The sequence below is a fragment of the Prunus dulcis genome, chromosome 3 (genome assembly GCF_902201215.1).
Source record: "Prunus dulcis chromosome 3, ALMONDv2, whole genome shotgun sequence".
NCBI lineage: Eukaryota > Viridiplantae > Streptophyta > Magnoliopsida > Rosales > Rosaceae > Prunus > Prunus dulcis.
Genome location: NC_047652.1, coordinates 7934803 through 8006018, shown reverse-complemented (window position 1 = coordinate 8006018; position 71216 = coordinate 7934803). Strand labels below are relative to the sequence as shown.

General features: G+C 36.6%; 6 protein-coding genes across 8 annotated transcripts; 3 read left to right on the top strand and 3 right to left on the bottom strand.

The window, feature by feature from the left end:
- The first annotated feature begins 8329 nt into the window (after positions 1-8329).
- On the top strand, positions 8330-12487 carry LOC117622159. 2 transcript variants are annotated; one of them, XM_034352734.1, is made up of 2 exons: positions 8330-8566; positions 11950-12487. In XM_034352734.1, the coding sequence occupies exon 2, from the start codon at positions 11998-12000 to the stop codon at positions 12280-12282; it is 285 nt and encodes a 94-aa protein (XP_034208625.1). In that variant the 5' UTR covers positions 8330-8566; positions 11950-11997; the 3' UTR covers positions 12283-12487. The 2 variants fall into 2 exon arrangements, with proteins under 2 accessions (XP_034208625.1, XP_034208624.1); XM_034352733.1 differs by having other exon boundaries at positions 8331-8566; positions 11966-12487.
- A 9751-nt stretch (positions 12488-22238) lies between these two features.
- Positions 22239-27312, top strand: LOC117622165 (trimethylguanosine synthase-like). Of its 2 annotated transcripts, none has more exons than XM_034352742.1 (7): positions 22239-22429; positions 22885-23125; positions 23814-23949; positions 24725-24816; positions 26375-26498; positions 26668-26832; positions 27192-27312. In XM_034352742.1, exons 1-6 carry the CDS (start codon positions 22252-22254, stop codon positions 26755-26757), a joined length of 861 nt encoding a protein of 286 aa, XP_034208633.1. In that variant the 5' UTR covers positions 22239-22251; the 3' UTR covers positions 26758-26832; positions 27192-27312. The 2 variants fall into 2 exon arrangements, with proteins under 2 accessions (XP_034208633.1, XP_034208632.1); XM_034352741.1 differs by having other exon boundaries at positions 22239-22450.
- A 4644-nt stretch (positions 27313-31956) lies between these two features.
- On the bottom strand, positions 31957-32877 carry LOC117621664 (probable CCR4-associated factor 1 homolog 11). The gene has a single exon (XM_034352228.1). It carries the CDS (start codon positions 32875-32877, stop codon positions 31957-31959), a length of 921 nt encoding a protein of 306 aa, XP_034208119.1.
- Positions 32878-33341: 464 nt separating this feature from the next.
- On the bottom strand, positions 33342-38216 carry LOC117623075 (pentatricopeptide repeat-containing protein At3g04130, mitochondrial). The gene is made up of 2 exons (XM_034353926.1): positions 37971-38216; positions 33342-35633 (listed from the first exon to the last, which is right to left on the bottom strand). The coding sequence occupies exon 2, from the start codon at positions 35589-35591 to the stop codon at positions 34071-34073; it is 1521 nt and encodes a 506-aa protein (XP_034209817.1). The 5' UTR covers positions 35592-35633; positions 37971-38216; the 3' UTR covers positions 33342-34070.
- A 6647-nt stretch (positions 38217-44863) lies between these two features.
- On the bottom strand, positions 44864-47476 carry LOC117620530 (prefoldin subunit 6-like). Its single transcript, XM_034350613.1, has 5 exons — positions 47184-47476; positions 47041-47111; positions 46614-46738; positions 45431-45491; positions 44864-45127 (listed from the first exon to the last, which is right to left on the bottom strand). The coding sequence occupies exons 1-5, from the start codon at positions 47260-47262 to the stop codon at positions 45071-45073; spliced, it is 393 nt and encodes a 130-aa protein (XP_034206504.1). The 5' UTR covers positions 47263-47476; the 3' UTR covers positions 44864-45070.
- Positions 47477-48677: 1201 nt separating this feature from the next.
- Positions 48678-65129, top strand: LOC117621596 (nudix hydrolase 3). Its single transcript, XM_034352165.1, has 22 exons — positions 48678-48943; positions 49437-49616; positions 50634-50711; positions 53128-53224; positions 53570-53703; positions 54208-54289; positions 55110-55196; positions 55590-55696; positions 56071-56242; positions 56322-56575; positions 57197-57278; positions 58835-58900; positions 59155-59232; positions 59349-59444; positions 59896-60002; positions 60122-60290; positions 62574-62657; positions 62929-63023; positions 63098-63188; positions 63273-63419; positions 64278-64344; positions 64777-65129. The coding sequence occupies exons 1-21, from the start codon at positions 48858-48860 to the stop codon at positions 64338-64340; spliced, it is 2355 nt and encodes a 784-aa protein (XP_034208056.1). The 5' UTR covers positions 48678-48857; the 3' UTR covers positions 64341-64344; positions 64777-65129.
- The last annotated feature ends 6087 nt before the right edge of the window (positions 65130-71216 follow it).

Sequence of the window (71216 nt, the reverse complement as noted above, 5' to 3'; positions counted from 1 at the left end):
GCACAGGGTTCGACTCGAATTCCAAAGCGGAATTTGGTTCGGGTCCTGTCATATAATGATTTACTATAATATTTTACACTTTATACATTGCATGGTAAGATATATGAGCGATTTAGTACCACATAGAGTTCCTATGACGTTCAAATTTTTCAATATCTTCATCATCACTATGTGTAAAGTAGTCATCAAATGATAAATTCCCAAAATACTTTTGCATGTAATTGTTAACATGCCACCCATATGGATACGAGATTGGTTGACGTTGTCCATAAGCAAAATCATTTGAAGATTGGGTCTTGGATTCTTTCCATTAGCCGCTTGATTCTATCATAAAAAGGAAAGGTCAAGGACTCACATTCTCATGTGAAAATCTGATTTTTGCAAAAACAGTTCAAAACAAAACAATAAAAGTATACATATTATAGCACAAAAACATAAGCAACATGGTGGTTATGGAGGAGTGAAATGGCAATGGTTTGAATCCCTTTTGCCTGTGTGCTTTGTATTTTTTTTTTCCCTTCATTTTTTCCATTACATCGATATTTTCGATATTATAGTGATATTATAGCGATATTTTGACAAAATATTGCTATAGTGTGAGCGAAATTATTGACATCGATATTTTTCAATATTATCGTCGATATTGTCGATATTTATACAATATGTGTATAGATACGTTCCGAAATATCCGTGACCCGAAAAAACGATAATATCCTCGATATTTCGTCAATATTATCAATATTTTAGACTATAGTTATTGACTTCTTTAAGGGAAAGAAAGATGCGGAGAAAAAGAAGGAGATGAGAGCCAGCATTGAGCACTTATCGAAGATTAAAGATGGACTAGCAACAGTATGTTTCATTCCATTTAATTTCCTTGGATTTGTTCCAAAGATTACTGATCATTCATCTTGTTGGGAAATATTACTTTTGTAATCCAATCGGGTAGTGACAAACTCAACGATCTTGCCACTGATAAAGGTAGAAAAGCATGCATGGCTTGCTGGCCATAACAATCACAATTTTTTTTCTTCCATTGTTTATTTTACAATTTTTAACTTTAAGTAGCTACAAAAAATATTCTTCAAATAATTTGATAAATAATAGCTTTGTATATTTATTAGAAATAAGAGTGAAAGTGAAAATAAAACCACACTATTATATAATGTGGTATGAAAGAGCAAAACATAATAGCAACAACAACAAAAAAAGTCTCATAAAAAATAATTTACCACCATTAATAATAATTAATAAGAGTTGTCAATTATACAATACATAGTATCATGACAAAGAATTTGCAATTTTACTTTGTATTGAGGAGAGAAAAAAACCCCTAGTCGTCCTCTCCTTCTATGAGTCCTAAAGGAAAATTCTATAGCGAGGAGGAGGAGGAAGCGTCACTACCCCTTTTCCTCAGATATGTTATGGATGCGGTGGTGGGTGTGGCCGCGACAACGCTTCTTCAAGTGGCGGTGGTAAGGTTCATTTAGGCTCATGAGTTGTTTAGTATTTCGATTATGTTGGGTTTGTAGGCTTTTCTTTTATTGTACGGTTGAAGTTTATCTAATAAAATTTCTTAATAGGTCTGGTTAAATTAAATTTTGCTTGACGTACTTAATTTTGGAGGAAAAGTCTAGGTCTCAAGGGTTTCTCTCAAGTATGCTAGTGTGAGTCGGTCGGCTAGTGCCGTAATCTGTGTTGATCACAACAGTTTCTCTTTCCTGTGGTGGACATAGCGTTTATGGTCACGAAAAGGCTGCGGCAGCTCTCTACTATAGTGTGGGAAGGTGCCAGGAGTGTTGGTTCTGGTTTATGTTAGATGGACGAGTTTACATCGGAGCTTGCTCTCATGGAAGAGGAGCAACAAGAGTTGGTTGTTCAGCGGGGATCTGTGCACTCGCTGTGTACGTCAAACTTTCTGCTTGTTGGGAGGTTGTTCACATGGAAGCCTTTTAATGATGAAGCACTTATGCGTACGATGACAGCCTTGTGACGACCAAAGGTGAAAGTACGAGCGGATAGACTGGGGGACAATCTCTTCCTATTTTCCTTTCCCACCCAAGAAGAGCTGCTGCGGATTCTGAGTGGGGGCCCATGGACTTTCAACCATTTCCTCTTGGGTCTGGCAGTGGCTGATGACCTAGTCCACCCTTCACAAATCCCTTTTGTTAAATAGGAGTTTTGGGTCCAAATAAAGGGTTTGCCGTTAGTATTTATGACTAGAGTTATGGGTAAGCACATTGGTGAAGCGCTAAGTGAATATGTCGTGTCTAATCAAAATAAGAAGGGTGAGCTTTCTGGGAACTACCTTCGTATTCAGGTAGGGCTGGATGTTATGAAGCCTTTCAGACGGTGTATGCCAGTGAGAATTTCGGATCGTAAAGCAGATACCATATGGGCGGACATTTGGTTTGAGAAGTTGCCCAATTTCTGTTACTTATGTGGCACGTTTGAACATCTTGAACAGGAGTGCCATCTCTACACCGGACGTACACATGATGACCTGGACAAGCCCTATGGCTGTTGGTTTCAGGAGGACATTTGTGCCCTCGATTACCAACGACACCCTGGGTGATACTTTGGTTTGCCTTCACGACCTTGGACCATGCATGCTCCAGAATATGTAGGTGGGGATGAAGCAGTGGTGAAGGCGGAGAGCATGGGGCAGCAGCCTGGAACCGATCATGGGACTAACATTGAGCGTACCTTACGCCATACGGAAGATTCGGATTTTACGACTGGATTTGGACATGGTGAAGATATGATTGATGTTGACCTTCCTCCTGGGGAGGACACTGCGAGCGTCAACTTTCCTTTGCCATACCTAAATCTGCATCCTGACCTTATTACGGATTGTGCAGGGAGATATCTCATGCCATCATTCCATTTAAACCACCAATGACATATGATTTTGATCTGCCGATTGATTTGGGTCAGTCCTTTCATTTTCCTGAGGAGCATGTTCTACTCAATGAGACAATCCTGAGATCCCTTCGGCATTTATTACCTTTAGCGGGATACTTGAGGAATGAGGAGCTAGGGGCGTCTCGGCTTATTCCCAATGATTGTGTGGACCAGCTTAGTAGACTACCTGGGGTGGGCATGTCCCTTGATGATCCTTTTGGGCTTGGCCCCATTATTCAGAGCATCTCGCAAGAACAGAAAGGCCCACTAGGTAAAAAGGCTCTTCATCGGGCCAAAGGCAAATCCAGACTTCGGGCTCATCCCTCTGTCTTAGAGGTTAATTCAAATGGGAAAAGGGGTTCTTAGAGGTTAGAGGGTTTGGGAGTTACATCTGCGTGGAAACGACGTTGCATTGTTTCTGACTCACCTGCATGGCAACAGAGATTGGCGGAGGCTGACGAGGGTCAGTCCCGCCGGGCGTAATGAATCTTATAAGTTGGAACTGCCAAGGGCTTGGGAACCCTTAGATAGTTGAAGCGCTATGAGGACTTATTCGTAGTGAGGATCCCAAAGTGGTGTTTCTTTGCGAAACACGATGTTTACAAAGTACTATGGAGAATATTTGTGTGAGGCTTGGTTTCCGGCAGAGTATTGTTGTGGAAAGTTCTGGGGCTTATGGGGGACTTTGTTTCATGTGGATGGAGGAAGTTGTTATGGTCCCTAGGTTGTTCTATTCCCATCATATTGATACATAGGTTAAGGTGATAGGGGTACCGCGACGTTGGCGTCTCACTAGATTCTATGGGTATCCTGTTACTGCTGATCGGCATAAATCATGGGAATTACTTGCTAGTCTAGAAGATGCTTCCTTTATGACTTGGCTGTGCGTGGGTGACTTTAATGAGGTTTTCTGGGCTGATGAAAAACTGGGTAGTAGGGTACGCAATGATCGACAGATACAGGGCTTTAAAAATGCTAATGACTATTGTGGGCTGCAAGACTTGGGTTTTACGGGACCAAAGTTTACTTGGTGGCGAAACAATCCTGAAGATATCCATGTTCGGCTGGACCGTGCTTTAACAAATATTGAGTGGTCTACGGTCTTTCACCTAAATCTAACCAAGTCTGACCATCTCCCTATTAAGATTATAATCAGCGAGCAAATACTTAACCAATCTCGACGTCAACGTCGATTTAGTTTTGAGGAGATGTGGGCTGACCATGAGAATTGTGCGGATGTCATACGAGATGGGTGGCAACAGTCGTTCACGAGTTCGGCCTCTTTTTCTGTCACTGAAAAACTCAAGAATACTCGGTTGACATTGCTGAGTTGGAGTAGGAAAACTTTTGGGCAACTTCAGAATGATATTCGGGTAACTCAAGCCAAGCTAGGGTACGTGCTCAATGCGTCCCTCTCGACGCTTGGTGGAGATACGACAGGAACTTACGGCTCGACTTGAATCCTTAATGGTGAAGCAAAAGGTGTTTTGGAGGCAGCGCTCTCGGGCAATCTGGTTGAAAGCAGGTGACCGGAATTCTGAGTTCACAGCGGAGGAGATTTGTGTGGCTCTTTTCCAGATGCACCCTTCAAAAGCTCCGGGCCTAGACGGGTTTTCCCCGTTCTTTTATCAAAAATATTGGGATGTAGTTGGTCAGGATGTGGTCTCAGCTGTACTATATTTTTTTGCAGACAGGTCAGCTCCTAAAGCGTATAAACTTCACTCATGTTGCGCTTATCCCAAAGATTCATGAACCAAAGAATATGACTCAGCTCTGCCCATTAGCTTATGCAACGTGATCTATAAGATTGGTGCAAAGGTCCTAGCAGATTCTACCGACGCTAATTAGTGAGTCCCAGAGTACGTTTGTCCTTGGACATATGATCTCGGATAACTCAAACTAGACACGAGTAAGGCATATGACCTTGTGGAGTGGTGGTTTCTTAAAGCCCTTATGATGGGGATGGGTTTTGCTGGTCGGTGAGTGAACCTGATTATGACTTATCTGACAACAGTATCCTATTCCTTCATACTGAATGGCAATCCGGTTGGCTATGTTTTGCCGCAATGTGGAGGGTGATCCCTTGTCTCGTTATTTATTTTTATTATGTGCTGAGGCTTTTTCTGGCCTAATTATGCAGGTGGAACAGAGAGGTTTGCTTCATGTGGTCCGGTTATGTCGTGGTGCTCCTCTTGTGAGCCATCTTTTTTTTTTTTTTTTTTTTTTTTTTGCAGATGATAGTTTCCTTTTCTTGAGGGCCAACAATAGTGAGTATGAGCAGCTCCGGCTGATCTTCCAGCATTATGAAGCTGTGTCGGGACAAAAAATAAATTTGGAGAAAAGTTGTGTTTCGTTCAGCTCTAACATTGACAGTACCCAACATGACTTTCTAGCTTTAGTGTTGGGTGTTAGACGTGTGGACCAGCATGACAAGTATCTTGGCTTACCCACTCATGTTGGACGTTCCCGTGGGCAGTGCTTTAGTCATCTCAAAGAACGCATATGGTGAAAAATCCAAGGGTGGAAAGCTAAACTTCTGAGTTTTGCCGGCAAGGAAGTCCTTCTCAAAATGGTGGCCCAAGCGGTACCTATTTACATGATGAACTGTTTCCTTATCCTCAAATATTTGTGTGAGGAAATACAACAGCAAATGGCTAAGTATTGGTGGGGTGAACAGAATGATACTAAACGAATTCATTAGTTAAGTTGGCATAAATTGTGCGCACCAAAGCGGGAAGGTGGTTTAGGATTTTGAAATCTCTATGCCTTTAATCTGGCCTTCTGGCTAAACAGTTATGGCGTTTGCATCACCAACCTCAATCCCTGGTAGCCCGGCTCTTTAAAGCTCGCTATTATAAGCACTGCTCTTTGTGGGATGCCTCTGAGGGCTATTCATCATTCTACGTATGGGGTAGCTTATGTTCAGCTTGCATGGTTATTGAACGAGGAAGTCGATGGCGTATCGGTACAAGGGACACGGTTCACATGTGGCCAGACCGTTGGCTCCCTCTGCCTGACTCTTTCTAGGTGTTTTCTCCCCCTGTGCATGCCCATGAAGAGATGTATGTGCGCCGCTTAATTGACAATTATACTATGCGTGGCTGGAGGAGTGTCTGGGGGAGTGGTTCTCTCCTGTGGAAGCTTACCTTATTCGAAAAATTTCGTTAAGCTGGCGACGGCCTCCTGATTGTCTTATTTGGCACTTTGAGCAACATGGTGCCTATTTTGTTCGTAGCGGATATGAAGTTGCTCGTCGACTCGTGACTGTGCATGATGATGCGAGTTCCTCAAGTGGAGAATCGTTCTAGGGAGTTCACACCCGTGTCTAGAAGAAAATCTGGCAAATGAATATGCCCCCCAAGGTTCGAATGCTAGTCTGGAGAGCTTTGAGGAATATTTTGCCCATGCAGCAAAATTTGGTGTAGCGATGTGTTCACTAGGCCTCTGGAGGCTGTGTTTTTTGCGGTGAGCTGAAAACGATTGGAGTGAAAGGCCATTGGCAGTGCCCTTCGATGGTACCATCAAGATCAACTTTGATGGTGCTTTCCGAGCGGCTGGGGGTTTGGGTGGTTTTGGCCTGGTGCCCCATGATCACAGTGGAGGTTTTCTAGGATGCAAGATGGGTCGTTTTCGTGGGGTGTCAAATCCTTTGCATGATGAGCTGTTGTCGTTGTGGGAGGGTCTGCTTTTTGCAGCAAAGTGGCTAACTCTCCGCACTTGTCTTGAGAGTGATGCACAGGGGATGATCACTTCTGTTCTCAATCGCGGAGTAGATCTCTCTCCCCTTGGATGCCTAATTGAAGACTGTAAAGAGCTTTTTCGTGCTGCAAGTCTTGTTTGTGTTGTGCATGCTTTTCGTGACGCAAATTGTGTGGCTGACCGCCTAGCTCACTATGCTTTATCGTCTCTTGCACATGATGTTGAGATCGAATGATGGGATTCTCCTCCTATTTGGCTCTCTGATACTTTTATTCAGGATTTTGTTTGAGTTGTGAGTTGTTACATTATTGGCATATGTGGTACTCTTTTCTACCTCAGGGTTTTATCCCTTTGAGTTTTCCCCGAGAAGGTTTTAACGAGGGCACTCTTGACATGCCCTGCTCTGTGAAAGCTCCTTCTAATTGAATACAAATCGATCACTTTCTTTCAATAAAATAAAATTTCTCAATCATTAAAATTTATTATTTTAAAAAAAACAAACGTAACTCTAACTCAAATTGTATGTATATTCATGTGATTTCAATTTTTAAATTTTAACAATTTTATTAGACTACATCTCATAGGTGACAAACTAAAACGCACCCTTTAAGGTACTGACTAACTCTGGTTGTATTTTGATCGAACCCAAAACCCTAGCCGCACTCTAATCCCCTTTCTCCTTGCTGACAACCAACTGCGAGGAAGCTAAGGGAAGGAGGTGGCCACTGCCCCTCTTCCCCTCCGGCCATCTTCCTCTTCCTCTCCTCATCTCCGTTTCTTTTTCTCCCATATTTTCCTTTCCTCTTATCCCCTCTTCTCCTCCCCTTCCCCTTCCGAGATAACCTAGATCTGTTTGGATCTAGGTCTGTTTGTCTGTTTGTTTTGTTTGGTTGTTTTTGCAGTATTCTAGGTGACTGGAGTTGTCTTTGTCTCAGCGGCGGCGACAGTAGTAACGCTAGATTGTGTCTCTCATTGGGAGAGTTGTGATACAAGGTGGCTGATGTTCTGCTCTGTTTTAATGGCGGTGGTAGCAGCGACACTGGTGGTAGTTGTTAGGATATGGTGTTCTTCTTTACTCTGCTCCGACCGAAGAACTATGTTTGGTCATAGGAGGTTTTCTTTGTCAGGTTCTGAGTTGAAGTGGAGTGCTTCTCATGGGTCTTTTTACTATTGTTTCTGTGTTCGTCCTCCGTGTTCTCTCCTGATTTCTGCTATGGTATGACTTACAATTTGTATGGGTGTCAAAGGACTATGATTTTGCTCATAAAAGGCTTCTTTTGACAATTGGGATGTTCTACGGTCCTCTCCTGTGGGTTTACTATTTGGGATTTCTACAGTCCTCTCATGTAGGTTTACTGTGTTGGTCTCTAGTTGCGGTTCTCGTCGGAGGTCTTTGTGTTCGATTTTGTTTTTTACTTGTTCTTTTATTGTAATGGTCTAAAGTGACATGAATTGTACTCTCCTATTAATACATGACATGTGAGGTACTCTTTCCTTCCTTGAAATTTGTCTTATAAGATTATCTTAAAAAGGTTTTAACGAGACCACTATATTATGTCGCTCTTTATACGTTTTTGGTTTTATGAATGAATTTCTCATTCTCCAAAAAAAAAAGAAAAAAAAAAGAGGGTACTGACTAACGCCTAACGTCTAACGCCCTCAAGCATAATTAACGGCCCTTGAGCGCGTAGAAAAGACACAAAACGAGTGACACCTGCGCACGCAATCAGCAAATCTGTTTGGTTTATTTATTCTATTTGTGGTCAAAACACGGTGGACCGGACGGCCACTTCCTCCCCATCTCTTCTCCAGACTTCAAACCGAAACATCATATAAAGAAGGAGAAGAAGAAGGAGACACAGACCCCAAGAGAAACGAGAAGAAACGAAAAGAAAAGAAAAAAAAGACCAAACGTAGAATACCCATCAAGCTCCTTTTGATCCAATCGAATTTTGCCTCATCTGTAAGTTTCCCACATCTTTTCATTTCCCTGCAGATCTGAGCTACTGCTTTTATATGGGTTGTGTTTTGTTTTTTAATTTTTTCCCTTTTTGTTTCTTTGTATTTGTTGTTTTTATGGATATGGGTTTTACGAGAATGACATTATTTGGATTGTTTTGGGTTATAAATGTGAAATGGGGTTTTTCATGTGAGATATTAGAATTGTATCATCAGGAAACGTGAAAGGGAAAGGAGATCTGGATTAGGTCCTATGAGAAAAGCTTAGGTAGAAGGTCAGTTCTTGATTTGGATTGAACCCATTTGAGAAGGATAGCTGAATTATTGATAATCTACTGAAAAAAGAGAAAGAAATGATAAATGCCCCCATGGTTATAGCTTTTAAATTCTTTTTCTAACGCCTTCAGAGCACTGATAATGCTGCACCTTCTATGTTTTGCCGTACGATCTGCTGGGATCTCACAGAACACAGTAAATTGGCTAATTTTATCTGAATTGATGTCAAGAAAAGTGTGATGTGTGTAGTTTGATGGCGACAATGAGCTTTATTGGATGGTGCTGGTATGAATATATTTTGTTTATTTTTAACTTTTTGTCTAGGCATTGTATATTTTTCACGGATTTGAGTTCTAATTTTATACTGGGATGAATTTGCCTTTTTTCATTATATTGTTTTCCTCATAATGTATATTATTGATATAGTTATAATGTTAATCATGATGGAACTAAAAACTAGTAAATTAAGAATGATAAGCAGGTTGTGTAGTGATGAAGGGCTGGTGATTTGTGGATTTGATTTCGTATGAAATCCTTCAAAAATATATACATATATATATATATATATATAATTTTTTTTTAAATGACCTTTAAAATATATATGATTGACTACTTTTTTCTTGTGTCGTATACATCATCAGTGGTTGATACCTTCCTAGTCCTGTTTGAGTTGACCGTGCACGTTCATTTGTGTGTAGTAATAATTGTTTATCAGATATATTCTTACTGAGTATACTTGGGGATTTGAAGTGGGGTTACTGGGCTTTCTTATTGAGTTTAACTTATCAACATTGGATTGGATTATAATAATAATAATAATTTTCTGATTTGAAACATAATTTCTTTAATTAAAAAAAGAAAAAGAAAAACTACAGTACAGCCAGCCAATGTGCAACAAAGAGACATTAGCTTATCTTGTTTACTCAATAAGCTAAACATTAGGTAATCACTTTTAGAGCCTTGCTTGAAAGCAGGCTTACTTGGTAGTTGGGTTAGTATTCACTTAGAAGGAGACAAATAGGCTTGATTTTGTGGTAACTAAATAGACTGAGGAGCTGCTTTGACAATTATAATGAATTGAACTCACTTGTATGTTGCAAACAAACCTTAAGAAATTTCAACTATAGTTGGAGAAAATTTCCGAAGAGTATTTGATTCTCATGGTAAGACTACATACGCTTTTAAAAATTGCTTCAATTTTGGTTAGGCAATGGGGTAAACTATTTTTTTTTATGCTCCTTCCTGCAATTCCATCTGATTTTACTACATACAGTGTTGCATCTTCATGTTTCAGAAGTTTATTATAGTTAAGGTGCCTATGAACAGTAGAATATAATACTCATGTAACTAGCCATTATTTCAAGTTAATATTCTTTCAGACATTGTGATCACAGAACTTGGTTCTTCTTTTTGGTAGGGTTTAGTTTGGGTTTTAGTTCTAAATCTATTTTCATGCTGAGCTAAACGTTTAGCTCTTGCAAATATTAAGATGCCAAGCTTCCATCCATCTGTAAAGTTTTGAACTTTTATGGAAATGCTAGGAGAATAGGTCATTCTTGTGCATGGGTGCTTTTATCTTCTTGCATTGGACCTTGTCAGGTCTTAATTTCTTATTTTGGTAGATGTATGTGTGCTGTATTGTTCACATTTCTGGTGTACATAATCAAATTGGCATTGCCCTTCCTGATCTATTGCATTATTCTTAGTCAAGAAGAGCATATTAAAAGCTATTATGAATGTATTCCGTGGGTTCTTGGAGGATTTCAGTAAAGTTGGAGAAAAGCAAGTTTCATTGTAAAATTTATGTCATTTGCTACTTGTAATTTTCCTTGAAAGTTCGCCTTTAGTGCATGTGCTAGTCAGTATGCTTTTGCAAGAATTTTGATGCCTTACACGTTGCAGGATGTTGACTTGCATGAGAACTGTAGCTTGCTTTCTAGTACATTTTCCAGAAGTATGGTTCTCATTTTGCAGTTGCAGTTTTTCAAAGAGAACCTCTTTTTGTTAAGGCATAAAATCATCATTTTGTTGAGCTGATATGATCTTTCGTTGTGTTTCAGTTCGCTACTAGCCAATAGGCTATTTTATGGAAAATTTGGACTAATTCGAGGGAAAATTTCCAAGAACAAACTTACACAAATTCTATTGGAAAGTATGTTTTAATGGTACAGGTCCTTCATTATATTATTGTCTTCAGAAAAATATATTGCATCATAAACTTGCTTCAAGGCGGAATTATTTATATTTCAGTTTTTAAATTGAGGTCAGATGTTGTTCTTCATAATGTATATCTGGGGACTTAAAGCATTCTTTGTATTGCAAGTCTTTTTCAATGCTTTCTGGCAGGTGCTTCCCCAGAGAGCACTACAAAGTGCTATTAGAACCCAGAAGCACTTTTCAAGAGTGTTTTAGCCCTCCCATAAGCATTTCCAATCAGTACGCATTGCTTGTTATTTTGGTTTTTACTCTTTTTATAGAATTTATATACATATATATTATATTTTACCATTCTAACTAAGATTTGTCTTTGGATGATGGTTGAACTTTTTATTTTGTGCTAGAGGTTGTGAATTCAAGCTACATGATGTGCAATTTTTTTAAAATTCATACTTACTCGACCTTTCAAACCTGAATGGTGCTTGAACTCAGCCTGAAGCCTGATGGGCTGAGTTCAAACCCTTTGGGCTAGGCTCATTTTTGCTGGTCTGTCAATGGTACTATACCATTTGATTTATGATTTAGTAGGTTAATCCCTTTGTTTAGTTGGTCTTCGTGGCATAAAATTCAGGAATTTGTTTTCAGCATTTGTTAAAACTTGTTTCTTGTTGCCGGTTCGCTCATCCAAAGAATGGTTTGATAATTTCACTGTATTGACATTTTTTGCTACATCCTTCTTCACGTATGAATGTGACTGTTGATTATAACTGAAGACAAATTTGTTATTATTAGTCATGCTAGTGTGGTCGTGTTTTCCTTAACTGTATCCCCTTGATCTCTGCGTTTAACTGTGTCCTCGATCTGTGTAACCTTGCTTGTAATATCAATGAATCTGTGAACACTTTCTCCTAATGATGAAAATTTGGCTTTCTTAACTGTCCTCATGCCCACAAGTGTGTGCAAACTTCAGGTAGTCTGAGCAAGGCCAGTACATATTATACCATGGTTCTTGACAGCATTTTGTCTTCTCCTGTTCGGAAGTCAGCATCATTCAGAAAGCAATTCTCACAAAATGAGTTGGGTAGCTGGTCGACTCTATTTCAGCGGCACCGCTTCCTGTTAACGGCCCTAGCTCTCCTGACTTTCCTCTGCACTGTTTATCTTTACTTTGCTGTCACTTTAGGAGCCAGTCCAACATGTTCTGGGTTGAGTGGAACTCAAAAAGCATTGTGTCGTTTGGAGCATGCAAAGACTTCAGTGGCCCATGGAAAATTGAAAATTCTTTAGCATGTAGATGATAATGATTTTCCGAAGTTTCTTTTTTCTTGGGTTCCTTTGATTAGAGTGGATTGCCAATTTAAATCGTACTACTGAATTGTAGTGGGTTTTATATTTGTTCGTGAACTGATTGATTGGGTCATATATACATAATATTTGTAGTATGGAAACACTGGTTTTACCATAATGATTATTTTTATTCAAAGAAACTAAAGCATGGTGTTATCAGATTATCTGCTTCGTTTGAAAGTCTATTTCGGTAAAGGAATGTGAGCTGGACTGGAACCATGCTTTTTCATAGGAGCTGAGTGGGGCTAGCAGAGATAAGAGTAAGGGGCTTGTAACTCGAGTCGTTTTTAGTTTTAGTTTTCATTATATTACACCAGTCCTGATCTCTTGGACCCCTGTAGTTCAAGAGATTTATGGTCACTCACAGTTGGATGTAAATTCAACGGTTGACTTGAATCGGGTAATAATCATTTATGTCATATTGCATTTATATATATATCATTTTGAATCATTGGATTAATATCCAACGGTGGGTGACCACAATCTCTTGGACTCCTGTGGTCCAAGAGATCGGGACTGTATATTACACATGTATGTTGAATTATATATATATATATTTCTTTCATATACATTCTAATTCTATCACCCTCCAATCGCCCTCCTATTTTCTTTCATATATTTTCTATATCTCTCTAAAAAAATATATGAAAACTAAAACCTAAAAACGACGATACTACAAATCGGGGCCGTTCAATTCTATCTTTTATATCAAAATTTTATTTACATTAGTTGTGTTGTGTCCCAACTCTAGTTCAAAATTGTACAAAGAATGTCAAGTTTCTTGCCCTTTTTAACCACTTACATATTTGAAGAGACTTGTCTATTGACAAGACGAAAGTACTAATAATTATACAATAACACTATAATTAGCGACCATAACATTGTAGCAACTCTCTGTGCCTTCTATATTTTTATCCAGTAAAGATGAGATTTGTATTAGATCCTCGACTCTTCAACTGTTGGTGATATTGGAATTCTTTCTATGATTATAACCAATTTGTCATACATTTTATGGTACGAAATAAATATAGAGAGGCGTTTTATGCATATGAAATACTAGAAAAACAATCACATGATGTATATTTAAGTACTGATGGAGTTTCATAATTGTCCTAGAGTTGTGAATGACTTAAAATGTAGGGACCAAATTGATAAATCTAAATCTCATGAACCAATTATATGTTTTACGGTAAAACATAAGCTAACGGAACGGGGTCTAGTCCAGTGGAAAAGGGTCTTGACTTGCAGACAAGAGGTCTCAGGTTTGAACCCTTATGACATCTTAGTTGTGTGTGTGAGAGAAATCCCCCTCCCTTCAGACCAAAACTGTAGTTCAATCATTCTAGAACCAAAAAAATTGCTTCCTTACTCTTTATTTTTCATATGTTTTTTGCTATCTTGCCATTATGGATTCCCTTAAATTTACAAATTTCACATCGTTTGATGACCAGTATCGATCTTCACCGTCACTTTTATACACATATGAGACTGTTTTACATGGTTTTAGTGTTGTTCTATCACTAGAAGAACTAGAGACTTTAAAGAAGTACCAATGATTTGTATCAGCTGATTGTGGTCAAATTACAACATCGTTGAGCACCTATACACCTGAATTTCTCTCCTTAAGTGCACCTACCGGGTTGTGGAACATCTCTCATTACGGTGAAGATACTATTATCGGTATCATAGATTTTGGAGTGTGGCCTGAAAGCCCAAGCTTTGAAGATCATATAAATCTGAGTAAATGGAAGGGTTCACGTGAGGAAGGGGAAGAATTTAAGTCCTCAATGCGTAACTTAAAGCTTATAGGAGCCAGGTACTTTAATGACGGTTTGTTAAACGACAATACCAGCTTTGAAATAAAAATGAATTCTTCTAGAGACACAATGGGCCATGGGACATTTGTTCCACCATTGTTGCTGGGAATTTTGTAGATGGGAGTGTTGTATTTTGGTTATGCTAAAAGAACAACGAAAGTGTTGCACCACATGCAAAGGTTAATACCATTACTAACATAGATTTAATGGCTGCAATGGAACAAGCCATAATAGATGGTGTTGATGTGATTTGCCTCTCTATTGTTGACTTTCAGAAACCAATGTATTCTGATGCTATTGCAAGATCATCATTTTCTGCAATGGAAAAAGACGTAGTTGTTGTATGTGCAGCAGGAAATGATGGGCCAAGTATTGGGACCATGCGTAATGGATTTCCGTGGGTTATAACTGTTGGTGATCGTTAGTTTTTCTGGAGTACTAACTCTAAGAAATGGTTTCAGAATCATTGAATGGTCTACATTTCCAGGATCCGTTCTGATAAAAAAACTTACTTCTAATATATGAAGAAACCCTATCAGCATGTAATTCGTCTAAATTATTATATGAAAAATCTAATGGAATCATCTTATGTGAACTACAATCGACTCATGATCAAACTCTACTATCACCTCTTTAACAATTAGAGGAGCTATACTTGTTGCAGATAAATTTAATTTAACTGACACTCAATGTCCTTGTATTATCATCAAAGCAAAAGGGTCATTAGAGGTGCTAAATTATATGAAATCAACCAATGAACCTATTGCTACAATGGAGTTTCAGCAGACAATTATGAATATAGATCATGCACCTATACTGTATGAATTTTCTTCAAGAGGTCCTTCAAAAATCTATTCAGGCATTTTGAAGCTGGATATAATCGCACCAGGGCTACTAATTGTAGGTGGTTGGATTCCTAATGATCGAGGAGATCATTGTTGAAATTTTACTATGCAGAAGAAACACTACAATTTGTCATCTGGAACATCTATAGCTTGCCCTCTGATCAGTGCATAATTGTATATAATTTCGTACCCTTTTAGCTTATGATTTGGTTATGTTTTTGAGTTAAACTTGTGCTTTTAATCTCTTTTGTGTTTGTCATTCATTTAATTAAGCTTTAGGTAGTATTGGTGGCTTTAGACAGAAAAATATGTAAAATGGTGCAAAAATGTCCAAAACTACAGACTGAGTTAGCAACTTGTTTCGGACCTAACATCTTCATCTGACCTTGGATTGGCCCAAATGATATGTGGTTGGAAAGATGACATTCTGGACTTCAAGTTGGAGGGCTCAAAGTCGTCATTTGTTGAAGGGAAATCCAAGTTATGAATCCACAAAATTATTGGTTATTCTGACATAAGCATGAGCTAATTGTTGCTTGATCATGCTGAGCTATGCTTATGCATGAGCTTTTGTTTTTGCTAGTAGAATTTGTTGGTGAGTAGAGAAGATGAAGTGCAACATCCAAATAAGAAAAGAAACTGATTTTCAATAACATTGCTGTGTTAGGTAAAGTTGGTGAAATTAGTTTTGTTGGTAGAGGCAATATCCAATTCAGATTTCCCCTTTCCTTCTCCCTATAAATACCACTTCCATTCCACACCAAAATGAAAAACCACATCTAGGGATTCACACTCCCATCATTCATCAACCACATCCATGGATTTACACTCCCACAATTCATCCATAATACTCCTATCATTCATCAAACACATTTAGAAATTACCCTCAAACACTCTCACAACCCTAAACACTCCATGAATCAATCCAAAACTCAAACAACCCCAACTCACCAAAATTGTCCCAGAAATCCTCTGTGCCATTTCTCTACGAATTTCCTTTCTCAGCCATCACCACTCACCCAAACTCATCCCAAATCACCTCATTAACCTTCATATGTCCTTCTAAACGTCGAGAAGCTCTTGATGAAGCATTGGACACCACAAGAACTTCAAAAAATGGTTTTTCTACTCTTATTGCATTCATATGTTTTGTCAATTCTGTTTATGTTAATATGACATTATAAGTAGCTAAATTCATACCTAGGGTTTCAATGTAACCTAACATGAATATTCTGGGTTTATAAGTTTCAAGTTTTAAGTTTGATTTAAGATTCTGGTTCTTATTCACTATGCTTATAAGTGTTGAACATTGGCTCAAATATTGTTTTGTTTATTATCTCTCTTGTGTTGCATGTCATCCACTTGGAGAAAGGAAGAGATTATTCTTTCTTTTCTCATGCATTTGCCGAAAGCAAAGGAAGAGTGTTTTTTGTTGATAAAATTTTATATTAACAAAAGTACAAAAGGAAGACATGCAGCAAGTGGGCAAGCTATCAAAGGAAGGGAATGATGCTGAAGTCAGCCTTTGTCAAAAAGAACAAAAGCCATGTGAAGCAAGCTGGAAAAAGGAAAAAGCAAGTTTGACTAGCTACATATTGATCACTATTTTCATGTGATTGTTTATCCCTTGATTCACGGATTGTCTACTATATTTATTAAGCCACTTGGGCTATGTGGCAGTTATATTGATTGCTAGGAGTGGCAGCTGTGAGCTTTAGAGATAGAAGTAGAATAATCTTGTATTATTGCTACTATTTTTGGCTCTTGGGTTTTTTGTGCAGCCAACTAGAGCTGTGCATAATCAAGGACTTCCTTGGCAGCAAGAAAGGTGCATGCAGGTGTGCCGCACCAAAGAGGAGTGGCTGGTTTCTTTTCCAATGCTTGGCAGAGAGAAAGGTGTGTGCAGTTTTAGTGAGAGCAATAAGTGAGAGAATGCTCTTGTCATGGGGCAAGCCGTATGCACCATAGTGTCTTTGCTGCTGCACCTTTTGTGTGAGGACGAGATGGTGATGTGAAGAACTTTCTTGTTTATAAGTGTTCTTCATATCTTTGTAGCCTATCTTTCTTTTTTAGTATCTGTGTGTGAGTAACTTTGGTGTATTTGGGATTTGGGTTGTGAGAGTTAAACTCTGTAATTCCAAGTGTTTAATCTCCTTTGTTTATAATCTCCTTTGGGATACTAGCAGAAGTTCTTGCCATCTTCGAACTGGATGTAGGCTACACATGGGCTAAACCAGTATAAATCCTCGTGTCTCTTGGATTTTGCTATTTTGCTATTTGTCTTGTTGTTTCAATGGTTTCGTATTGTCTACCCAGTGCAATCCGCTTCCGCTACGCACAACAATATGTTAATATGCTTCTTTGAATGATTGATCACCATTAAAACTTGTATGTTAGCTATCTTGGTTGGAATTAAGAGTAGACATCATATACCATAATTCAAATTGAACTATGAATAGGAAGAGTATGTATAGACATTAAACAACAAGGATTAGATACATGCTTGGTTGTTTAAAATATTCTTCTATGTTTAATGAATTTATGATGCTTGATTTAGGGTTGACAACAAAGACTTAATTAGGGAATTAGGAATACAAGGTTAGGACCAAACACCACGGCTTAATCATACTTTAGCTAGAATCAATCTTTGAATCTAAATTAGACTTGTCATGAATCCTTATAACCTAAAATTGAATTGTTATGGTGAATAAAATGCCCTAGTCTCCAAATATGTTTTCCAACCCTTAAGACCACTTTTTGTTACACTTGTTTACTTTGCTTTTGTTTGCAATTTCGTTTTGCTTAATTTGTTTTCACAATCACAATCACTCTCACTTAAAATTCTATTTTTGATTTAACATCCTGTTTTTCTTGAATTGGGTAATCTAAGTACGTAACTAAGTTTAACTTCTCAGTCCTCGTGGGTACGACCTCGTACTTGTCTTGTTATAGTACTAATTGGCACGTACAATTGTGAGTTAACACTCTCATGTTGCAGGGGTGGCTGCACTTATGCTAAGAGCACATCATAATCACTGCAAATCATTTAGATAATAATTTTAGCCTGATTTTAGATAGTGATCTTCAACTCGCTTCACCTCTAGCAAAGGGAGCAGGTCGTATTGATCCAAACCGAGCAATTGACCATGATTTGATTTATGACGCAACACAATAAGATTATGTCAATCTACTATGCTCATTTCGTTATAACAAGGGCTACATGAAAAAGATTATTAAATCTAAATATCAATGCCTAAAGTCATCTTATGATCTGAACTACCTATCCTTTATTGTTTTATACAAGGATTATAAAACAGTAAATATAAAAATATTTGAAAGGGTTGTAACCAATGTAGGAAATGACAATACAATCTATAAGGTTATTGTTCAACACAACCAAACAATTCTGAAGTTATAGTGTCCCAAAATACGCTACTGTTTACAAAGAAAAATGAGAAGCAATATTACACTATTAATATTACTCATAAAGTGAAAAACACATAATTATTACATATGTTATCCCTAAATTTATATTGTTATTTTTATTCAGTTTTCTGTTTTTAGGTACATTTTTCATGCTCACCAGAGAAAAATAAGCAAACTCATGCTTGAGGTGTTGCCCAACCTAGAAAAGAAGAAGCAATAACTAGCAGATATTGAAAATAAAGCTTGGAGTGCTGCACCAAGATTTTAAGTAATCTAACAAATGAATAAGAAAATGGGATGTAGCCAATAAAGAAGAGGAGTTTGCAACATTGTTGTATAGATAAAGGCAATTGGAAGATGATAAACAAATGTATGGCTATCTGATTGTGGGCTGGCGGCAAGTGGTGAGAAATTATTTATTCATGGCAAAATACAATTGATGCAACAAAGAGCAACTCTCTTACCTATAAATAGAGAATTGCTGCAAAAGGAAAATCACACCAAGCTCCACAACTTCTTGAGCATTCTCTCCTTCCTCCATCTTTGTAGTTCTAAATTTCTGTTTTAGCTTTATTTTATAGGGAACTAACTCCCTAGATAAGGCTAGGGAGAAAGCTTTTAATATGAGTATGAAATTTTTATTAGTTTGATCCAAACTTAAGTTTTAATGTGAATTTGTAGTTTTCTTTTTAATTAATTGATGAATGTTTGATAATCTATTTCATGAGTTCAATCATGTTTTTCCCATTGTGTAGTAAAAACTTTCATGCTTTTAAAAGAGGAGAGAATTACTAAGATTAATAGAATTTCGATGAAGATTATTTTTTGATAATTTGTTGCCAATGGTACAAGTTATGCTTAGAATACTTCTAAAGGAAATTAAAAAGAGCTTTAATTATTTTGAACAACTACAATGGAAAATATTTTGTGGATCAAATTAATAAGAGTTGCATGCTTATGTTAAAAGTAGAACCCCAATGCCTTCGTGTTTTAATCAATTAAATTTTCTTTAAACCATATATTGCTTATACTTCTCTATCTTAATTGTTTTGTTTCAGCTCTGTTATTTTCTTTACACCGCTGTCTGTGGATATGACACTCGGACTTCTTAGCTACACTGCTATAAGATACCTCCCCTTGGTTGCAAGCAAACATAAAAGAAATGAGAAATGTGAAGTTTCATTTGGTTCACTTGTTTGGCTCGAGGAAAATGGAGTGCACACTGTGAGAAATCCTATAGTTGTATCATATTATTTGAACAAAACCTTTGAACGCCAAATTTGAAGGACCAACAGAGTTGAATGTTGAATGGAAGGACCAACACTTGATCTTTGATATAAGGAGATCTAGTCGGAATAAGTTGTGTCGTGCTTTACTGTAATTTTTAGAAAGATTATTAATATAAAAAGAAAAATTACAATAGAGTAAATTATACACACCCTCAAATTTTGCATGTGTCTTTACTCCATAAACTTTTACTTAAGCATATAATCGACCATAATTATTTGATAAAAAAACCATAAATATGAAGTAGTTTCAAATAGGACTTCTGGTTTTTATAATAATAAAAAATAAACAAAGAAACTTTAGTTATTGAAATGCGGGCATTGCTCAATTAAATGCGGGCATTGCTCAATTTGATGTTAGTACGTAGGCATTGAACTTGACTAATTGGATGGGTTCTTTCGAAAATTCTACGGTGGACCTAGTGCATGTTTGCGCCCAATATTATGGACCATTGGATGAGCACTTGTAGGATGTGGGGTAATCCAAATTGTAACACCCCGTCTCAAAATCACTAGTTATTTATTTTTATTTGTGAAATTACATATTTGTCCTTAATGGTAGGGGTATTTCGGTCATTTTTATTTAGGAATTTTTTTGGGAATCGAGTCACACTATTGCATAGAGCTTGTCGATACGAGTTCATAGATACGTAGTGAGCTCCAATCCGACTTAAAACACGAGAGAGAGAGAGAGAGAGAGAGAGAGAGAGAGAACTGAGGAGGGAGAGACACAGAGAGAAACCAAAAAGTGTTTTAAATCATTTTTGAAAATGTGTTTTAATTTTTAGACCTTCTCTCTCTCTCTCTCTCTCTCTCTCTCTCTCTCTCCCTCCCCCAATCCTCTCGTCATTCTCGTTGGTGATTCGTCACCATCTGGGCACGAAGACCAGCGCCACCACATTCGAAATCTCCCTCTCTCATCACTCTACAAACCCCAACCCTTAATCGACGACAAAACCCCTAAGCCAAAAATAGCTTCGCAGTGCCATACTTTCAGGCTCTCAATCTGGCAACCATCAACTATTACCAGCGAAGACTTCACTCCTAAAACACTCTCCACCCTCTCCTCTACCTATCCAACCGAAGACCTGATGCACCCACTCATGAAAGACCCCGACGTGAGCCACAACCCTTGCGAGTAGAAGATGTTGAAAAACTTGTGAATGACCAACTCCGAGATGTCAAGGTTGGATGAGACTTAGAGGATGTCATGGGCAAGGAGGTAGACCAAGTAAACTCCTCTCCATTTACCAATGAGATTCAGCAGGTGGCCCCACTAAGACGATTCACAACGCCATCTTTCACGTCATTCAAAGGGGATTCTGATCCCAAGAGCCATCTGAAGCATTTTAGAAGTGTCATAATTCTCTACAAGTCCGAAGATGCACTGATGTGTAAGGTGTTCGTAATGAGGATGCCATGAGCAGGGAGCATCTCAAGATTGGTTCCATACCCTACTATCTAGGTTGATCAGCAGCTTCAAGGAGCTGGCCTTTATCTTCAATAAGGAGTATACCTCCTACTAGACGATCAAAAAACAAGCTGACCACCTGTTAAATATGCATAAGAAGCCCGATGAGTCTCTCCGAGACTACATCAAGAGTTTCAAAGCAGAGAAAGCTAACATCGTAGGATGCGATGACCGAATCACGTCCTTAACTTTCAAAAAAGGTTTGCCAAAAGAGCACGACATGTACCGCGAGCTGACTATCGCTCCCAGCCAAACACTGGCAGAGGTCTTCGAGATCGCTAAATATTATGTGCTCTGGGATGACAATCGAATCGTCACGAAAAAGGTTGCCAAGCAAGTTGACTAACCTCCAAGCAGACAGGTCAGAGAAATGACAAGATCAGTGACAAGAACAATAGCAAGTACAAAGCGCAACCACAAGGACGCACTCCGACAAATGAGAGCTATACAAAGTTCACCATCTTGATACATCAAATCCTGGCCCAGGTGAAAGACAAACCATGACTGAAGAGGCCTCTGCCTTTGAAAAGGAACCTAATAAGAGGAATACCAACAAATATTGTGCTTTTCATGGAACACATGGACATGAAACGGTCAACTGTCGAGCTTGGAAAATGCATCTCGAATAGTTGTTAAGTGCTTTCTGGATTTAGAGCTCCACTTACCCAACTGGTAAGAAATTCAAACAAACAATAAGGCACGGCAACCTGTGGTAAGGTTGGGGGTGGTCCGCCAAATCTGGTAAGGTTTTGCCTTGATGATTGGCTGGTGAGGAGGATGCTCTCGGTTTGATGAACAAGGCGGTGGGAAGTATGAGTGGGTGGTGTGCATGGGACTTCTTTTTTTTTTTTTTTTCAATTTTAAGATTTTATTTTATTAGTCTTTAATATTTATTTTTAAAATGAATGGAATTTTAATAATTTGTTAACCAAATTGCCCCTCCACAACTGAGAGAAGTTAAAAAAAAAAGACAAAAATTAAAAATTATCCTTAAATTGCTTCAAATTAAAAACAGAAGGACAAACTTAACCAGATTGAAACAATAGGTAAAAGTGACGAACTACATGGCGAAAATAACTTTTTACCAAAACAACAAAACAAGACTCACTCAACTTGCTGGGTTTTTGGCAGTGTCAGAGGTTGAGAGCACCCCTCTTTCTTCCGTTCCCGCTCTCATTCCAGCTTCGAGGATGCAGAAGAAGGCTTCAAGGCGGCGAAGCACTACTTGTCGTCCTAATAAACGCAAGCTCTTACACCTGCCACGTAATCATTGTCTTTTCTGTTTGGTGTCCCAGAAAATGAAGGAAAACTGGAGAAAATTAAATTATATTTCTTTTGGTGTTTTGCGTTATATAAATTAATCATTTGGGGTTCGAAACTTCCAGCTACTTGAAACTACAATACTAAAAGATTTTGTAAGCAAATTCCTTTTTTCTAAAGCAAACTTTGAACTCTTTCGTCGGACTTCCACAATATAAATTAATTTTCTTTTTTAATTTTTTCTTCACTTCATTTAATTTTCTTGACAACCAAAAGCAGCTAAATTTGCAATTTCTTTATCTTGTTTGTCATCTGAATCTGAAGTTCATATGAAACGGAAATTTGTAGGTTCCCTTTTCTTTTAATCTCTTACTAAAAGTTTCTTGGCACCCAAACACAGCTGAAATAATCCCTTTTATGGTTCCTTGTTTTCTCAGGTCAAATTCAGAAGAGAAGGAAATTTCTTGAAGAAGGGTTGACTCCCCTTGTTGAGAAGTATTGGTTTCAGAGATATGATCTGTTTTCGAGATACGATGAGGGGATCAAAATGGATGAACAGGGGTGGTACTCTGTCACACCTGAAAAGATTGCAATCACCCACGCCAAGAGGTGTGAAAATGCAACTGTCATCGATTGCTTTGCAGGCGTTGGCGGGAATGCCATTCAGTTTGCTTCAATGTAAGCTCCCCAAGTTTGGTTGTTGATTTTGATGCAATAACTTTGTGTATTCTTGATGTTTTGTTCTTCCAATTAGGAGTTTTTTGGATGTTTATTGCCAAAGTCCCAAAACTCTCTTCTGAAAAGATCTTGTTTATGGAATTGTTGAAATGAGGTGCTGATTCAAGCAAATTATTAGTTACTTGGCAACCAATTTTAACAAGGTCTTAGCTTTATGGCTTGGCTTGGATATTCAAGGTGGACATACGTGTTAGTAAAACTTCTACCTAATTGCACCTCTGGTTGAATGGAATCTAATAAAATATGCATTTAAGCTGCGAGCCATTTGATGTTTGGTGTCTTATATGGACACCTGAGGGAGAAGTTTACTTCTAGACCAGTTAAATAGTAGTAAATGCTATGGTCATATTGAAAAATACAGCAGGGTACTAGTATATCGGAGGTGGTGATGGGGGACCAAATGTCCTATTCCTTATCATATTGTATGCTATTTGCATCAGTTTATAGGAAACTTTTATAGTTGATCAATTATAAATTTATCTCTGGTTTTGAGTCTTGAACTCTCCTAGATGGACTTTTATGGTCACGAGGAGGTGGACCTTTGTTATATCCAAGGGCCTTTTTTATGCCTTTTGGAGAGGCTTTTGAAGTGTATGAGCTTAATAAATTTTTATCTTTGGTCTCTTAGGTGTTATCATGTTGTTGCTATTGAAATTGATCCCCTTAAAGTTGATATGGCCATTAACAATGCTAAAATATATGGAGTGGAAGATTACATTGATTTCATTGTTGGAGACTTTTTCCAACTTGCACCATCATTGAAGGTACTGCTTTCCTATCTGTACTAATTGCTGAGAACCTTTCAGATAATTCTTCATTTGAGAATGTAACTCCCTGATGTGCAAGCATGGAGATTCATTTGAAGGCAATTCCATGTTGATTAGTTTGTCAGTTTGAGTTTGCAAGTTCAGTCATTGAGATAACCTTCTTTCTCATTTTCAGTGTTTCAATATATGCTGAGGACTTTTGTCGATGGTTTGTCACATGTGTTGATGGTTTTAGGTGAACTGATTGACTTCTGTGTTCAATTGTTATCATATAAATAATCAGGAAGAAAGGTTCTTAGTTTGTTGATATATCTGTTCTTACTACTTTCAATAAAAAGTGAAGTTAAACAAACTGAGTTAATGTTGTCAGAATATGTGCAAGCTTTCAGATCTTGTGTTTATGAGCATATGACAATATAAGAAGAGTTTTAATTTATGAATACTCGTAAATATGTTTTAGTGTATTTAAACCTTTTTTCTTTATGGTAAGTAGAAAGGCTTTGTCTGGTTCCATGAGTTTGTTAACTGTACTTTGAGATGAACTTTCATAGATTTTGTTGGGATCTTTTTATAATGTTTTTATTATGTGACCTGATGCGGTATGATATTTGATAAATTTCATTTGTATCTGGAGCTAACAAATGAATGAATACGTAAATATGTGCAAAATTTGCGCACTTTTGTTTTTAATATGAAAAACTTTTGAATTAATTATTCTGTAATAGCTTGAGATGGAATTAATGATTTACATTTTGCATCTTAATTTTGTAAGGGGGATGTAGTGTTTCTTTCACCACCTTGGGGAGGCCCATCATACAAATGGGTGAAGAAATTTACACTTGACTTACTCAAGCCAAAAGATGGGTATGTAACTATACCTTCATTTTATGTTGTGTGATTAGAGTTAACGTTCACTGCTTTAGTTTATTTAAAAAATGAACTATGATAGTGATGATAAATTTTAACATATCGTGGAGCTTACATTAAAGATGTGAGGCAGGCAACCGAACTTAAAATTAAAATTATAGTCATAGCTGGAATATTTAAGCTCTAACATACCACGGAGTTCACAGAAGCTTCAACCAAAAAAAAAAAAAAAAAAAACTGTAAAAATAGTCAAAATTCAACTTGGACCTGATTGAAATTCTCTCTAAGAAATTTCAATTATATAAGTACCTTTTTTTTTTTTTTTTTTTTTAATGATCATGTTTTTAAAATGATAGGCGTATATTATTTGAATTTCTAGATTTGCTGGATATGGCTGTAGTTCTCACCTAGTGTCTTACAATTATTCTTTTGATGTTCGGGGCCTACTGTGTTTAATTTTTTGGTCATTTACATTCTGAGTTGAGGCCCATGTCCTTGTAGGATTGAGTGTGGTGGAAGCCTTTGTGTTATTGTTGCTCTTTTAGTCTAAATTAAAAAAAATAAAAAATAAAAAATTATTTAGTGATACTTGCAGATGATGCTGCTTTATCAAATTTGTGATATAACTCTTGTAACAACCATGGTGAGTATACATTCTACCTTTTTGTCCCCAGCTTGTTCCTGGCCATCAATCCCTAACCTCTTAAATCGTTAAGTCCTTAGTTTAGTTGCTGCAGACATTCCTGAACCCTGAAGTGAAATTTCTTAGTGTCCTGCAACCTCACCCGTAAATTGGTTCTTTTCTGTGCATGGTTTCAATTGTAATGCCTGATTTGTTTCCCCCTCACCCCTTAATACTCAAATCCATACTCGTGTTGGATTGTAATTTGTTCCCCCCACACAAACTACTAGGTAGCATTATATATATCAATTTTGAGTCATCTGTGGGACAGTGTGAACTACGCATTTCTACAAGTATCTCTTTAGTTCAGAAATATAAGTTGTGTCATCATGAAGACAGTGCACATCTAACAGTCTATCAAACAAAAAAGTTAAAAAAAAAGTTAAAAGTTATGACTATAGATATATTCCCTCTCATTCTTCAGACATTGAGCGTAGTCTCCAACTCCAATCAATTGGGCCTGAACTTTTGCGTAAATGCTAAGAGTAATCCAATTGTCTTTGGTGTCATGTGATAACTATTTTACTTTCGTTACCAATGTTATGAACTGAGTTCTGCTAAGTTCATTTGTATGAACTCAAATCATTTGTATGGTTGTGTCAGGCTTGGTTATTGAATTAAAACCAGAATTTCTTTCTAATACTAAACAAGCACTTTCAACCAGAAATAGATTAGGCTTTTGGGAGCTTTTTGATCTATTTTGTGGTTAATTTTCCCTCTATTTTATACATTGAGTAGTAGTTTGGTCCCTGGGGACTTCTCCAACAAAACTAAATGAAATAATTATTTTGTAGTCTGACTGTCTACTTTTAATTATGTTGTCTACATTATCTATTTTGTTTTCAATATAATTATTCAACTCTTAATGCACAGGTATGCAATATTTCAAGCTGCTCAAGCGATAACGCCCAACATCATTATGTTCTTACCTCAGAATGTAGACTTGCTCCAAGTGGAAGAACTCTGTTGGTTGTCTTCTCCTCCTCTACAAGTTGAGGTATGGTCCTGTCCATACAGATTTTTTTTTTTTGTTATGCATGGAAACTGTCTATAGTATCGTGGTTTTTCGTTCTTTCTTGTGTGTATTTTGAAATTTGCAGTTTGAACACCTTGTTCGATCTCTAGTCTAATTTTAGTGTCGACCTTGAACAATATTAATTTTGCAGATTGAAGAAAATTATGTGAGGAGCAATTTAAAGGGTGTAACTGTCTACTTTGGTGGCACTGCAGCATCAAGTCAATGTGGGTCATCATAATCTTTCTAAGCTATGAGTTGACCCAACTGTAGTGTATATCAAGGACGTTAATCACTTGCTGAATTATTTGTAGCATAATTTTAAGAGATATTTAGTGATATACCCTTTTCTAGCACTAATATTATAAATAAACCCTACACAATTGAATTCCTATAAACAAACCCAAAAAAAACCCAAAAAATGATAGCTAGCCTTATTGAATTTAATATTGATTATTAAATTACTTTGATGCCCTATTGAGTGCTTTGGGTATTTTTATGAGATTTTGGGGTTGGGCTTTTTTTAAGAAATTGATGGCAGTTTTGTAATTTATAAGAAGTTAAAAGCTTTTTTGTTATGTTGTAAATGGGTTTTGGGTGTGTTTCTAAAGTCCATTTTATATAGGGTATTTTTATAATTTGGGCCCCCATATTGGGTATAATAGTGAATCTCCCTAATTTTAAATGTCAAAGAAAAGCTTTGAGGGTTGTTTAGTTGAATACGGCCAACATATGGAGAAGGTTCAGTTGTTGGCAATCATACTTCTTGAAGATGCTTAGTTGTCTTTTTTTTTTTTTGGGTGTGTGTGTGGCTACATTAGAGGGGATCAAATCTTTGACCGATCCTGATCCTAACTCATTTTCTCGCCCTCCAGTACTGCTTTAGTTAAACTGAGGGCTTGTGGGTTGTTATTTTCCTGAAAAAATGACATGCTCCGTGGATGATAGCCAACTTACTAAGAAAGGTTTCCAAAAACAAATTCTCTCTTTAGAACCAAAAATTGAACATATCTCAATGTTGGAAGAGGGCCAGGTTAGAGTTCTTCCTTCATTAAGAAAAAAAAATTCAAACATATCTCAATATGTTGGATGAACACAACGAAACCTGCACTCTACATTCAGCTCTAATCAAATAAATTGGCTTTTCTTAGCCTTCTCTATTTATTTTGAGGGGCGATATTCTAAACTAGGAGTTCGAAATCAAGTGCAAGATAGCAGACACACTGTCTTGACCAACTGGCCTACACTGCATTTGCTTGCTCGGCCTTGATTAGCATTAACTGAAATAAATAAATAAAATAAATAAATAAAAAACTCATTTACGCATGCCCCAGAGATTGGATTTAGCATTTCTAGTGCCGAAACAATAAGTCCAAATGTAAATAAAAGAAAACACTCAGAATCTACATCAAGACGAGTGTACGTGTACTTTAAGCTGGAATCAATAATGTTTTTCATAATACATTTTGTTAAGGTAAACATCATTTGCTATATTGCTTTGCTGAATAAATGAACTAATGATAGTGATGATGATGAATTGTTAACATACCACGGAGATTGCATTACAAATCATAGCTGCAACTTGCAAGGCAAGTTATCAGAAGCTTCTATGACAAAAAAGAGAGAACTTGCACAAGTATGATATACTCTTGCCAAGATTTGAGTGATTTAATTCTTGGAACAAGAATGATGATTATAAAGCCTACGTTTTCATTCCCATTCCCCAAGCATGATGATTTAATTCTTGGAACAACCTGTTTCATCCCTAACCTTCCACACCTTACACCAGTTGCTGCCGGACACTCCAGAAACCTAAATGCAGATCGACCAAAAAACTTTTAGGTGTAACCGGTTGTATGCAACCAATGAAACGGCAGATTTTCTCCCCGCAACCTCCCCCATAAATGGTTCTTTTCCGAGCCTGACTTCAACATTAATGCCTGAAATACCTTTTTCCAATCTAAACACACCCAATGCAGACTTCCAATCATTCTTAAACCGATGGAACAATTGACCAACAAGGTTATCTGTGAGCCGAATGCTACTGCATGCTTGATCATGTGCAAGAAGAGACTGTAGAATCTCATCATCACTGCTACCAACAGATATTTTAGCAATGATAATGTCAAGGTCCGACAGTCTTGTCGGGTCTTCAAACCATCTTCAAAACGTTTGGTTTCATTCGTCCCATTGCCTCCGTCTCAACTGGCCGAGGGGAGATTGATGGCAGAGTCCAACGAAGGCAATCGGACCGACGAAACCAAACGTTTTGAGGAGGTCAGCTTCCGTGACATTCAACTCTTGGTCACACGGTAACCAAAACGACATTCAAAACCCCACTCTTTTATAGCAACGCTGCTTCTTCTGTAGATTTCTATGTTTATCTTGTATGTGTCTGTTTCTTTTTTAGGATTTTCTTGACTAATGACCGACCAAATTTCAAGTTTCTTAAATGGGTTTTCGGTGCTTTCTTTCTTGGCTTAATGTCTTTTTGTAATGGCAACCTTGGTTACTCAATTTCTCTGTTTGGGGTTTATTTTGGTTTTGGTGGCTTTGTTTATTTATTTTATACATTTTCTTGCTTAATGGCGAACCAAATTTCATTTTTCTGAAACGGGTTCTAGGTGGTTTTGTTTCTTGTCCTCAATTTCTATGTTTTTATTCTCTAATTAGATCTCCTCCTGTGTTTTCATATTTGCATTGCATGTATGATTTTTTGTTTCTTGATCAGAATTCTTGCTTTGCTCTGGTGAGCTTCTTATGTCAGTTTTGTTGTTTGAACAGTTCAAATGGAAAATTGTTAGCTTTAAGTCCCGTCTCATTCTCTTTAAATGCTTTCATGCTTCATTTCTGCACAACCTTCATTGACATGTTATATTTGATCTTCGATGCGTCTGTTTACTTGGGGTTATCTGTTTTGATAAGCATTGGAGGCTACGGCTTGGCTAAATCACACTGAACTGAAGGGAAGAACCATGAGAATAATGCAGCACAGATAACATGAACGTCAGAAATACTGTTGGAGATGAACAACTGTGTCAAAGAAGCTCAAGTTTCGAAGGTGGCAAATGGTAGTAGGATCAGTGTAGTAGATCATTGCACTGTTTTCACTAAGTGTGGCTCCAACTTGACCTGAACGCTGGTGGCATTTTACGTTTGCTAAATGGCTTGTTACTAGTTTAGTTTCTATCAAAGCATTTTGTTCCTTCTGCTTGTAATTTGCAAAAGATGTTGTACATTTGATTGGCTCTGTAAATCTCCTTAGTAAGGTGAGACCAGCATTAAGAATTTTCAATACTAATAAATTTGACTATTTTCACAATATGTGAAATTCGCTAAAATAGTCATTTTTCACAACTTTTATTCCAAAATAGCTCCATTTATATTAAAGAGGCACTGTATGGGACATGGGCTATTATAAAATAAAAGTTGTTAGAAAGGGTTATTGTAGCACAAACCCCTTTCTGTATTGTTCGCTGTCGTGGGGATGTGATTAGATCTCTCTCTCAACTCATTAAGCTTTTGCATCACACTCTTTGTAAACATAGTAACCTAAAAATTTGAGATGAAATATTTGGCTATGAGCACATTAGGGGGCCATTTGTTATACAGGATTGGACTAAATTTAGTACCATGTTTGTTTTATCTAATCCTAAAATCTTAGATGGGATTGCTAATACAGGACCCACCAAAAATACCTTCTTAGGAAAGGACTATTAAACTCATGTGGAAAAAGAGGATTAACTAGTCTCATGCTCACCAATGTATAAGATGCATATATTATACCGTAATAATAATAGCATATATTATTATTATTATTATATACCCTTATTTATATATTATATTATATTATACTTACATATACATATACTATAATGTACATATATATAATATATGTATATATGTGTATATATCAGTCCTGATCTCTTGGACCCCTGTAGTCCAAGAGATTTATGGTCACTCACCGTTGGATGTAAATTCAACGGTTCACTCATTTATGATTTGAATCGGGTAATAATCATTTATGTCATATTGCATTTATATATATCATTTTGAACCATTGGATTAATATCCAACGGTGGGTGACCACAATCTCTTGGACTCCTGTGGTCCAAGAGATCGGGACTGGTGTATATATATACATAAATAATATATAATACACATATATTATTATTATAATATACCCATATACACATACACATATTAATATTATAATAATAGGATAGGTGTATATATGTAATATATATTATATATATTATATATTATAATACATATATATATATATTATACCTATGTATATATTATAATATACATATACACACTATATACATTATATATGTATAATATATGTATATATTATACAGTCCCGATCTCTTGGACCACAGGAGTCCAAGAGATTGTGGTCACCTACCGTTGGATATTAATCCAATGGTTCAAAATGATATATATAAATGCAATATGACATAAATGATTATTCCTCGATTCAAGTTATAAATGAGTGAACCGTTGAATTTACATCCAACGGTGAGTGACCATAAATCTCTTGGACTACAGGGGTCCAAGAGATCAGGACTGATATATTATATATACATATATATTATTGTTTTAACATACCTATATATATTATATAATATATATATACAGTCCCGATCTCTTGGACCACAGGAGTCCAAGAGATTGTGGTCACCCACCGTTGGATATTAATCTAATGGTTCAAAATGATATATATAAATGCAATATGACATAAATGATTATTACCCGATTCAAGTCAACCGTTGAATTTACATCCAACGGTGAGTGACCATAAATCTCTTGGACTACAGGGGTCCAAGAGATCAGGACTGATATTATATAATATATATATATATATGTATTTGTATATTCCCATGTATATATTATTATATACCTTGATCTCTTGGACTACAGGGGTCCAAGAGATTTGTGGTCAATCACCGTTGAATGTAAATTCAACGGTTCACTCACTCTTATACTCATTTTAAAAAACTTTTTTGAACTATTGGATTAATATCCAACGGTGGGTGACCACAATCTCTTGAACTCCTGTGGTCCAAGAGATCGGGACTGTATTATATACATATATATTATGTATGTATATAAAATATATACATATACATAATATATGTATTTATACATATATACATATATAAAGATAATTTTGAAAAAAATAAAAAAATCTAGTCCTAGTCCAAGCATACACCAAACGCAGACGGATAGTTCAAGCCAAGACAATCCCTAAGTATAGTCCATGCCAAGACAGTCATGTGTAACAAATAAGCCCTAAAAGAATAAAATAAATTGTTTTGACCATGTTGTATTTATAATCCTGTAAAAAGTACAAAATGGGGCTACAAAATTCCCATTACCTATTTATCTATCAAAGGTATTAAAGAATCATGAAAAGAAAAAGGCTCAATGATGGTCAATGAGCCTCAAGTTCTAAACCATGCAAAACCCCTCGAAACTGATTTAAACTTAGGCTACAGTTGTCTTTATTCTTTAAAAAACTTCCGAAATGCACATCCTTGAGCCTCATAAACGTCTGCAAAGTCAATAGACTATCAGAACCAGCCTGGTGACTCTTCCCAGCCACACGACCAACCTGAAGCAAACGAGCCACTTTCTCTAAACCTCCATAAAGCCCTTGACACTTGATCAAGTGCTTGATGTCGTAAACTCTTTTCCCAAACTTTTTCTCCACCTCCCCCATGAAACCACCAATGTCCGTCGGCAAGTCCTTCTGAGTTAAAATCTTCATCAGGTACCCGAAATCATACGAACCATGGAAAGTCACCCATGTTAAACGGGACCTATTGTGGAGTACCATCCTTTCCATCAGCCACGCGAAGTTGGAAGAGTAAATACCCTTTTTCTTGTTCTGCAAGAAATCGATTCCATGCCGCTTAAGAAACTCGATTGCGTCTGCGCTGTGATGGTCGCCACGCTCAATGTCGAAGTCCCTGAAGTTGAATTCCCATATGCAGCAGCAATCTGTGCCCAAATCAGGCAAGTTCCCGCTGTGGTCTGAGAGTGTTAGGCCCAGCTGAATGATGTTCATGGCGTCCACATTGCCCTTCATGATTTGGTATTGGTATGCAGGGGGATCCCAAGCCTTGCATTCAAGTATGGTGCCTGGGAATTCAGTGTCGAAGGAGACGAAAGGGTAGTGAGCAATTGCGGCCTCAATGAGAGCAAACTCGGATTCTAAATTTTGTTGCCAAACGCTTCGAATCTCCACTCTTTTATTCATCTTTAATTCTGGGTTAGGCTTCTTGAATTTTGCTCTCCTGTGCTCCGCGTTGTTCTTGAATTTGTGTCGAATGTTATCTTTGACCAAAGTCATCCATTATATAGAGAGTGCTACTTTTCCAAGTGCAAGTAGGAAATAAGCAAAATAAAAGAAACGAATAGGACATGTTTCTGTTTTTCTTCTCCCTTCATTCCGAGTGTTCTGAGGAAACCAAATCCCAAAACAAAAGGGACAAAAACTAAAAACACATGCCGCCACTCTTTCCCTTTTTTTTTATTTTTTATTTTTTTATAAAAAGTCATTATTGTTTATAAGTAAAAAATAATGAAATAGTGGAAAGGTAATTTTTTTTGGGGGAAACAAAGTTGGAGAAGCAACTAAATCCAGCCTTATTATTCTTTTTTCTATGATTCCTTTAGTAAATTATGTATTTAGTTTATTCTTTTTTCTTTAAATTTTATTTGATGTAGACAATATTCAGTCATGGTGCAATGATTAAAAGTTTTAGTCGGAAGTTGGAAAGGTAGAATGGTTATAAGTTTTGGTTGGCACCATGATTCAGCGATAAGGAATGTGGATCATCATAAATCTTTCTAAGCTATGAGTTGACTGAAGTGTAGTGTATATCAACAACGTTAATCACTTGCTGAATTATTCGTGGCATAATTTTAAATGTCAAAGAAACAAAAAAAGCTTTAAGGGTTGTTTAGTTGATTATAAAGCCTAGTTGCTGCCAGACACTCCTGAAACCTAAAGGTGCATCCACCAAGAAACTTTTAAGTGTAACCCGTTGTACGCAACCAATGAAACGGCAGATTTTCTCCTTGAATCCTCCCCCATAAATGGTTCTTTTCAGAGCCTGAATTCAACATTAATGCCTGAAATACCTTTTTCCCATGCCTTAATACTCGAAGTCATACTCTCTCTCTCTCTCTTACCAAAGAACCCGCTAGTAAAGCAATTTGGAGTAATTGCTTCTCTCATAAAAGGTCCTGGGTTCAGTCCTAGCATCTGTGTAGTGTGTGTGAGTTTAATATACTATTGCTCATTTCAATAGGACACGTCCTCAAAAGCCATACTCTTGTATTGGATCGTACCAACCTTGTGCCACACAAGGACTTCTAGGTAGTAGTAGTATACAATCTCCAGCATGAAGTTTGTTCCATCTGTTGGACATTTGAAGCTATGATCAAACTTTTTATAGCAGTGGCAATGGTCCAAGACGCATTTCTTCAAGTGCCACCTCAAATGACCTTAACTACCCTGCCATTGTTCTTCTCACGAAATTATAGTTTCTTCATGAAGTCTTCAATGGTATCAGCAGGGCCAAACATATTTTTCAGTTTAACTTCGTCCCAAAGCAAACGGCATGTTTTATACCTAGGCTTTATCTCTTGACCAATCATCTCCTCAAAGAGAAGATACGCCCACTCGCACTTATTTGATCTGCATAGTCCATGAATTAGAAGCGTATAGGTTGAGAGATCAAGACTGAGATGATGTCTATTAACCATGTCATCTAATAGCTTGCTCAAAAAATTGTCTGTTTTGCCAGTTTTAAAGCACATTTTAAACAATGGATAGTATGTCTGAACATCAGGCTTACATAACCTTGCATTTTCCATCTTCAAGAGGACATCTAAGGCCTTTTGCTCTTCAGCATGATGGCAAAACATGGCAATCATTGTATTGTAAGTTGATGTATTAGGAGGAACCCCCTTCTTAGGCATTTCAACCTCGAATACATGAATAGCGTCTCGTACCCGGCCAGCTCTTCCTAGTGTGTGGATCAGTGAGTTGTAAAAAAGTGTATCCGGATCACATCCAGCAGATTTCATTCTCTCATATAATTGCAAAGCTTCCTCAAACTCCTCAGACTTTGCTAGATAACACATGACAGAGGTGAAGGTAATAACATTTGGCGGGCACCCCTGAGCTTCCATTTCATCAAACAATTCATAGACCTTAACAAAGTTGTATTGGTGGCAATAAAATAGGATGATGGTCGAGTAGCTGATGACACAAGGTCGACAGCCATGTCCCTTCATTTCTTGGATTGTCCAGTGTGCCTCATCAACCCGTTTGATCTTGCACCAACCATGAATGAAAATGTTAAATGTATGAGCATTTGGAGAGATGTGTGATTTTAGCTCTAAAAAGATCTCACGAGCCTGCTCAACTTTGTTCTCTTTGCAAAGTGTGTCAAGCAACAAGTTCATTGATTCCGTGTTCTTCTCCAATCCAAAACTTCCTAACTGATCAAACATCCTCACAGCATCCTCCCATTTCCCTGCACCAGCAAACCTTCTCATAACCTTACCAACAGTGTTAAGAGTGACCAGATGATCCTGACGCATCTTTTCTAACAAACCCATAATCTTATCCATTTGCCTCATTTTACCCAAAATGTCAACCATCATATCATATGCATCTGGGGTGAGTTTATAGTCAGAGCGTGACTCTGCCCATCTAAACACACCCAATGCAGACTTCCAATCATTCTTAAACCGATGGAACAATTGACCAACAAGGTTATCTGTGAGCTGAATGCTATTGTATGCCGGATCATGTGCAAGAGACTGTAGAATCTCATCATCAGTCCTACCAACAGATACTTTAGCAATGATAATGTCAAGGTCCGATAGTCTTGTTGGGTCCTCAAATTTTGATGACCCTTGCTGAGAAGACAAAATTGAAGAAAGAGCAGGTGAGCAATTTTTAGAAGAGGTATGGAAAAAGGAGCAAGAGTTTGAAGTATTCCGTCGGAAGCGGACACTTTTAAAGCATTTCTGAACATGGAAGATCATGAAGATGTCCCCAGGAAATTCAAAGATTATGTCTTTTAGCTCCTGCATACCATAAAATAAAATAAAAATAAAGCTTTAGATTGTATAAAATCCAATAGAATATCGAGGGAGAAAAAAGAAATATAAGGTAGCATTTTATACAGAAATGACGACCTCAGAAACTAAATTAGCATATACACCTCCCCCTCCCCAAAAGAGTGAAGGACCACAACAAACCCTAAACCCATGGATTTCCACCTAAACCCTTAAACCCATCAAGAGGTAGACCTAAATAACACAAAGGTGCACTCCCCTGACCGCTAAAGCCCATCATCAGCCTTGATGATACCCACACTAAGAGACTGTCATATTTAAGCATCAACAATACTAGCTGAACTAAAACATGCACCTCCAACAGTTAACACATGATCTTCTACTGCCCAAAGGCATTGCACAAAAGGACTTGCAATACAAAGAATGCTTTAAGTCCCCAGACATACTCACGAAGAACAAAATCTGACTTCAATTTAAAAACTGAAATGTAAATTATTCAACCTTGAAACAGCTTTAAAACTGGGGCCCCCCACGAACCCTACACTCGTTGGGAGGCAGGAAACACTTGCAAATAGCTAGGTAGATACCTTTTGGGGTTTCCAGCCCCAGACCACATGGGAGCTCAATATAGAAGGAGGAATAAAATCTAGAACCTTACGAATGGATTGGAAGCTTGGCATCTTAATATTTCCATGAGCGGAAATAAGAACTAACCTCCAAACTAAATCCTACCAAAAAAGAAGAACCAAGTTCTGTAATCACAATTTCTGGATTGGAAGAATGTGAAATTGAAATAATGGTAGTTACATGAGAACAAGATTATACTGTTCAAAGGCACCTTAATTGTAATAAACTTCTGAAAAAATGAAGATGCAACACTGTATGAAGTAAAATCAGACGGAATTGCAGGAAGCATAAACAACAGTCCACCCACCCCATTGCTTAACCAAAATTGAAGAGAATTTTACAAGCATAATAGTCTTACCATAAGAATTAAATATCTGTCATTGAAAATTTCTCCAACTATGGTTGAAATTTCTTAAGGCTTGTTTGCAACATACAAGTGAGTTCAAATCATTATAATTGTCAAAGCAGCTACTCGGTCTATTTAATTACTACAAAATCAAGCCTATTGTCACCTTCTAAGTGAATGCTAACCCAACTACCAAGAAAGCCTGCTTTCAAGCAAGAGTATAAAAGTGATTACCTAATGTGTACAGTGGCTGTACTGTAGTTCTTTTAATTAAAGAAATTATGTTTCAAATCAGAAAATTATTATTATTATAATACCAATCCAATGTTGATAAGTGAACTCACCAAAAAACCAAGCAGCCCCACTTCAAATCCGCAAGTATACCCACTAAGAATATATTTGAAAAACAATAATTACTACACACAAATGAACATGCATTGTCAACTCAAACGGGACACACAATTATATATTTTTTGAAGGTCTTATATATATATATATATATATATATATATATATATTAAGGAATTCATACGAAAATCAAATCCAAAAATCACCAGCCCTTCCTCACTATGCAACCCGCTTATCATTCTTAGTTTACTAGTTTACTAGTTCCATCATGATTAATGTTATAACTATGTCACGGTGATTTCTAATCTTACCAATCGCAAGTAATATCTTTACCCCACATTTGACAAATACTATATATACATTATAAGGAAAACAATAGAAGGAGAAAAAGCAAAGTCATCCCAGTATACATACGTTAAAGTTTATAATCACTTGCTGCCAACTTCGAACTCAAATCTGTGAAAAATAAACAATGCCTAGACACAAAGCAAAAAAGAAACAAAATATATTCATAGCAGCACCATGCACTAAAGCTCATTGTCGCCATCAAACTACACACATCACACATTTCTTGACATCAATTCAGATAAAATTAGCCAATTTACTGTGTTCTGTGAGACCCCAGCAGATCGTACCACAAAACATAGAAGGTGCAGCATTATCAGTGCTCTGAAGGCGTTTGAAAAAGAATTTTGAATGTATAACCATGGGGGCATTTATTTTTTCTTTTTCTTTTTCAGTAGATTATCAATAATTCAGCTATCCTTCTCAAATGGGTTCAATCCAAATCAAGAATTGACCTTCTACCTAAGCTTTTCCTCATGATGCAATTCTAATACCTCACATGAAAAACCCCATTTCACATTTATGACCCAAAACAATCCAAATCATGTCATTCTCGTAAAACCCATATCCATAAAAACAACAAATACAAAGAAACAATAAGGGAAACAAAACACAACCCATATAAAAGCAGTTGCTCAGATCTGAAGGGAAATGAAAAGGAAAAGATGCGGGAAACTTACAGATGAGGCAAAATGCTATTGAAGCAAAAGTAGTTTGATGATTATTCTACGTTTGGTCTTTATTTTATTTTATTTTATTTTCTTTTCTTTTGGGGTCTGTGTCTTCTTCTTCTCCTTCTCCTTTATATGATGAAGTTTCGATTTGAAGTTTGGAGAAGAGATGAGGAGGAAATGGCCGTCCGGTCCACGGTGTTTTGACCACAAATAGAATGAATAAACAAAGAGTATAGATTCGCTGATTGCGAGCGCAGGTGTCACCCGTTTTGTGTTTTTTCCACGAGCTCCGTTAATTATCCCAGAGGGCGTTGTGCGTTAGTTCCAGCACCTGAAACGGCGCGTTTTGGTTCGTTACGGCGGTGGAGCTTTTTATACTCATTACTCTTTATTATTTGATTTAATCCACGGATATGTCCTCTAATAAAAAAATTTTGCAAAATTTTGAAAAATCTAATTGTTAAAATTGAAATCACATTAATATTTAAACAATTTAAAATGCTTTTTATATTTAATTTGGATTTTAAATTTTTTATTAGCTGAAATTTGGGGTAGGCATCGAGACCGAAAATCAGAACACCGAGCCTCACCGAACGGAAAAAAATTGTGTTTACTAAAATGTCAACAAACTGGCACCAAATTAAATAGGACCAAATTAGTTGTGTATTTTATTTTTATTTTTTTAATTCTTTAAGTATAATGCTTCATTTCTGATCATATAACTAATATTTCCCCAAGCCCAACTTCAATAATCTCTCTTTTCTAGGCTCAATAATCTCCATTTGCATGAAATTAGGTCATTTATACATTTTTAAGTCTAAAAAATAAAATTTTAGTTGGAATTTGTAAATAAAAGTTGAAAATTATATAATAAAAAAATCTTGTCCAAAATGGGAAAAATCAGAAACCTCACCGAAATCGATTTAAATCGAATCGATCGGTTTCATAAATTTTTTTTACCAAAAATGAACCGAACCGCACCAATTGAATAGTATCGATTCCAAATCCAATGTGAGGTGGAAATCGGATTGGACCATACCCACCCCTAGCTGAAATTACTAAAATGCCCATACTACGTTAGCAACTTTACAGTTTTATTAAAGAAATTACGGAATTGGATAACATAAGACATGGAATGCAAGCATATAAGGGATATTTAGTTAGTTGAAAGTTCATGGGGTAAAGTGAGACTAAGAAAAGAACATGGACATATCTATAAATGGCTTAATTGCTACAGTGCCCCCTAAAACATTGATCAAATCCCACATTGACCCCTCAAAGTTAAAGTGACCCATTTTGCCCCCTTAACCAAAGTTTGATGTGTAACTTTCTCCCTAATGTAAGGTCTAGCATAGTGGGAAACCCTAGCCGCACTCTGGTCTCCTTTTTCCTTGCCGATAACCAATCGCAAAGAAGTTAAGGGGGGGAGGTGGCCACTGCCCCTCCCCCCCTTCGCACATCTTCCCCTTTCTCTCCTCATCTCCCTTTCATTTGCTCCCATCTTTTTCCTTCCTCTTATCCCCTCTTCTCCTCCCATTCTCTTCACCAGATAGTCTAGATCTGTTTGGATTTAGGTCTGTTTGTCTATTTATTTAGTTTGGTTGTTTTTGCAGTGTTCTAGGTGACTGGTGTTGTCGTCTCAGCGGCGGCGACAGTAGTAACGCTGAATTGTGTCTCTCATTGGGAGAGTTGTGATACCTGGTGGTTGATGTTTTCTCTTTGTTTCAACGGCGGCAGCAGTAGCGACGCTAGTGATAGTTATTTTTACTCTGCACCGACCGAAGAACTATGCTTGGTCATAGGAGGTTTTCTTTGTCAGGTTCTAAGTTAAAGTGGAGTGCTTCTTAAGGGTCCTTTTACTGTTGTTTCTGTGTTCCTCCTCTGTGTTCTCTCCTGGTTTCTGTTATGGTATGCCTTGTAGTTTGTATGGGTGTCAAAGGACTATGATTTTGCTCATAAAATGCTTCTTTTGACAGTTGAGATGTTCTGCGGTCCACTCCTGTGGGTTTACTATTTAGGGTTTCTGCGGTCCTCTCATGTGGGTGTACTGTGTTGGTCTCTAGTTGTGGTTCTCGTCAGAGTTCTTTTTGTTAGTTTTCATTTTTGATTTGTTTTTTTAGTCCATGACTTGAATTGGACTCTCTTGTTAGTCCCTGACATGTGTGGTACTCTTTCATCCCCGGGGTTTGTCCCATGAAGTTGTCCTAGGAAGGTTTTAACGAGACTATTGTATCATGTTACTCTCTGTACGTCTTTGGTCCTATTAATGAATTCTCTTTCTCAAAAACTTTCTCCCTTATGTCAACTCCATCTCAAACTCTGTTAAAATTGATGACATAGTAGGGTTATGTTAGTAATTACATCCTAGCTGGACAAAAAATTCAATAAAAAATTCTAAATTTTTAAAAATTAATTAAAAAATTTTGATTTTAAAAAAACATAAATTAGAATTAAAAATCCTTGAATTTAAAAGCTAAAAATCCCAACCCAAAAAAAAAAAAAAATGAAAATGATGGATTTGCTCCTATTCAAGTCTCATGCTTCATTGATGAAGCTTCTCCTCAAATCCTTCTCATACAAAACCTCATCTTTACTTGGCCTCATTGATGAAGACATACAATTCAATCTCGAAGAAAGAAAACCGTGGAACCTCAAACCCCAAGACTTTTGGCAGTTAATCTCAGATTCCACCATTGAAGGACTGTTAACAGCTTCTTCCTTCATATCCATCCTTCCTAATAATCTTGATCTTCATGGGATTGGAGAAAGAAGCATAACACTTTCTTTCAACTTCTCTCTTCGACCCCAGACCCAAAACCCTACCTTCTTCCCTCAACCAAAAAGTCATCACCCTCTTCAACCCACATCCTCACACCCTCCTCCCTGACGTACAATCCCACCACCCGCCGACCCTCCAATATTGATTTCCTTGTGATGAAGCCCAATTGCTGCCTAACCCAAGACATCTTCTTACCATTGGAGATAGCTAAGGAACCTCATAGAATCAGTATCTATTTTATAATAATAATATCATTCCATGTAGTACATGAGCTGTCATTGACTGACCCTGTTTCCTATCCGACATCTAGTTGATGTCGGGCCCACTTTACTAGAATGCCTTTCTTTCCCAAGTTAAATGCAATAAATGCAAAGATTGCTACTGAAAATTCAACAGAGCCTCTCCTGTAAAAGGGTCAATTCCCAAAAATGATATCCATCTGTAAGACAAGTAATAACAAAATCCTCAACTTCCAACAAGCACAAGATAAGGCACACAAGCTTAAACACAAGTCAACATGCCTCAAGCCAATAATCCAACCCTAACATGGGCAATACCAAAGAATACTAAGTAGTTATATCTAATTACAACGAAGGGTAGTTCCACACACTATCAACAAGAAGTCCTACGGAAGAGGAAGCGGAGTGCGCTGGAAGGAAGACTCAATGTGAATACGGCCTGGGGGTACAAAATAGAAAAGTGTGAGTGGACAAAAATAAGGTTTTAAACATAATTTATAGGCTTAATTACACCAATGCCCCTGAAACTTCAATCAAATCCCTCCCCCCTCCCCCCATTTTTCCTTCTCCCCCCAAAATTCAAAGTGGCCCACTTTCAGCCATTGACCGAGGTTTGGTGACCCACTTTGCCCCATGCGTTCAACTCCATCCAAAAGTCTGTTAACGACATGGCAAGTGGAGCCTACCTTCACATAGATAAAAACATAATTAAATACTATAATAATAAAATTTAATTTAAAATAAAAATAAAACAATAAATTAATTAATTAATTTAATAAATTGATAACACATTCCACACCACCCTATCTCATCCTGCCCCACCCTAACCTAGAACCCAACCTCCCAGTACCTACCAATAGCTAAAGGCCCATGACGCTTCCATGAGACAACTTGTGGTGCCTCAGGTCAAGGACTAATTTGCACTGTTCCAACTTGAGAGATCCAGATTGACATGTAACTACAACTTTCCATTCAAGTTCTCCCTATTGATCGCGTTTAGTGAATTCATTATCTATTAAACACCCATACATTTATCTTAGTGTCTCCACATGAATGACTCGAGACCGGTCATCCTCTTGATTGAGTAGATACAGTGCACGATAGCCTTTGTGGATTATCGATGCCCAGTTGATTATCCTATGACCATGAACCATTTAGGATGTGGATATTGTACAAAAAGGTCTCATAAACTTAACTTTTTTAAGTCCTATGTCTCATGATCCACGAACTTGTTGGTTAAGTAAATGACTAAGATTATTACTCAAAACAACATAATGCCCTTAATTAATTAGGTGAAATATCCTTAGAGTTTACATTTCATGATTGGCTCTAGGGCGTACTTCTAATAGACCCAACTTTCCTTCCATCCACCCTTCTCTATACAAGTCTCTATACCACACCCGCAACGTAGACAATTGCTTCCATCGCACTCCAAATTTGAAACACATCCTCCCTTCCCCAACCCCCTTTCTCTCTCTTGCATATATTGGCTATGGGAAACCTCAAAAGCTAGTTCAGGGAATTCCTCCTTAGTAGTTTCAAGACAATCAAGCCAACGCGATCCAAATACTACCCTTACCCAACAAAACAACCCTAGATTCAGATCTGGATTGTGTGTATAGAGATGGGGAGAATGATGAAGAAATGGGGAGAGAGAAAAAGACACGGAAAGAGAAGAAAAGACAGGGAGAGAGATAGGGTTCGCAAAGGGGGCTGGGGGATTGTTAGGGTGGATTTAGCTAGGTTCTGGGTTTTGCTGTGGGGTGTGGGAGGAGGGGGAGATGGGTTTGTTTGATTTTTTTAAAAGATATTTAGTCATATACCCATTCTTAGCACTAATAATATAGATAAACCCTACACCATTTAATTTCTATAAAAAAACTCAAAAAATGGCAGCTGGCCTTATTGAATTTAATTTTGATTATCAAATTACTTTGATGCCCTATTGAGGGTTTTGGTTTTTTTTTTTTTAATGAGGTTTTGGAGTTGGGTTTGTTTTAAGAAATCAATGACAGTTTTGTAATTTAAAAGAAGTTAAAAGCCCTTTTTGTTATGTTGTAAATGAGTTTTGAGTGTGTTTCTAAAGTCTATTTCATATATGAGGTTTTTAAAAATATATATATATATATATATTTTGGGCTCCTATATTGGGTATAATAGTGAATCTCCATTTTTTAAAATATATTTTTTGCTACTTTTTAAATTTTATTTTGTTTATAAGTAGTTTTTTTATGTTTTTATTTTTATTTTTAATTATTAAAATATTTAATTATGTTTTTATCTATGTGGAGGTGGACTCCACTTGACGTACATGATGGTGTACACACATGATATATAATCCAACTAAAATAACATCAAACACTTTAGATCTTTAAGTCAGTAGAAAATGGCCTTGAATTGCAGACAAGAGGTTTCAAATTCGAACCCCTATAATTTAGACTATCACTTGCACTAAAATAAAATATAAAAAAACAATAGCCACAGTTTTTAGAAGGATTCTTCAGGATGACAGTATTGATGATGGGCTGAAAATAGAATCACGTGAATATTGTTGCCAAATATCTCATATTCCCTGTATATTCTTCAACACTACTCATGACTATAATGCAAATGCAATAACGTGCAACATCACTCACTCTGCATCCATCTTTTCCCCACCCCCCTAACCCAGCAATCCAACAAACGAAGTGGGAATGGGGATGTTCGAACTTTCATGACTCTTGTAAAAAAATGCTCACATAGCATGTTAGGCACACATCAATATGCAGAACATATCATTGGCTTCTAAAGCTTAAACTCTTTCGGCATACATCAATATGCAGAACATCCAAAGTGAATTTAAGGGATTGTGGCGTTAAAGATACTTAAAGACATGGACGAAGGAGTTTTGGTAGAAATCTCTTGGACGCTTCATCCCGAGAAGTATACTCGTGGACAAACACTACTACAAAAGGATAAAACACTTGAACATGTACAAGTACCATTCACATTGTATAATTGTAGAGATAAATATGCTTCTTTTCTTGATTCAACTGGCTCTTGAAGTTTCATAGATGTGGAGAACGATTAAAAATCTGAAAACGAAAATTTAGAGAGTGAGAGAGAACAATTTGTACTATAAAACCATAGATATTGACATAAAAGTCATGTGGGTAAGTGGTGGTGGAACCAATATTTGAAATCATATCTTTTGGTTTCTTATAGTCTCGGTTTGGACTCGGGACTAAGTGGATGATGAACATGTGGGAGGGGCTAAGCCCTGTAGATTGATATTAAACATGAGCATGAAGTTTGGTTATCTTGAATTTGATCTTTAAAGCCATGGAAACTAGAAAGATTGCCTCCCTTCCCTTCTTGTCTGCTTTTCTGTTTGGGTGATGTTAACTTATTGGCACTCCGAAAAAGAAATTTTTTTAATTTTTTAGTACATATGTGTACTTTGGGGTAACCCTAATAAAAGGGATTGGATCCTTCTTTTGATCCGACTTTTGATGCTGTCATGACATCCTGCTTAAGTTCGAAGTAGATAGTTTCGTCCCCTTGGAGGCAAAGTTTGCGAGAATTGTTCTAAAAAAATTTGGTTGCTTTCCTTCTCAGCATGCTTTTTGAAGAAGTTAGAAAGCTAAAACAATCCGGGGTGAGGCAATTTGCACATTAATTTGAGTGCCATATAGTGTAGCTAGCCTTGACTTATTGAATCATTTATGGAGACAGAAATGATTCACCCTGGTATTTTCATTTAAAAGTCGTGTGGGATAAAATGCATCAAAGCTATGAGCTGCTCTGCCAATGCTGTGGACCAGAGATGAGGTTTGGGCAACCACTATGTTGTTTCTCAATACAAAATACATTCAGCATCAATTTGTTGAAAACCACCCGAATGGAAAATAAACCGTGCTGCATTTCTCAACATTGACTTTATCAATAAGTAACTCTCGTAATTTTTCGTGTCGGCATGACCTCTTTCGTAGGTTTACAAATCATATTGAACAAACAAGGAAAAAAAAAACTGAAACTACATCCAAGCGTCAACAGAAACTCATAGAATACATTACTTCTGACAAAGAGAGCACAACTACTAAAACAGATTATGCCTTTGCTTTTCCAGCCTGGAGAGATTGAGCCCTCTGTTGTAATTTTAACATCTGCAAGACAACATATCCAATGGAAGCAATTAATATTGAAATATATGTCTACATTGGTTAAGAATGGTGTTAACTTGTAGTTAAGACTCTTTGCAGAGTACACCCTAGTCAACTTCAAAACGAGGAGGTGAAAGGAGAGGCACAAAACCAATGCAACAATTTCATTGTACACTTTCTGAAATTAATTCTTCAAATACCATAGATATATTACCACAACCCAATCAAAGTCAAGAGGTCGTACGAAACGGCTATGACATTCTATGAGAGCATTTAAGATACACAGAAACAAGGAAGAATACAAACCGTTTCTTTCTTGCTATTTTGCTTCTCTTCCAAATCTTGAAGAGTAGCATCAAGCCGCTTCCTGTTGCACAGAATAAATACCAGTTTCAGTGTCAAACATATGCGAGACAAGTTTCGCATGAATATGATTATGATGAATCATGATCAAGAAAAAGATAGGAAAAAAATTTGAGAAATTTATGGTCTAGAAAAGCATATAACTGGTATGAGATCCATCTAACAATTCCCGCGAAAAAGGTTTCTCAAGATAAGCTTATGCACAGAATACACAGCTTCAGAGAAAGACACACCAAAACCTGGTTATAATTGAACCCAATACCCAATTTATTCATTCCTCTCCATTTTTTTGGGATTTAACCAAACAGTCCCATTTCTTTAGATATTTATTTCTTAGGCCCACAATCACATATATGAAGGTAATAAGCATATGAATACATTGAACATCCTCTTAAGAAATAATGGACATCCTTCACCGTGAATGTACACAACTCATTCCAATGAACAGAGACCCTTACACATCATTTTGTGAAAACTCAGTACTAGTACGTCTTGCTTTATAGTAAGCAATTCAACATCCATGAAATTGATAGCTATTAGTGCAGAGCTGCATTTTTCGTTATGCAAGTGCACCCTTGGTCCTTCCCCATCTGATGGGGAGAAATTTACCCTCAAAGAAGCTTGTTGATGGTTTGGCCTTTATACAGCATATCATAAATCGTATATATTTGATAAGGAAACTGTGTACCATATGCAGTTTCAGAAAAGAAAAGGCTTTAGTTAGATTCATTTCACTTTCCAGCATTAAGATCAATGATCAAGGCCTATCATTTAACATAAATTAGTTATAATTTTAAATTTACCAAAAAATTATTAAATTGGTTTGACTAATTTCAACATTCGATCTAAACTCTCACTTTTCTCACAAAATTCTGAAATTCTGAAATTGTTCACACAAAAAAAAATACAAGAGTTACTTATTGATAAAGTCAGTGTTGAGAAATGCAGCCGGGTTTAATCTCCATTCGGGTCGTTTTCATCAAATAGATGCTTAACTAACAACAACAATAATCCATAAAGTTAAAATTTGAAATGATAAACTAAACTAGTGTAAATATTGCAAGTGCAGAGTATAAACCATAATATTATATTTATACACATATAAACAAATGAAACAGAAACATACAGTTCAGCAGAGATGTATTCGATTCTCTTGCGCACATTGGCCCTAGCCTCTGCCAAATCCTGCTTCACAAGAACCGGACCGATCAATTTGAAAACATTGGCGTCTTCGCTCAGGAGATCCAATTCCTACAAACACAAGCAATCATATTAGTATTCGATCCAACAGTAAATCACTAACCAATAACCATGAGATTATAAACACTACAACAATGCCCACTAGCTTCCAACTAAATGAAAATTTTGCATATACATCGGATATCAGGTAATCAATTTAGCAGAAAATCACTTCAAGTATTCTGAAAAAAGAAAAAAGCTATTTAAATGAAATTTAGCGTCTCAGCTTATGTAAAAATCATAACAAAACCTGACTTCGTTTTCCCGGTAACCAAACAGAAAATAGAGAAAGCACAATCGAGACAGAAGGTGACCTTGAGAACGAGCTCGTTCTCGCCCAGCTGAATAGTGTACTTCTTTCTCACTTGGTGATTCTTTGAAATATCTGAAAGAGCGAATGCAATGTTAGGGTTTTACATATTAAGTATAAGTGTATATGCATACAGCTACGACTTGCCTTTCTGAATTTTGCTGAGATCGTTAGCTTTGGCCTCCAATTCGCGCTGAAGCTCTCGAAGAGCTGACGACGACGCCATTGTTTTTGCTGCTGTTGTTACATGTATTCCTTTCTGATCAGTAGCAGCTTAGGTCTCTCTCCCCCTTTTCTTTGGTTTCATTGTTGCAGATCCAGTTCAGTATGCTTTTCGGTGTGGAGTTGTGTTGGGCCTTCATTCAATCTTATAAGATTTAGGTCCAGATCTTGGGCTTGCGTTCTTTAAAATTCTCTCTGACCCATCTAGCCCTGAAAGCAATCAGAGCCCTTTTCTTAGAGCAACTCCACCCATTTGCCCTTAGCCATGGCAAGGGTGGAGCTAGGGCAGCTACTATTCAAGTGAATAGTGGCTGCCCTTGCAAATAGTATTTTGTGTTTCCACCCATTGCCATGGCTAAAGTCAATTACTATTCATTTTTTTGTTTTTTTCACAAATTTTTTAATAAAAATAATTAATTTAGATAATATTTTCGGATAATATTTTTGGGTTCGTACATATCAATATTTATTATAAAATTCATATCTCAATCGGATAAAATTTTGGTATTTATAGAAGAAAAAAAAAGAGTATTTTTTTAAAAAAAAATTCAATTTTTTTCATTTTTTTATTGCACAAAAATTGGCTGCCGTTGGATTGGAGAAAAAAATCTGATCGGAGAGTCCAGAGTGCGACACGTGGACTTTTTAGTGGTACTGTAGCGCCAGACACTGTAGCATCACTGCGGCACTGTAGCGATGACGTTAGCACCAAAACGAGGGCTGGAGCTCGGGCCAGCCCAGGTTGCTGGGTCCCACCTTGCCCTCGGGCCTGGGCTGTCCGCTGGAACACCTTTTTTTTTTTTTTTCCTCCCCTAGCCTCGGGCTGGGCTGTCCGCTGGAGTTGGTCTTAAACAAATAATTTTAGGGTTCGTTTCACAGCATTCTATGTTTAAAATCTAAAAACAACATATAATAGGTTGTGATGGGTAAATCATCCAGCCAAAAACGCAAACAAAGTTTGAAAGTTACAGAGAAAAAATCGTTAAATAAAAATAAATGAAAATGAAAACAAAGATAGGAAGTAACACTTTTGAAGATAGAGTATTTAGAGAAGAGTGAGCATTCACCTTTAGTAGAGACCCCATAAACATCCTGGAATTAGCTCTTACTGGTATGTCCTCTCATATTCTCAGCAAAGGCCCCTTTGCACAAATTGCAGGATTTAAGAGACACAAATACTAGAATATACATCAACTTAATAGTCGGAGGGAAATAGAGTTTTGAATTGCAAAGGAGAGGATCAGAGGATGTAAGCTCCACGTCACCTCTTGTAAGTTTTTATCAGGGGTGAAGTGAAAGAAAAGAGCATTACCTCTCCACACCACTTCATTAATTACCGTTAATGGTAAAATTAGCCAAAATATTGACTTTCACCCAAGGTGACTCAAGTCAATGCCATAGCGTAAACTAAGCAAAAGCAAGTATCGCATGAGATGCTTGTAAACCAAAAAAAAAAACAAAGAAGTATCGCATCAGATGCTCTGTTGGAAAAGGAGAACAAAGCAAACAGAGTAGACGCCAATGCCATCGCGTTAACTGATAAATTAAAATCGAAGTATAATCTATCTTTGCAATCGGACCGACTGACAGTAGCGACCGATGGCGGAGGTTGATGCTCATACACAAGAAGAGTTCTTTGACGTCCTCACCAAAACCGGGCAGAAGACCGGCATTTCCAAGCCCAGGCAAGCTAAAACCCAAACCTCCTCTTTCTCTTTTCCTTTTGATTACCCAGATTTTACGAACACCCCATTATATCGAAGAATCAAGCAAGCAAGAAAGCGAGGAAATTTGTTTGATTGCGTTCACTCTTTTCTTGTAATTTCTCGAGAAACAAACAGAACACGTTGTGGAAAAGATATTGATTTAGGAAAGCCCTTCAATCAGTTACTTTTTTTTTTTTTTTTTTTTTTTTTTTGAGTCAATTGAGTTGATGAATTGAAAATAATCCAACCAATTGTTTGCCCTTCTTTAAATCTTCAGTTTAAATGTATGCAGAAGTAGACATGCTTGATGTTCTCATGGTAGCTGATTTTACTGATGGCAATATGCTATGTTTCTGCTTTTTGAAGAATTTTGTGCTGATGACCAGTAACTCTGATTGAAAGTTTCATGGTTTTTATCACTCTATGTTGTGACATATATTCTTATCTATGAATACTATTGATGCCCATGTAGGGGAGATGTTCATCGAGAAGGAGATTACCATCGAGCTGTACATGTGTGGATTTTTGCTGAGAGTACACAGGAACTTCTTATCCAACGACGAGCTGACTGCAAGGATTCATGGGCAGGGCTGTGGGATATCTCAAGTGCTGGACACATATCCGCTGGTGATTCGTCACTCGTAACAGCTCGGTAGCTAGCTTCATTACCCTTTCTTGTAACAGACACTTACCGCTTGTACTATATTTTCCTTTTACAATACATGTACAAATCATAACCAGTTTACTTATAAAGTCATTTGAGCAGCCACCCTGGTTTTTACTTGTTTAATCAAGCTCCTGTTTGCGTGATTCATCTGGATAGTCTACTGTTTTGTGCTAAGTGTGGCTGATTGTATTGTACTTTTTAGTTGCTATTTGTGTGACTTTCTTCTTGATACAGTGATATTGTGGGATTTCCAGTTCATAGAGTTTTTTAAACTTTCTAGGCTTTCTAAAATTTGATTGATAAAATGATAACAAAGTTCAAAGCTCATATGAACCTAAGAAGTTGAAGGCCTTAGCAGATAGGCATTTTTGTCTTCCTTTAGGAGAATACTAGTCCCTAATTCTTATATTAGGGGTTGCATGCCAAATTCCAAGAGTTAGGCCTATATGGAGATGGACCTTTTAGCATAATAATTTCATTTTTTTTTTTCTCTTTGATCATTTTAGGTGTGGTGGCATTAATATTGACGGCAGCCAATTTGCTTACTATCTTTATTTTCCCTTTTCTCAGCCAAGCTTTACAGTTTTAGTTCTTTGATCAGGTCCATTTCATATTATATATTTTCTTGTTTCCTCTATTAACTGCTACGAGGAAGCTGATATTGGTCACTATTGCTTTGTATAGAATAAAATTACTTTGGAATTAGTTTTTAAAAATGTATCCCTTTTACATGCCTTGTACAAGGTGATGCTAATTGAATTTCCATTTTTCAATAGTAGATATTGTTTTAGAAGATTGGTAATGAATTTATACAGAAGTGCCTATTACAGAATTTACCTATTTCTGAATTGAAGTATTTATCTCCTTATTTCCTCAAGTTACTGCTCCACCTCCCCTTTTGTGCATGAGACAGTCATGCCAATTATCCTGCGTATTTTGTTTTTAAAATTTAGAGCAGCATGAAGTGTGCTTGTTACTGAAACATAGTAATTTATATATCAGGAGGGAGCTTCAAGAAGAGCTAGGTGTAACACTTCCAAAGGACGCATTTGAAATGATATTCGTTTTTCTTCAAGAGTGGTTAGTAGGCCAATTCCTTTGTTCTATTGTTGGATATATATTTCTTTGTCTAGCAGCTTTTAGTACGGTCTGTTGTTTCGTGAATAAATTGTTATTAGTTGTTACTACATCTGGATTTTGATTTTCCCTTTTTATGTTAGTTTGGAGTGAGATATGCTTCGCTAGTCTACATTGTTATTGTTAAGCACTAGTTCAGAATTTCATAGCTCTTTGAGATATAGGTGAGATGTTATTATACTGTGAGGCTTTGTGAAGTTGTGGAGCTGTTAAGTGGTTAAAGGCATCTGAAAAAGGATTCCCGTATTGTTCCAGACAGCATCAGTTAATGCCTTGAAGTTCATGAGGATGGGTGTATAGTAGTAGAGGGGATAGGATTGGGAGTACTACTAATAAGGGGTCAAGACAGGATGAGTTTTAAGGTCCTTGTATATCAAGGTTAAAAGGGTGTTGTATTGTATGTGGTTACTGCATAAACATGCAAGCAGTAAACAATTGCGGAGACATCCTTAGGAAGAGTAGAAGAGCAAGGAGGAGAAGACAAGCACAAGAGATTTTCATGCACTCAAAGTTTCCAAAGAAGCTTCATAGCTTCAACCACAATTATGCTTAGTTTGGACCTGTACAGCACCCTAATTATGCTTGCCCAGTAGGCTCTTCGCTTGACATTCAATCTTAAGAGAACAATCCTGGTTTTTTCTTTGATGTTAAACTGCTACAAAATGCATGAACAGTAAGGTAGATTTAACACTATCTAGCATGAGGTTGATACAGGGGTGGCCTTGCCCATCTGGACATCATGGCTGGCATTGACAGTCTGGTCAAACAAGCTTGAATAGGTATTTACCATCCAAATTTGTATAAACTAGGAAAGAACATAATTGTGCCAGCTCTACAATATTCTGCCTGTGCTTAGGAGAAAAGGTTGAGCAAGATTAAGGAGAGAGAATAGATACCAACTAGATCCATTTTGGACGCCATCTAATTATTGAGACAATCAATCGGCGGAAGTTTTTTGGAGTGAATTGAAAGACTTACATTAGCTTTAGTACAGGTGCAGGGGGCTACAAATTATTTCTGATATTTGGGATAAATAATGCGAAATCATAGGAAAATGGATGATGATTCAATAAATAGAGTTAGAAAAGGGCGGACAACGTGAAGGCAAACTAGTGGTCTGTTATGTGATTAAAGAATACCAAATAGGTTAAAAAGGAAGTTTAACAGAACTGTCCAGAGGCCAACTGTTTTGTACGGGGCATAATGTTGACTGGTAAAGCAAAAGCAAGTGCAATGCATCCATGTAGAAAAATGAGAATTTGAAGATGGAAGACAGGTGTGACTAGAAAAGGCAGAATTGAAACCCATCAATTTACAACAAAATTAGGAGTGAAAGTGATAAGATACGTGAAATTAGGCTTAGGTAGGCATAATCAACATAGACCACTAGATGCATCTATAACTAAAGAAAGACATGCTAAAGTACAAGATAAAAGATTAAAGAAGCCAACCAAAATTAACAAGGGAAGAAGTGAGACAAAAGGATATAAGATTTCAGATTTAGTAGAAGACATTGTATCTTAATATGAAAGAATGAAAGATGAGAATTCAATGTTCTATTCCATACAATTAGGACAAAGGCAGGTTATTCTTCAGTCACCTTTGAACATTCTTTGTGAAAAATAGATGTCTTTTGGTGGTGGAAGGAAGGCAAGAGTTTTGTGGAATTGCACTGTGCTTGCTGACTTTTGGGTGATTTTGGTTTGAGAGAAATAGAAGAATCTTGTTGAACTATAGTGGGGATGTAGAAGAGAATGCTTGGGAAAGAATCAGGTTTTGGGCATCTTTATGGGCTTCTCTTTCTCCAGCTTTTAGGGATAACTCATTTTGTGTAATTTTATTAGATTGGGGAGCTGCTGCTGGATAGTCTTTTAGAGTTGAAATACAATGTAGAAGGTGTATTTTGGATTTGATTGTTAGGGTTGTATCATTTTGATGGTGAACTCCTGGTTCACTAAGTTTTGTATTGTAATGTTTCTCTATATTAAATTATTTTTTTCATAGAAAAGCGGGTGTCGGTGTTCCGAAACGACCAATTTGTTGAGGGCTTAGTTGTGGTTGTCTAGTGAGCAGAGCTTGTCTGGGTTTAAAGCTTAGGGTTGTTCTGGGTTTTCTCTTTGGTTTGTGAGAGCTGGGTTGTTTTTATTCTTTAGTCTTGTTCTATCTGCTGTGGATTCCTTATCCACTTTTGTATTTTGTTCCTGTTTTAATACAATTGTTTCTATTCAAAAAAATAAAAATAAAATACAATTACGACAAAGGGCAAGGATGACAATGATGACGGTGATGATGTTTGTATTTTGTTTATAGTTAAGATCTGCTGTGTATTAACTGATGTTGGGTTACATTTTGAATGCAGTGTAACAAATGATGGAAAATTCATCAATAATGAATTCAATGATGTATATTTGGTTACAACTGTAGATCCAATCCCTCTTGAGGCATTTACTCTTCAGGTGAGGAGGGTGATGTATGTCAAATAGAAGTTCCAATGATTCATGTTTTATCTTTTTGCTATTTTATGATACTTTGACTTTTCTGGGATGATCCATTAATTACATTATCTTTAAGTCAGGAAATATGGCCATCAGAATTATTAATCACTCATAGAAACAGTTCAAAGACTAGGGGTGAAAACTAATAGAATAGGAAGATGTGCTGGCTTATATAAAAAATGCAACTACGATATTGCACATGCAACCATATGGCTGAATTATACTCATTTAGATAATGCTTGCTATACAGCCATTGTTGCCATGTAAATTATCATGAGTATCTGAACATCTCCTCTCTAATGGCAGGAAACAGAAGTCTCTGCTGTTAAATATATTTCTTACGAGGAGTATAGAAGCTTACTTGCTAAAGAAGATCTTGAGTACGTCCCCTATGATGTAAATGGGGAATACGGTCAGCTTTTTGACATAATTGCAAGGAGGTATGCTATTGAAAAGCATTTTAAGTTTTTTTATTTTTTATTTTATTTTATCAGTGAGATGGAATGATCCATCCCATGACTAGCCTATATGAAGATTCTTTCTTGTAAGACTTAAGCTGGTCAAGAAACAATTTACTCCCGAGTCCTGATACCCATGTAAGGCTGGATTTAGTTGCATCTCCAAGAAATTTTTATTTTTATTTTTTAAGAAACAATATCTGTTTTTTATTTTTTTATTTTTGTGTGTAGACAAAAAGATTTTGAAATTTAAATTTAAATTTAAATTTCTTTCTTTTTATTGTTCATCGCTAGCGTCATGGAATAATGAATGTTCTTGTGCCTCCATGGCAATAAAATTTTATTCTTTGATTTACTCGGCCTGAAAAATATTAATTCCGTATCAAGAAGACTGAAAGACATACAATACTATATCACTATCTGTTTCAAATTTCCCCGATATTCACTACTTTCTTATGTCAGCTATTTGATCTTAATTTCCTAAAGGTACAAGGAGAACACTATAGCTCGAAGTTTATCTCTACAAAAGCAACTCCAACGTTATGCTCCTGTTTCTCTCAGTGCCGAGGTTATTGTCCTTGGTCATTTCTTAGATCTATTATTCCTTTAGTAAATTATGTAATTAGTTTATTCTTTTTTCTTTAAATTTTATTGGATGTAGACAATATTCAGTCATGGTGCAATGATTAAAAGTTTTAGTTGGAAGTTGGAAAGGTAGAATGGTTATAAGTTTTTGCTGCACCCTGAGTTGCTAAGAAGCTTTATCATTTGTTTTGACAAAGTGGGATCAATTTGTTTATGCCAAAATCTGCATTGAGATGTTTTGGCACCATGATTCAGTGATAAGGAATGTGAATTCTGTAGGTATTATTTGGTATGCTTCTGGAAGAAGAGGAATGCAAGGGCTTTCAAAGGCATTGTGCTCTTTGCAAGCCTTGTGGCTGTTGTGTTTATTCATCCAACATTCCGGGAATACAATTTAGTTAGTGCCTTTTTGGCGAGTATTTCATAGCCTGAGTACTACTCTTTCCACCAGTTCTGTAACTTGTAAACATGTTACATGAAACCGTTGAAACGATTTAAAAGTTGGTTGAAAGTACATGCAGCTTTCTTACCTAAAAGGTGAACCATAATGTTACAGATTTTCAAGAAGATGGTGTAACTTTTGTTGCCTTATTTAAATTTTAACTTTGTATCTGGAATATAGCTTGTTAAATACTTTGATGTTGAAATTCCTCCTCCCCTCTCCCATCGCTTGTGTATCAGCAATCTTCTTCTTCTTTTTCTTCGTCTTGTAGTTGGTTGTGTCCTTCCTTTTTCTTTTCCCCAAAATGTAGTTGGTTGGGTCCTCCAAGTGAAGTTGAGCATATTTTGTTTCCTTGATGCAGTTAACAGGGCTTCCAGATGCAGACAGGGAGGCTCTGGTGTTACTAATTAAGGCTGCAGCAATTATGGACGAAATCTTTTACCTGCAGGTTGAATAGATTTGTAATGAAACACGTGCATTGTTAGATAATTAAACAACCTGTGTATTTGTGCTGTTATGTTATTCTGATACATAAAGACTGTTAGTATGGATGAAAATAATGATATGCGCTGCTGCATGGTAGATTCGAGTATCACCAATAGTGTGCATCGGCATACACATATTGTGGAATATATTTTGCACTATAATTTCTTTCTTTGTATGCAAGTAAAAATGCACTAACTGAGCCAAGGGGGAGCTATGCAAATACCTTGTAATTTTCCTTGTGTTGAACCTAGTTTGTCAGGCACATAGATTATTATTATTATAATTCTTAATCTATGTTGTAGTGTCCATTTCTAATTTTTTTTTTTCCATTCTTTGTTTCTGATTTTACATTTAGGTTTGGTACAGTAATCCAGTTCTACGAGATTGGTTAAAGGAGCATGCTGATGCATCACAGTTAGACAAATTGAAATGGATGTATTACGTAATTAATAAGAGTCCATGGTATGTCTTCTTCAACTTAGTTTTCTTTCAGGTGTATACTATGCACATGCTATTTTTACCTACAAATGTACCGTGTGCCATGTGTATGTGCATGCGTGCGTGTGTGTGTGTGGGTGGATGGGTGTGCTCATGTAATTTTGGATGATACTACTTGATTAAATATCTGCAATATTACGTAATTAATAAGAGTCCATGGTATGTCTTCTTCAACTTAGTTTTCTTTCAGGTGTATACTATGCATATGCGATTTTTACCTACAAATGTACCGTGTGCCATTTGTGTGTGCGGGCGTGTGTGTGTGGGTGGATGGGTGTGCTCATGTAATTTTGGATGATACTACTTGAATAAATGTCTGCAATATTTTCTATCAACAGGTCATCCCTTGATGAAAATGAGGCATTTTTGACAACTGCGGATTCGGCTATAAAGTTGCTTCCTGAAGCGACTAGACCTGTTACTGGGTGGAAGGGACTTGAATACAAAGCTGCGTTTCCTGTGCTGAAACCACCTGGTGCAAACTTCTACCCGCCAGACATGGACAAAGTGGTATATGATTGAGCTGATTGTATTGTAGAAAAAAAGATCTTATAGATATACGAACACCAGTAAATTTCTTTTTGTGTAGGAATTTGAATTGTGGAAGACCAGTCTAACAGAGGACCAACAAGAAGCTGCAACAGGCTTTTTCACTGTTATTAAAAGAAACAGTGAATTCAGTCTGGATTCTTCCTTGTATAGTAGTACAGTTAGCAGCACAAATCATTCAGTGGGTTCCACTCATGATCTATATAGTGTTCCTTTCTCCCAAGAGTATAATTCTTCCCTCACACGAGCTGCTGAGTTCTTGCATAAAGCTGGTGACTTTGCCAGTTCTCCTAGGTATGAGTTTGACGAATTTCTTTTCTTCTAAGTTGTTTCATTGCTGATTCTAAGTTAAGAATTTTATATGCATTTCATGGTGCAGCATGGGTTTAAATACAGGGATTTCATGCTTTACAAGGCAAGAGTCCAAGAAAATTCCCTTTGTATTTTGCTGTGATATATGGTTGATTTTATGTGCGTTGAGCCATCCCTTAATATCTGGCTGTAAATATGGCTGATTTATGACTGATATCCATTAGCATATCACAACGAAATATCAAGGGACATAAAAAAACATTTGCCTATATCCGTCTTACGTCGTATCTCGTAAAGCCTGAAATTACTTTTTTTCTTTTATCAGTGAAACCTCTGTATTTAAACTCATTACTGCATCAATAAAAATGCGTTCAACAATTTTTTAAGCTTAATAAGCTATTAAAGCTGGAGATAGTAGTTTGATTCTCTGCAATTGAAGTTTCCCAATCTATAGTGATTTCTGCATGTTAGAGTATGATAATTATTGGTCCACATCCCAGCTTAAGCTTTTAGGAAAAATAGTAAACCTACAAAACTTGACAGTGGTCATGCTAAATATCATCTTCGTACAACTGTTAAATTAATCTTGTGTTCTCTATGAAGTTTGAAGAGGTTTCTTCACAGCAAGGCCGATGCTTTTCTTTCAAATGACTACTATGACTCAGATATAGCCTGGATGGAGTTGGTTAGTACAGTATTTAAATATACCGTTTACAATCATAAATTAAATGGTGTTGATACACAGTTATAACTATAGTTACTATTCGTTTCTAGAGAGAATTTTACCATGAGCTGGTTTATTAATATGTTGAAGTTTTATTGTGGTTATCAATATGTTGAAGTCGCTATTAATCAAACGGCTTGATCCTTTAATTGATTTTTATGTAATTTACAATCTAGAATATCTTGTTTTCTAAAGTTGCATGACCTGATCTAACCCATGTCCATCCCTCTGCTGTACAATGGGGTTATATTATATATGAATATGGAATCCCCTATTGTATTACCCATGACAGCCCCTCTCTCTCTCTCTCTCTCTCTCTCTCTCTCTCTCTCTCTCTCTCTCTTTATTTTTTGATTTTTGATTTTTTAAATAATGACCACAGTAATTTTTGATAACTAAACTAAACAGCAATACAACTGTGAACCAGCAGTCCACTGAAGATAGAATCAAACTGACAGCAAAATTTCTGCACTATATCTTTAATTTATGGACATCAAAACCACAGTGATGCCCAAATTTTGACTCTGCCCCACTATAGATACATTTCTTCCTCACACTTGGTTTCACATATTGTACCGTTCTTTTCCACCAAAATGGCCTACAAAATTGTCAACAGACTACAATTTCACAAGCTTGTTTCCCATCACCAAAAGCACAATGTTTCTCCACTAGTGAATGTGAAATCACCCAACTCAACCTCCTCATTTTTCAGAACTACCTGTACTACAGCATCAAGCAAATGAGACGGTGAAATGAATACTTTTAGCAGCCTCTTTGCACATGTTACACCAGTAAGGTCATAAGTTGACTTAGACCTCCGAATCATCGAGATGGGGTTAAAAATATGAAGAGATGATTCACCAACCAGCTTGCTGAAATAGGATTACACACGGAAAAACAAAAAACAAAAAAGTTGCAAGCTGATTCCATTATCCACCTTCTGTATAATCTCTATCATATGACATTTGTACTCAAAGAAAGTAGGGTAGAACACTCACCAACTTCAAGATCATTCATTTTTTACAAAATTGAAATTCCAACACATTGAAATTGGAGAGGAGACCTCAACTAGATGCTAATGGACATGTTATGTGACAACAAAAGCCTATGATGTAATATAATTTTTTTTTGTATATTCAGTGGACATCATTCACTATGTATATACTATGTGCACATAGTTTCTCATAAAAAGTTACAAATGAAAAAAGGAGCCTAGTCATGGCTCTCTTTTACCTGTTAATTTTAGCAGTATGTTTACTATAAAAAATGAATAGTTACATACATTTATCTTAAAAGGAAATGACCTTATAAAAAAATGCACTTAATTACAGAAACTTTTGTTCTTGAACTTCAGTTCTCTAAAATGGCATCAAGTTCATATGTATAATGTGAATTTTTACCCCATGAAGTATGGGAGCTTTCTTATTTTCCTCTTGAAATTTTATTATTTTCTGTAAAGTCTTAAGAGCATTAAACTGTTGATCTAGCCTTTATTTTTGTCTACTGTTCTGCTATAGGACTCAAAGCTGGATGTTACTATTGGTCCATATGAAACATATGAAGATGCTCTTTTTGGATATAAGGTATTTTTATATGGAGTACCCTTGTGTTTTGAGCTTCTGCATTCATGACCTTGTAGTTTAAATTTGTGAACTTAGGTGTAACATACATTTACAATGATATTGATCTCAAATTTATTCCTTTTTAAAAGTTAATAATTTTTATATTTCTTGCATTTTGGTGTTTATTGTCTAAAAGGACCTACTTGAGAATTCATGTGATAGCATGGTAGTAAGTTTTCTGCCTTTAGATGTAATTGAACTGCGTTTCATCTTAGGCTACATTTGAAGCATTTATTGGAGTTCGGGATGACAAAGCAACAGCTCAATTAAAACTTTTTGGTGATAATTTGCAGGTACTATTGTACAATCATTTTCTACTAGAGATTTAATAGCTTACCAAAAAAGAATTATCCTGGCAAACTTTGTTATCCCTTCTAACTATCAGTTACTATTATTGTTTGTTTATAAGGTTCTGGAGCAAAATCTCCCACTGGACAATATGTACAAGTCCAAAGATGTGATTTCTGCTCCTATTCGAGTCATCGATCTTCTTTATAATGCAGGAGTAAGTTTAGACTCTGGAAAATCTTTCAAGATGATTCTATTTTATGGCCACTTGCAACTTATTGATTAGAAGCATTATGGTTTGCCCTGCTTCTAGTGCTAACGTAAAAAACAAAAAACAAAAAATCCTTTTGCTGTAGCTGTCTCTCTCTCTCTCTCTCTCTCTCTCTCTCTGTGACATTGAGCGATGAGCAGTATTCTCGGCGAGATAATAGTCAATGAAAAATATTAGAATGGAGAAATATAAAATAAATGCATCTTCAGGTTTAGGTTTGAGTTTGACATAAATTTACCTATCACAAATAAATCTATTAAGTGCCATGGGTTTGGTAATTTTTGTCCTTAATTCTATAGTGTCCATCGAGGTCAGAGTCATCTACTTCTGTGTTTATTGTATATGCAACTTTAACTGGTTGGTGAAGTGACGTTGACAACTTCAAGTTTTACCTCAGGATGTAAAGGGTCCTCAAACTGTTGCTTTTAATCTACCAAATGACGAGCGTATAGTAAAAGATCGAGGAACATCAATGGTCATGCTGAAGAATATCTCCGAGGCTAAGTAAAAATTTCCTTCATTTTTATGTTTGTCATGTACTTAGATAAATATCAATTATTGCTTTTCGAAATATTCATCTGTTGTGTTCGGAAGGTAATGTCAGAACGGCTATGCTAAACCAGGTTCAAGCACATTCTTCAGCCTATAGCCGATGTTTGTATTACAAAGGAACAACAAGAACTTGTAGATTTTGAATCTTTCTTTACTCACACAATTTGCCATGAGTGCTGCCATGGGATTGGACCTCATAGCATAACACTTCCAAATGGTAGAAAGTCTACAGTGAGATTGGTCAGTGACAACTCTCTAAGTTATGTTGTTTACTTGTTCACTATAATTTGTTTTGACAACCTTTATTGGATTGCATTGCTGCTTATAGTAATCTAAACTTGTGTTCCAAACTAAGGTTCAACATATCTAACAGAACGGGAGAGTTGATAAAATTTTATTGTTAGGGAAATTTTCTTTTAGGTAAATCAAACAGTGTCGGTTGATAGCTCATTTGGAGGCTTCCAAACAAAGATTTAACACTCCATCCATCAATAATAGTTTCTTTCCATCAATGCGAGCATCTAAGTTTTGTTAGGTTTACTTACATGTTCAGTATTGTGAGAGAAAAAAAGTGTGAATAAGTGAGGGTTTGTGGAAGGTGATGAGGTTTCTAGGCATATGTGTTGCTGCTGTTGGGTCTAGTGAGAACATCTGTTTTTCCTTTTAAATGCTTTGTGTCCTTAATGGTAATTTCATATTGGGGTAAAATGGACAATTCACATTTCAAATAAGAGTCGGGTCTCAAAAGAAAATTGTTGGGTCCCATTAAAATTTCCCTTAATGTTATAGTAATTGTTTCTGGTGAATGACCAGCAGAACGAACAAAATCAAACAGCAGGCATTTCTAAGATAGCCATATGAACAACAGAATTATCCCTTCTATGTTACATGATTACAGCAGACAACATAAACATATTTTCAAGACAGCCACATGAACAACAGAATTATCCCTTCTATGTTACATGATTACAGCAGACAACATAAACATGTTTCCACAAAAAAAAAGGTTTCTGGTGAATGCACATATCAATTTGAGGTTGAATTTCATAGCTCTACCTACCTATCCTTATTGCAGGCAGACAACATAAACATATTTAAAAATTAAAGTGTTACAGGAAGCAACACTTTGTTAAAGTCCCAGTTAGTAGCTTTACTGGCCAAAAGGAATTGTCAGGAAAACTTGGGTGCCAAACTAAGTGTCAGCCTATTTACCAAAAAACTGTGCAAGTGTCTGTTAAAGTGAAATATATATTATATATATGTCATAATGAAGATTCTTTGGATAGTTGGTTTCCTACTTGTATGTTGAGGTAAAATTTTGTTTCCTATTGTGATAGGGTTGTGCACTTATGATGAATATATTTGTTATTTTCTTCCTATTTTTATCAACATAGATATCAAAGCGTTGGTTCTGAGACCTAGTGTATTAGATAAAAATCATTCCTCCTACCAGATGGCTTGCCGTCAAGTCATTTGGTTGACTTCGCTATGATATATATATAATTTATATGATATGTTTCCACATTACTGTCCAGAGTTCTCTCTCATCACTTTTAGAAACCATTAGACATCTGGTTGTTATTCTTTCATCTTTGACATCTGTCATCGGGTATTGGTGTCTATAAATTCTGTTGTGTTTCCGGTCTTGGTCCTGGAAAATCTCGTTTGCCCATATGATCAAAACATATTGTTGTTGACGTTTAGTAGTAACGATTCGTGTGTCCTTTGTATGGTTGCTTAAGGATGTTTAGGGTGCTCCTTACTAGATAGTTATTGAAGTTTAGTTTTGTTCTTGAGTTTGGTGTTGAAGTGCAGTTTGTTTAAACATATATGTCCCCTTTTAAGCTGAAAAGTGTTACAGTTGGTCGTTGCAGTAGGGCAGGTGATGCCCACCATAGGTTTATGAAGACACGTGGTGTCTTTGTATTGTGGAGGCATATCATAGTATCTAGCTCTGATGACTGCATTGTTGAAATGTTGAGGCACATCTTGTCATCCTGTATGTTGGCACGTGATGCCTAGGTTGTTAATGTGGGCAATGATATTTCTAGTGATTCTTTAAATGGAGCATCTATTGTAAGAAACTTTAGAAGTTTTAGCTCAAATTTTGTGAAAAATGAATCCGCATCAGAATCATGTAGTATTCTTTTTAGGAAGACTCCTGGTGACTACATGTGATACTCGCGGTAGTTGATATGTCCCCAGGAACCTTAGTTGCATGTTCTGTTATTTGCAGTTTTAGATGTCTATGAATTTCTCCAACTGATGGAGGGTTTGTTAGCTGTGAAGCATTTATTAGATGATCTGTATTTTATTAAGAAAAGGTATTCCAACAATTTCTGTCCAATTTATTGACGATTATAGTCAAATTCTTGTTCTTAGTATGCTTCTAATGTCATTTACAACATGTTAAGAAAAAGCAATTATAGAAGTCATTTTTTGAAGATTAACTACTTCAAGTCTGCACTATTTTCTTAATGCCAACTCTGGTTTGCCTTGTGTCTCTTTCATCTCCCGATAAAGGAACTGCAAGAACTCCACTCCGCTCTGGAAGAAGCAAAAGCTGATATAGTTGGCCTTTGGGCGTTGAAATTCCTAATCCACAAGGTGAGTGGCCATTTATTTTCTTGACGGTGCTTTACATCACTTTATCACTTTAGTGGGATGGTTTGTTTTACACGTTTTCCAACGCATTTGCATCTTTCTTTCTTTGGTCAATTATGTTATTATCAAGAGATGACAGTGGACCTCTTGTATTTTCATTTTTATTAATAAATATCCTAAGCAGTTATGTTATTACCAATGGAATTCATATACTAGTGGCATTGTTCTTCTGCTTATGCTTGTTAACTGGTTTTATTTTTCTGAGGGAGTCCAGGATTTGCTCCCAAAGACTTTATTGAAGTCCATGTATGTTTCATTTCTTGCTGGATGCTTCCGCTCAGTGCGGTTTGGTCTTGAGGAAGCTCACGGGTAAGCTAGCAATTCATTATACTATACTAGTATGTTTGGCCACCAAGTATCTTATACTTACTATATGTTTTCAGAAAAGGACAAGCATTGCAGTTTAACTGGTTGTATGAGAAAGGAGCCTTTATCTTGAACCCTGAGGAAACATTTTCTGTTGACTTTACCAAGGTATTACTACCTCAATTTTCTTGTTTTGCCTCGTGAGATGACACATCAAGGCTATGTATAAGTATTCCTTCATTTTTGTAAAAGGTTGAAGGTGCAGTTGAGAGCCTGAGTAGGGAGATACTCACCATACAAGCAAAAGGTGACAAAGAGGCTGCAAATTTGCTGCTTCAGAAACACTGCAAACTGTCGGACCCATTAAAAGTTGCTTTGCAAAGATTGGAGAAAATTCAGGTATAACAAATATTTCAATAATTAAGCTCTAAACATAAATAATTAATGCACTAGTTTGCAATTTTCATAACAAGCATCAAGGATGCAGTCATATTAAGTATCTAATAGATGATGACATCTTGCACTACAAATAAGATTTGCAAAAAGATGGCTGATTTCAGTTGATTATGTCATCACTCAATTGAGGAAAGAAGATGACTCCATACATGAATGAATAAATCATGACTATTGGTTTTAAGATGTTGGGGCTTTCCACTAGTAGCCAAGGTTTTGGTTTTGAGTTGTTTCTACTGTGCCCTTATGGGCGATGTTTCCATATGCTTTCGAGGCTTTGGATTTTGAGCATTGTCTTGAGCATATTTTAGCAACAGTCTTTCTCACTTTTTTCAGACTCGTGAAATGAAATGCCTCACTTCATGCCTAATGTCTTTTTAGTTTATCAGATTGACATGAATATATGATAAATAAGCATTTGTTTAATAGGCAAAAGAATGATGCATTTTTTGACCCTTATAGCGAATAATTGGTGGAAAATATTTTTGTGTTGCTTCTAGTTATATAAATCTCTTAATAAACCAAGGGACATTTCATATTAATTTACATGGACATAATTTGTCCTCGTCCATCCTTCTGACGTTTCCTCAAGTCCCGAACCCTAAAGAAGGCTCAGTCAGTGCATCTAAAGTTTATAATCTCCCCTTTCTTCTTTTATGTTATGGAAACCCAATGTAATTTAAACTTCCAAACTCAGTTCTATGAGCCAGAATTCTTTGGACTGTAAACTGCCTTTTAATTTCTGAACTATTTATCACAACAATTTTTATCACATAGTTACTAGTATCTTCTAATTTTGTGTAGGTACCTGTGGATATAGTTCCCACGTTCTCGGTAATTGATAAAATATTGGAGCAAAGATGCTAAATTGGTGAGTCTCATCCTTATTTTCTACCTTCTTTGAAGGATGCTAGTAAATGACAAAATAATTGCTGGATTAATGGGAAAATAGAATGGTTGATATCTTGATTCCATCTTATAAATGGGAAATGCTCTCAAACAGCATTAATATTGTAGCAAATAGTCTCATTATCTCTATATCATTTCAACATGTTGTCAAGATTGCTACATATTGTCCCATAACGATAGCAAATAGTCCAAGATAGGCTTGATATGACACAAATAAAATATTTGACATAAATAAAATATTAATATTGTGTCGATCTTGTTGATAAACTACAGTAATAGTGTTATTAGAGCACATTGCTACAGTGGTGCTATTAGTGAGCTTTTTCCTGTAATTTTCAACCTGTATCATGTGAAGCAACTAATCTCCTAATTCTCGAACAAAAAACTTATGCAGATACGAGACAGACAAGCTTCAATGGCTTTTTATTCTTCACACATTAATCAGGTTGGGTGGTGCAACAATTAAAGGTTGTTCTATTTATGAGCTCCTCACTCTAGGGACAAGATATATGACGTGACCTACAAGAAAACGTGAAGGTTGTTTCGACATGTTTAGGGCTCATTTGGTATTTCTGTGAATTTTTTCTTTTCTTAAATAAGTTTTTGCTTTTGTTTTTGCTGTTTAAAAAAAAAAAGCATAATAACTAAAATGGGCATGGTCATGCTGAATGCTATGTACTCACTTGTTTCGTAACAAATAAAAATATGCATAATCATGCTTATATAATTGTGCTCTTTTCTTTTGAATGCCATTAGCAGCTCCCAAAAATAAACCTACCATTTATGGATTAGTTATAAAATAAAATTTCACTTTCATAAATTGAACATGGAAACCTCTGAGTGCAGGGTAACTGTTTTGGCCATTTGAGTTACAAGTCCAATGCACATATTAATAAATAGAAATTTATTGAACCTATCAATCGCTAAAATTTATACATGTATGTTTCACTCTGGTAGGTAAGTTGATATTGCTTAATATGTTTAGCACATGTGAGGTACCTATGTCAGTTTACCTGTGGTTAAGTAAATTAACACTATTAAAGCATAATCGAGCATATGCAAGGGGCTTATAGCTCAAGTGGTTAGGAGTATTTACCAGTGCACCCGATATACTAAGCTCGATTCCCCCCTTCTCCAATATGCCTTGTATAAAAAAAAGGGAGATTCACTATTATACCCAATATGGGGGCCCAAATTATAAAAATACCCTATATAAAATGGACTTTAGAAACACACCCAAAGCCCATTTACAACATAACAAAAAAGCTTTTAACTTCTTATAAATTACAAAACTGCCATCAATTTTTTAAAACAAGCCCAACCCAAAAATCTCATAAAAATTCCCAAAGCACTCAATAGGGCATCAAAGTAATTTAATAATCAATATTAAATTCTATAAGGCTAGCTATCATTTTTTAGATTTTTTTTGGGTTTGTTTATAGGAATTCAATTGTGTAGGATTTATTTATAATATTAGTGCTAGAAATGGGTATATCACTAAATATCTCTAAAAAAAATTACTTGTCCACAAACATGTACAAATTTATTCTTATGGTAGGACTTTGAAATAGTTTAGACTCCACAAGGCTGTAGCTAAATATGTTTATTTCATGCGTGTAACTTCACTAATTTTTAGGGAGATTCACTATTATACCCAATATGGGGGTCCAAATTATAAAAATACCCTATATAAAATGGACTTTAGAAACACACCCAAAACCCATTTACAACATAACAAAAAAGCTTTTAACTTCTTATAAATTACAAAACTGCCATCAATTTCTTAAAACAAGCCCAATCCCAAAATCTCATAAAAATACCCAAAGCACTCAATAGGGCATCAAAGTAATTTAATAATCAATATTAAATTCAATAAGGCTAGCTACTATTTTTTAGGTTTTTTTTGGGTTTGTTTATAGGAATTCAATTGTGTAGGGTTTATTTATAATATTAGTGCTAGAAATGGGTATATCACTAAATATCTCTAATTTTTATCCGAGTGTGACTTTTCATAAATTTTATGGGAGAAGAAAACCTTGACAAATTTTTCCATTCCTATTTTCTCAAGTTTGGGGTTGAGAAACATTACAACTGAAATATGTCCAGATGCCTTAATTTAGAGCATTAATTTGGAGTTAAACTGAAGAATGTGCGTTCAAACCCAAGAGTCTTTTTCATTCTTTATGATTCCAAACCCAATGTATGTTTGCCTCCTTTGGCTATAAAAACCAGATTGTATTAATGATCTAAATTTAGTAAAAGTACAAAATGGGGAATAATTTCCATTACCTATCTATCAAAGATATTAAAGAATCGTGAAAAGAAAAGGCTATATGCAAAAGCCCCAGAACAAAGGGACACTAATAAACATTGACTAATCGAGGCTGAGCAGCCCCAATCCGATCAAAAAGAAGCTCAGTGTCAATACAATGGGGAGCAATTTCAAAAGTCTTACACGAACCTGCATCCAAATCATAACTCAAATTTGCAAGGTAATCCGCTACAGAGTTTTTTTCCCTATAAACGTGGGTCGGCACACATCCAATCTCCTGCATCAGTTCTAAGCAATCCGACACTAAATCCCTGTAAGGACATGAAGCCAACCTATGAGGATTCTGCAAGAACTTGACAGCAATTTCAGAATCGGACTCCACTAACACACGGGAGATTCTTTTTTGCACAACCAACTTCAAGCCATGGTAAAGACCCTGAAGCTCAGCTTCCAAAACCCCACCCTTCCCAAGATTCACAGCAAAGCCAGCAAACCATTTTCCTTGGGAATCTCTTATCACACCACCAGCTCCAATCAAACCCCTCCTGTGACAACCGTCAACATTAAGCTTAAAATAGCCATCTCGTGGAGGCTCCCATGCTAGAAGTTTCAGCGACTTTTGAGAATCTTTAGAATGGGCATGAACCCATTCCTTAACAGTAGCAAGGATAGTCTTTCTACCTCGAAACCAATCTAAACATAGACGTTCTGGTGACGATTTAAACTCGTACACTCTTTTCCCCAAGTACCTATCCACTAACTTCATGAAACTATCGACGTCGTTTGGCAACTCCTCCCAGTGTAGAATCTTGATCAGGTACCCCAAATCATAAAAACCAGGGCAAGTCACCCATGTTAAACGGGACCTTCTGTCCTGCGCCATCCTAGATTTCAGCATCATCGTCACAAAGTCGGAAGACAAAATACCCTTTTCCTTGTTCCGCAAGAAATTGATTCCTTGCCCCTTAAGCAACTTAATTGCGTTTGCATCCGCGCTGTGAAAGTCCCGGTAGATGTCGAAGTCCCTGAAGTTGAATTCCCAGGTGTAGCAGCAATCGGTGCATAAATCGGGCAAGTTTCCGTCACCGTCTGAGAGTGTTAGACGCAGTTGGATGATGTTACTGACGTTCACACTGTCCTTCATGATTCGGTATTGGTCTTCCGGAGAATCGGCTTCAAAAAGGGTGAATGGGAATTTAGTTTCAAAGGAGACAAAAGGGTAGTCAGCTAATGTATCCTTAACTAGAACAAACTCAGATTCTAAATTGTGCTGCCAAACGCTTCGAATCCCGACTCTCTTATTCATCATTATAAACTAATTCTGGGTTTGGCCTTCTTCAAAATTTTATCTGTTGTTTCTCAAATGGTATGCGTTCTTCTTGAATATTTTTTGTTGAATGTTAGTCTTCACCGAGGACATCATTTATAATATATAGAGAGTGGGTCAGTGCTACTTCAGTGAAACAAATGAAAATGGGAGAAGTTTCTATTTTTCCGAGTGTTGTGAGGAAACCAAATCCCAGAAGAAAACGGATTCAAAACTGCCGTGGTGGATACATCATTTATCTGTATTGTTATCCTCTCTTTTTCACTTTTCTTTTGTTGTCGGTCTGAATTATCTTTAGGTTTATTATTTCGTTTCCTAGTGCAATTAGGAACAGCAAGCTCATATGTTAAAAAAGTAATGAAATGGAGGGGAGAAAAGCGTGTTTCCTTTTTTTTTTGTGGGAATGCAAGTTGGAGAAGCACTAAATCCAGCCTTACATGTGTCCGCGAGTAAGTTATTTTCATGAAGCTGGTTTTAGTATCAATAAAGGAAAAGAATATTAATTCAAAATTTTAAAATATTTTTGTCCAAGTAAAGAATAAAAATATTGATGGCTGGCTACTTTTTGTTATAAAGAAATGAAGCCCACATAGGTAAAACTAGATGACAATTAGTCAAAAGATGGAGATAAATTTAGAAGGTATTAGTCAAAAGATGGGATAATGATGTTGGGGAGAAATCATTATGTCTCCCTTAAAAGCCATTTGCTTTGCCTATAAATAGGCATTATATTTGCTTGTAAACACACACGAAAGAGAGAAGAGAATAGAGTGAGAGTCAGAGAGAAGAGAAAGAGTGGAGTCTATCTGAGGAGAAATTTTGTCAGTGTAAACACCACAAAGAGAAATATAATTCCACTCCCAATATTACAGTGGTACTTCTCATCCTCTTATTATTCTAGTTTTATAATACGTTATCAGCACGATAGTCTCTCCTTTTATTTCTGAAATTTTTCCAACTCAACACTATGTGGTTATTTCTCTGTCTCCTCTCTGTCATATGTCTACTCTCACTTTACTACTACAACGACATGCAAACTTTCTTTTTTGTGTTCTCACAATTTCTATGTTGTTTAATCCATGCTTGTTTAATTTACTTCTTTGTAACGTAATTTGTAATTTCTATGTTGTTTAATCCGTCCTGTTATTTTATGGTGGTGTAATTTTTTTTTTTACCCATCGCGTTGTAACACAAATTATTGTAATAAAATGATGGTGTGATCTTAAAACCCATCTATTATATCTTGAATAGTGGCGTAGTTATATTGCCCACAATATATGATATATTATGCACTTCATATATATTAGGTGGAGGTTTTTATCCCCACATTTATTTTATTTATGGTATGGTGTAGGTTTATTACCCATACGGCAATATTTATTTAAAGGTGTGGCGCGGGTTTATCGTCCACACAACTGCCTTTACTTTTATTTAAAAAGTATGGAGCAGAATTAGTGCCCATACAAGCACATTTACTCTTACTTAAGGTATGATGTGGAATTAACCCTCATACTTTATGAATTTACTTTACTGCACATTTATTTTTATTAAAAGTATGATGTGGAATTAACCCTCATACTTTATGAATTTACTTTACCGCACATTTACTTTTATTAAAAGTATGATGTGGAATTAACCCTCATACTTTAGGAATTTACTTTATCGCATATTTACTTTTATTTAAAGTATGGTGCGGAATTAACGTCCATACAGCAAGCAATTTACTTTATGAATTTACTTTACTGCACATTTAATTTTATTTAAGGTATGGTGCGGGTTTATCGTCCATACCAGCAAATTCATAGCACTTTATTTTTATCATCAATTAATATACCTGAATAATGAGGGCCTGAAATTCCTATTAATAAGTGGCTTAATGTCCCAGATCTCGAGCCTAAAGTTTTGGATGGCAAATTTGGCAAAACTAGAGTTTGCTGCCTTGGACCTTTCCGGGGACAACTATTTATCATGGGTCCTGGATGCCAAAATTCATCTACGAGCCAATGGCCTTGGACAAACAATTGTAGATGAGAATGATGCTTCGCCTGAAGAGAATGCGAAGGCCATGATCTTTCTTCGCCGCCACATCCATGAAGCGCTGAAAAGCGAATATGTGGTGGTTGATGAACCGTTGGTTCTATGGAAAGCTCTAGGTGAAAGATACGATCACCAGAGGATGGTGACTCTCCCAAGAGCTAGATACGAATGGACTCACTTGAGATTTCAAGATTTCAAGTCAGTGTCCGAGTATAACTCTGCTATGCACAAAATTACCTCATTAATGAGGCTATGTGGGGAAAATATATCTAAGGAGGATATGCTCGAAAAAACTCTGAGCACTTTTCATGCTTCAAATGTCCTCCTTCAGCAGCAATATAGACATAGCGGTTTCAAGAAGTACTCGGAACTTGTATCTTGCCTCTTGTTAGCTGAGCAGAATAATGAGCTCTTATTAAAGAATCACCAATCTCGCCCAACAGGCTCAGCACCACTTCCTGAAATAAATGCTGCATCTCAGGAAGTGAATGCCACTTCATCTCGTGGCAGTATCCACAAACGTGGGCGAGGGGGCAAGCGTGGCCACTGGCAAGGAAGTAGAAAAAATCGTGGTGCTCGTTCAGAGGGTTTAGGTCCAAGGAGCGGTCCATCCACGAATGGCAAAAATGCATCCCGTAATAAGGGAAAGGCACAGATGAGCCATGTGCCTAGAAATGTTGAAAGCCCTTGTCACAGATGTGGTGCAAAGGGACATTGGGTGCGCCATGTCGTACGCCCAAGCATTTGGCGGATCTCTATCAAGCTTCACTTAAGAACAGGAAAGTGGAGATAAATTACATTGATCATGCTCCGCTAGCCACAGACGGCTCATCAGAAATATCACGTCAACTAAACAAGACGCATCTGGATGTTTCTAATTTTGTTATCGAAAGAGGGAATGAAGCTTATGAGTCCGAATTAGATTAAATTCCTTAATGTACTATTTGTATTAGCTGAAGTGTTGTTTAAATTTCAATCCAATAAAAGTGGTAATGTTGTCTTCTTTATTGATTTCAGCTTATTTTACTTATTTGGTGGCATGGATGTAAATTATGGATGCCCTCAAAACAAAGGCTATGGCAAAGATATTTGTCTCGCAGACAGCGCGACTACTCATACGATCCTTCAAGATCGGAAGTATTTCTCAAAATTAATGCTTACAAAAGCAAAGGTAACAACCATATCAGGTCCTGCAGAT

What these genes read in the sequence shown, in the direction of transcription:
- LOC117622159 (XM_034352734.1), top strand. Translation starts at nt 11,998, where the DNA reads ATGGTTCTTGACAGCATTTTGTCTTCTCCTGTTCGGAAGTCAGCATCA.
- LOC117622165 (XM_034352741.1), top strand. Translation starts at nt 22,252, where the DNA reads ATGGCGAAAATAACTTTTTACCAAAACAACAAAACAAGACTCACTCAA. An exon ending in GCCATTCAGTTTGCTTCAAT is followed by an intron (nt 23,126 to 23,813) that starts GTAAGCTCCCCA and finishes TTGGTCTCTTAG; the next exon opens with GTGTTATCATGTTGTTGCTA. An exon ending in TTACTCAAGCCAAAAGATGG is followed by an intron (nt 24,817 to 26,374) that starts GTATGTAACTAT and finishes CTTAATGCACAG; the next exon opens with GTATGCAATATTTCAAGCTG.
- LOC117621664 (XM_034352228.1), bottom strand. Translation starts at nt 32,877, where the DNA reads ATGACTTTGGTCAAAGATAACATTCGACACAAATTCAAGAACAACGCG.
- LOC117623075 (XM_034353926.1), bottom strand. Translation starts at nt 35,591, where the DNA reads ATGATCTTCCATGTTCAGAAATGCTTTAAAAGTGTCCGCTTCCGACGG.
- LOC117620530 (XM_034350613.1), bottom strand. Translation starts at nt 47,262, where the DNA reads ATGGCGTCGTCGTCAGCTCTTCGAGAGCTTCAGCGCGAATTGGAGGCC. An exon ending in AGAACGAGCTCGTTCTCAAG is followed by an intron (nt 46,739 to 47,040) that starts GTCACCTTCTGT and finishes TTGTGTTTGTAG; the next exon opens with GAATTGGATCTCCTGAGCGA. An exon ending in AAAATAGCAAGAAAGAAACG is followed by an intron (nt 45,128 to 45,430) that starts GTTTGTATTCTT and finishes GTTGTCTTGCAG; the next exon opens with ATGTTAAAATTACAACAGAG.
- LOC117621596 (XM_034352165.1), top strand. Translation starts at nt 48,858, where the DNA reads ATGGCGGAGGTTGATGCTCATACACAAGAAGAGTTCTTTGACGTCCTC. An exon ending in ACCGGCATTTCCAAGCCCAG is followed by an intron (nt 48,944 to 49,436) that starts GCAAGCTAAAAC and finishes ATGCCCATGTAG; the next exon opens with GGGAGATGTTCATCGAGAAG. An exon ending in TCGTCACTCGTAACAGCTCG is followed by an intron (nt 49,617 to 50,633) that starts GTAGCTAGCTTC and finishes TTTATATATCAG; the next exon opens with GAGGGAGCTTCAAGAAGAGC.